Source organism: Solanum dulcamara, chromosome 9, assembly GCF_947179165.1.
Source record: "Solanum dulcamara chromosome 9, daSolDulc1.2, whole genome shotgun sequence".
Lineage (NCBI taxonomy): Eukaryota > Viridiplantae > Streptophyta > Magnoliopsida > Solanales > Solanaceae > Solanum > Solanum dulcamara.
In genome coordinates, this window is record NC_077245.1 from 4,480,293 (window position 1) to 4,532,963 (window position 52,671).

General features: G+C 33.0%; 7 protein-coding genes and 2 pseudogenes across 7 annotated transcripts; 5 read left to right on the forward strand and 4 right to left on the reverse strand.

The window, feature by feature from the left end:
* Positions 1-4,686: 4,686 nt before the first annotated feature.
* Positions 4,687-5,235, forward strand: LOC129902443 (secreted RxLR effector protein 161-like). Its single transcript, XM_055977681.1, has one exon. It carries the CDS (start codon positions 4,687-4,689, stop codon positions 5,233-5,235), a length of 549 nt encoding a protein of 182 aa, XP_055833656.1.
* Positions 5,236-11,167: 5,932 nt separating this feature from the next.
* On the forward strand, positions 11,168-15,928 carry LOC129903853 (low-temperature-induced cysteine proteinase-like). Its single transcript, XM_055979369.1, has 5 exons — positions 11,168-11,718; positions 14,260-14,495; positions 14,598-14,738; positions 14,895-15,344; positions 15,457-15,928. The coding sequence occupies exons 1-5, from the start codon at positions 11,211-11,213 to the stop codon at positions 15,556-15,558; spliced, it is 1,437 nt and encodes a 478-aa protein (XP_055835344.1). The 5' UTR covers positions 11,168-11,210; the 3' UTR covers positions 15,559-15,928.
* A 275-nt stretch (positions 15,929-16,203) lies between these two features.
* LOC129902444 (probable carbohydrate esterase At4g34215) lies at positions 16,204-17,834 on the forward strand (annotated as a pseudogene).
* Positions 17,835-19,165: 1,331 nt separating this feature from the next.
* On the forward strand, positions 19,166-20,875 carry LOC129902446 (probable carbohydrate esterase At4g34215). The gene is made up of 2 exons (XM_055977684.1): positions 19,166-19,852; positions 20,621-20,875. The coding sequence occupies exons 1-2, from the start codon at positions 19,166-19,168 to the stop codon at positions 20,873-20,875; spliced, it is 942 nt and encodes a 313-aa protein (XP_055833659.1).
* Positions 20,876-23,446: 2,571 nt separating this feature from the next.
* Positions 23,447-25,977, reverse strand: LOC129902344 (protein RICE SALT SENSITIVE 3-like). The gene is made up of 7 exons (XM_055977563.1): positions 25,272-25,977; positions 25,129-25,182; positions 24,842-24,973; positions 24,647-24,755; positions 24,385-24,426; positions 24,239-24,295; positions 23,447-24,129 (listed from the first exon to the last, which is right to left on the reverse strand). The coding sequence occupies exons 1-7, from the start codon at positions 25,415-25,417 to the stop codon at positions 23,590-23,592; spliced, it is 1,080 nt and encodes a 359-aa protein (XP_055833538.1). The 5' UTR covers positions 25,418-25,977; the 3' UTR covers positions 23,447-23,589.
* A 1,779-nt stretch (positions 25,978-27,756) lies between these two features.
* LOC129902345 (protein RER1A-like) lies at positions 27,757-31,204 on the reverse strand. The gene is made up of 3 exons (XM_055977564.1): positions 30,722-31,204; positions 28,211-28,391; positions 27,757-28,096 (listed from the first exon to the last, which is right to left on the reverse strand). The coding sequence occupies exons 1-3, from the start codon at positions 31,075-31,077 to the stop codon at positions 28,043-28,045; spliced, it is 591 nt and encodes a 196-aa protein (XP_055833539.1). The 5' UTR covers positions 31,078-31,204; the 3' UTR covers positions 27,757-28,042.
* A 1,814-nt stretch (positions 31,205-33,018) lies between these two features.
* LOC129902447 (mannose-P-dolichol utilization defect 1 protein homolog 2-like) lies at positions 33,019-36,894 on the forward strand (annotated as a pseudogene).
* Positions 36,895-38,155, reverse strand: LOC129904714 (cyclin-J18). The gene has a single exon (XM_055980293.1). The coding sequence runs from the start codon at positions 37,607-37,609 to the stop codon at positions 36,896-36,898; it is 714 nt and encodes a 237-aa protein (XP_055836268.1). The 5' UTR covers positions 37,610-38,155; the 3' UTR covers position 36,895.
* Positions 38,156-41,192: 3,037 nt separating this feature from the next.
* On the reverse strand, positions 41,193-43,105 carry LOC129903302 (F-box protein At1g47056-like). The gene has a single exon (XM_055978823.1). The coding sequence runs from the start codon at positions 42,908-42,910 to the stop codon at positions 41,318-41,320; it is 1,593 nt and encodes a 530-aa protein (XP_055834798.1). The 5' UTR covers positions 42,911-43,105; the 3' UTR covers positions 41,193-41,317.
* Positions 43,106-52,671: the final 9,566 nt, after the last annotated feature.

Sequence of the window (52,671 nt, forward strand, 5' to 3'; positions counted from 1 at the left end):
ATACAAATTTAAGTGTCTACTTGTGCAAATCACAAGTTAAGAGGGCATAAATATGAGACGAGGCCAAGTTAAAAGGTATATTTATGTATTATTATTTAAAGTTTTACCGACATTAGTTAATTAATTGTTATTGGATCCAATGTCGCTATAGGCTTTAAGGATATTTACAAAAAGTGTTAATTGTCTCTAAAAAAAACATAAAAAAGGGTAGTCCGATGCACTAAAGCTCCCGCTATGCAGGGTCCGGGGAAGGGCCCGACCACAAGGGTCTATTGTACGCAACCTTACCTTGCATTTTTGCCAGAGGCTGTTTTCAAGGCTTGAACCCATGACCTCTTGGTCACATGACAACAACTTTACCAGTTACTCCAAGGCTCTTATTCTCTAAAAAAGAAGAACATCTTTAGCGATAATTAAATTATCATTAATTAATTGATCATTTTTGAGTTGGGCTGTTGTGAGAAGTTAACTAGAAAAAGGGTAGATTAGTTAATTTACCAAAATCAATTTAAGACCTCTAACTAACTAGTTGCTAAAGTAGTTAGAGTAATTGGTTTTAGTTAACTAGCCTAACAAAGTGTATATATATATACACTAAGTGTAATTAGTTGAAGTTGAGCTGAAAATAAAAAATATCTACTTTACTCTTTCCTTCTTCTCTCTTCTCTGCTTCTCTCTGCATCTACTCTTCCTTTTTCTTGTTCTTCTTTCTTTGTTTTTGCAGCTCACATTTATTTTCATGGTATCAGAGCGGATTGTCACAGTTATCACTGTGATAAGATGATCCTCATTTTTGAGTCAAAGAATCAAAATGAGATTCATAAATTCATCTAGGTTTTAAGACGGATCTATAGATCGAGCCTCGTCAGAGTTAAAATTCTGCGATTTTGTTGTTGTTTGAAGAAATGGCAAGTGACACAGCTGTAGTAGAAAGTTCACCTCAAAATCTCAACCAAAACCATCAACAAACCGGTGTGCCCCTCTCCTCAAGTAGCAGTCTCACTCAATGACAAGATATTGACTATAAACATCCCTTATTCCTTAGTCCTACAGATGTAAGTAGAGTTAGCATCATCTCGTTTCTGCTGACTGGTGTTGAGAACTACACCTTGTGGAGTCTTTAGTCAAATTGGCTTTGTTAGGGAGGAATAAATTAGGGCTGGTTGATGGAACATGCAGAAAGGACATGTACAGTGAAGAACTGTGGTGTCAATGGGAAAGGGTGAATGCAATTGTCTTTTCGTGGTTAATGAACTTAGTCTCAAAGAGCTTACTTAGTGGAATTACATTTGCCTCAAGTGCGTTGCAGGTGTGGAATGATCTACAAGAGAGGTTTGATAGAGTAGATGGATCAAAGACTTATAATTTACACAAAAAGATTGTCACTCTACAACAGGTTACTACCTTTGTCTTAGTATACTATACGAAGCTGAAAGCATTGTGGGATGAATTTAAGGTGTTAGTGCCCTCGCCCTGTTGCAACTGTGAAAAGTCCAGAGGATTTTTAGCTCACATGAATAGATAAAAATTATATCAATTTCTAATGGGATTAAATGACTCATATATTCAAGCTAGGAGTCAGATTCTCATGATAGATCCACTACCAACTATCAATCAAGCATATGTCATGATAGTAGGAGATGAAAGTCAAAAATCTGTTGTTATAAGCATAAATAATTTAGGACTACATTCATCCATCTTAGACTCAGCTGCTATGTACTCTAAAGGTGGCAGTAGTTTAGGTGTAAGTAACAAATTCAAGAAAAATACACTTTTATTCTGTGACTTTTTGTAAGTGCAGAGGTCATACCAAAGAGTTCTGCTACAAGGTTATTGGATATCCACCAGATTTCAAGTTCAAGAGGAAGGCACAAAGTGCAAACACTGCATATGCTGATACTTCTAGCCTCTCTAATCAACCTCAGAAATCAGGTCAAGCTAATTTTTTTGATGATTTGAATACAAATATAACTGATGAATTAGTGTGGGGTAGGAATATTCCAGGACAACACATTATAGATACAACATCAGCTGAAGCTTCCAATAAAACTCTGAGTCAAGCTGAGAAAGATGTCAAATAATTGCTTCAAGGTTGCACATTCACAAAAGAACAATAGGAACACATTCTTAAGATGATGAGCCAACAGTCAAACTTAAGAGCTGCTACATCTGATTGTAATAAGGCAAATACTGCAGGTAAAGCCTTATTTGTTACTGAAAATAGTACTGTATGGATTGTAGATACAGGTGCAATAAATCACATGGTGTCTAAGTTAGACATGTTACCGAAAGAATCTGTGCTAAAGCTTGACACTCCTAAGGATATATGCTTACCAAATGGTGGTACTACACAAGTAACTCATATTGGCTCTTGTAGCCTATCAGCTAGAAGTGTGATTACTAGTGTGTTTCATATATCAGAGTTCGAGTATAACTTAATGTCTGTCAGCAAAATAACAAAGGAATTAGGCTGCTCAGTCTCCTTTTTTTTTTCTGATTTTTGTGTTTTCCAAGAGCTTTACACTAGGAAGGTGAAGGAAGTTGGTAAAGAAGAAGGAGGACTATACTTTCTGTGGAGACATCTAACTCAAGATAGTGCTAATAATACCAAGGAATCTACTCATGCTGTTGATACAGTTCATTCAAATGGCAAGGAGTCAGACATGGAGTTATGGCATTAAAGAGTTGGACATCCCTCTTCAACAGTACTTACAAAGATATTTACAAACAATAAAGCCACTATGTGTAAGATGTCTAAGTGTTTAGTTTACCCATTTGCAAAACAAACTAGACCTGTATTTCTTTCTAGCAGCATTAAAAGTAGTAGATGCTTTGACTTGATACATGTTGACCTTTGGGGACCCTATAATACAACTATTTTTGATAGGAATAAATACTTTCTTACAATTGTGGATGACTTTTTAAGGATGACCTGATTATTTTTACTTAAATATAAGTCAGATGTTTGTGTATCTCTTCAAATGTTTTTACAATATGCAAGAACTCAGTTTAACAAAGTTGTGAAGATTATCAGATCTGATAATGGTACAGAATTTGTTAATTCTGTATGTTGCAATATGTTCAAAGAATGGGGCATCATTCATCAAAGGTCCTGTACTTATACTCCTCAACAAAATGGTGTTACTGAGAAGAAGCATAGACACTTGCTGAAAGTAACAAGAGCTTTGAGGCTTTAAGCTAAAATACCTATCAGGTTTTGGGGTCACTGTGTTCTAGCTGCAGCCTATCTCATTAACAGACTTTCTAGTGGTATAATTGGTTTTCAAACTCCCTATGAAACACTATATGGCATCAAACCATGGCTATCTCATTTGAAGATTCTTGGATCTCTTTCATTTGCTAAGAACCTCACTGAACATGACAAACTCATGCCCAGGTCAAGGTTAACAGTTCACATGGGCTATTCTGAGGTGCATAAGGGCTATATCTTTTTGACTTACTTAACAAATCCTTCTTTACCAGTAGAGATGTTATTTTCAGAGAGAATATCTTTTCATTTGCCAATAATGCTGGTGCTGATTCACAATAGCTATTTGTAGACAGTTTATAAAAGGCAAATATGGCTATTCTAGATTTATCTCCTATGGCTCCCATATTTTTTAACAATACTGATCAAGCTGTCATACCAGAGCAGAATCCAAGTCTTGATGTAGGGTGTGATTATACTATTGTGAAGCAGCTTGAGGACCAGATACCTGATGATGGTACTGGCTCTGAGGCAACAACTATTGCAGAAACAACTCTTCTTGAGGGTCCAAGTATTCTTAGAAGATCTTCAAGATTTAAACAGCCTCCAACATGGCTAAGGAATTTTGTTTCTTTAAATATAACCAGTGATGTTCAATATCCTCTGTCTAACTATGTGAGCTATTCTCATCTTTATCCCACTTATCAGTGCTACATTGCTGCTACTTCTAGTATAACAGAACCTACCAGCTATGCATATGTCATCAAAGATCCAAGATGGGTTGAGGCTATGGAAGCAGAGATCCAAGCATTAGAGAGCAACCATACCTAGGAGATCACTATCTTACCTGTAGGTAAAGACCTATTGGTTGTAGGTGGGTTTATAAAATTAAATACAAGTCCACAAGTGAAGTAGAAAGGTTTAAGTCCAGATTAGTTGCCAAAGGCTACAGTCAACAAGAAGGTATTGACTACAAAGAAACATTCTCTCCATTTATGAAGATGGTTACAGTGAGGTTTATCCCAGCTCTTGCTGCCTCCAAACAGTGGCACATTCATCAAATGGATGTGTTTAATGCTTTTCTCCATGGGGATCTTGATGATAAAATTTATATACACCTTTCTTAGGAGTTTATCAGTCAAGGGGAGAAGGTGTGTAGATTGATAAAATCCCTATATGGACTGAAGCAAGCCCTAAGACAGTGGAATCATAAACTCACTGAGGCACTTGTCTCTCTTAAATTTAAACAGAGCCAGTATGATCACTCACTATTTCTTAGCAAATCAGAAGAAACAATTATAATTATACTTGTGTATGTGGATGACATGCTGATTATTGAAAGCTCTTGAAGTTGATAAAAGATATAAATGAGGCTCTACAAAAGGCCTTCAAGATGAAAGACCTAGAGGAGCTCAAATACTTTCTGGGAATTGAATATACAAGGTCCACAGAAGGGATACTAATGCATCAAAGAAAATATGCCCTTGAGCGCAGAAATTGGAATGAGAGCAGCTAAACCAACAGGAACACCTATAGATGTTAATGTCAAATTAACATCAAGAGAGTATGATCAATATGTGAAGAAAATGCAAGAAGCTGCTGATGATCCCTTGATAGATCAGGTCAGCTATCAAAAACTTGTAGGAAAACTCTTATATCTCAATATGACAAGACCAGATATTTCTTTTAGCACTCAGATATTAAGTCAGTTCCTGAGCCAACCAAAAAAATCCCACATGGAAGCTGCACTAAGAGTGGTGAGATACTTAAAGAAGCAATCTGGACAAGGAATACTACTGTCCAACAACTTAGGTCACAAAATTACTGCATTTTGTGATGCTGATTGGGCTTTTTGTCCACTTACCAGAAAATCTGTAACAAGGTACATGATTATGATTGGAAAGTCCTTAGTTTTGTGGAAAGCCAAGAAGAAAACCACAGTATCAAAGAGTTCAACTGAGGCTGAGTATAAGAGCATGGCCTCCATTGTGTCAGAGTTGGTGTGGCTGCTTGGAATGCTGAATTAAGTAGGAACTGCAGTTGAGCTGTCAGTACAAGTATACGGTGACATCAAGTCTATAATTCAAATTGCAGCAAACCCAGTCTATCACAAAAGAACAAAACACATAGAAATAGATTGTCACTTCATTAGAGAGAGGTTACAACAAGGTTTGATCAAGGTGGACTATCTACCGACTCAAGAACAACCTGCAGATATATTAACTAAAGGGTTGTCCAGAATGCAGCATGAACACCTTCTGTCTAAGCTAGGAGTTTTGAACATATTTGCGCCTCCTAGCTTGAAGGGGAGTGTTGTGAGAAGTTAACTAGAAAGAGGGTAGATTAGTCAATTTACCAAAATCAGTTTAAGACCTCTAACTAACTAGTTGTTAAAGTTGTTAGAGTAACTTATTTTAGTTAACTAGCCTAACAAAGTGTATATATATACACTAAGTGTAATTAGTTGAAGTTGAGCTGAAAATAAAAAATATCTACTTTACTCTTTCTCTTCTTCTTCTCTCTTCTGTTAGCTCCTCTCTTCTCTGCTTCTCTCTGCATCTGCTCTCCCTCTTCCTTGTTTTCTTTCTTTGTTTTTGCAGCTCATATTTATCTTCATGAGCATATTTTGGGTTGAAATTCAAATCAAAATTTTAGTTTATTTCAGAATATTTGGATTTCGAATCGAAAACGAAGATGCATTCAGCGTGACTGTATTTATCCTTGTTATTTGAGGAGTTGTGGCACTGACCGGTCCTTAAAGAAGCATTTTACTTGATGTTTGAATCACATAGAAATTACAAGGATTGATTTGGAAATGAACAATTAGTAGTATGATCTATATATCTACACATGATTTTACTTTGATTAGATTAGAAATTTCCTTTATAATGGTTTCGTTGTTTGAATGAATATTGATAACGATAAATTCGCTCTTATAAAAGATGAGAGATAGTACATGATAGTATGCAATATAATTTACCCAACTATAAGATATGGTCGAATCCCATAAAAAACAATATATATGCGACCAAATAAATTAAGAATTATCACTTTCTATGCTAGGCAAAACACTTGATAATACTTTAATTTTTTATTTAAAAGCTAACAAAGATAAAACTAACTAGAAAGATGGTAAAGTGATCAATGACCTCACAAGCAAAGGAAAACAAGAAATGGGGAAAATAGGGAAATTAAATATATCAAGAAACAATCCATCGCAAATAATTATCCACCACCAGTTAATCATGAGTCAAGTACTTAATCTCGAATAATAATTTTATATTAGTTCCTCTCGGAAACTAATTTGAAATCAAACTTAAGAAATTTGATCCAAGCCAAATTTACTTGATTTGAATTTTAATTTTAATTTATTAAATTCCAAAATAAAATATATAAATAAAAGTACCAATAATTCAATATTGAGCTCACTTTGAGTAATGCAATTTATTTGTGCAAGAAGAAGTAGGATGTATGAAGTATTAATCACAATCACATGTAGATAACTATTCTAAGTACATAAATTGCTGTCACTATTTCATATTACACTGTATCATCCAATAAAATCTTTAAGCTTTACTTGAAAGATCCCATTTAGTCGGGTTAATGATATGGGACAAATTGCTTGACTTTAACATATTCCATAAATTAGTTTGGAAGAAGATTAAAGAAAAACTATTTCTTCAGATAACGTGGCCACGTAGGTATATTGTCTGATTTAATTAAAAAATAAAATAATACTACTATATATACTAACTAATCATGATTAAGGGGTCATTTGGTAGGTAGAGTATATTACTAATACCTTATTTGGTATTCTTTTTCAACTTTTGGGGTTGTTTGGCAGAGTGGTTAGAAGAAAAAATGCATGCATTAATTGTGTATTACTAACTAGTATATTTTATTTGGTACACCTTTTCAATCTATGTATAACTAATGCTTGCATTAATTATACACTCTATTATGATATTAAAGAGTGTATTACTAATACATGGAAATCCATTACATATATATATATATATATATATATAATCAATGCGTATATGTTTTTAATAATTGCTTCCTATCGAGTTGCACCCATATTCTATCTAGGATCTAATCTTAAATAATCACCCATAAAATTCAATGATGTACCTGCTTTATTAATTTATAAGTTATGGTCCTACCGACTTCTATATCACAACTTGATATTTTTGTTTAATTAAAAGTACTAATATATTTTAAATAGTTGATTTGTTAATGTAATAAGCGTATGAAGACATATTCAAAAGTTTTTTCAAAATTTTGAGTTAAAATTATTTAGTAAAAATATTTTATTATATGTTTAAATGCTCAATTAAAATATAACATAGTTCGAATATGTAAGATGAAATTTATGGGTGGGCAAATGGACATTGTCAATAGCTGTAAACGGATTGAACGGAGATAATGTTAATTAAAATATTAATGCATACTCTATCATTGTCATCAATTAGAGATATTAACAAGTTCTAAACCTAACAAAACAAAAAAGAAATCATTCTGTTTTTATTCAATTATTATAATCGTGGTAGTTTCTTTATCTTTTTGTTTCGTTCACATGGTGTCTGAATATAACCTATTTTATAAAATGTAATTAAGAGGCTTGCTTTAGTAGGTGACATTATTAAAAGGCAAAAACGTAAAATGATTGTTGGTCAATTATGTACTAAATAAGTGATGGAAAGAATCAAACGTGATAACTAATCCCTCTTCACATGATATTGATCATTCTTTTGCTGGTACATTGTGTATTGTGTAAAAATAGCTAGAGCATTAATATCACAATACTCAACTTCTAATAATTGAATCTAATGAATTAAGCTAAAATGTATGTCCTGAACCTAGTACAAATTCAACTATATCATTTTTTTTGATAAACACTATGTACAAAGTTTCTTTTTCTTGGATTGGGGGTGGGGTTGAGGGGATCAATAGACACGAAAGTTGTTTGGTAGGATCTATACCAAAAACTAATATATATATATATATATATATATATATATATATATATATATATATATATATATATATATATATTTATTTATTTATTTATTTTATTTTAATTTGTTTGTCATATTTTCTTTTTTAGTTCATTTCTAAAGAGTGTCATATTCTTTTTTTACAATTCTTTAATTTTAATTTTCTTTTGACATGTGTAAGACCACAAGATCAACATTTTGGAACATTTGACATATATATCTTCAATTTAAGATTACAAAATTTAAAAATCTTCTTTATTTTCTTAAATTTCACATCAAGTTAACAAGACAAATAAATTAAAACGGGGAGAGTACATATTAGTCAAGGTATTATTTAATTTTTGTTTGATAGAATTTTCAGCCTATGTATGTATTCGTTATACACCTTGTTCATTATTATAAGGTGTATAATTAATACATAGCAAACCATGATATTAACAATATGATGATTATTAATACACAAATAAATATGGTTAAGGACAAAACTATCCTTAATACATTAACCCAAACAACAAACAATGGATAAAAAGTAATTCAACATAACTAATCACTACAATACTAATACACCATATTCAGTATTATTATATACTCCACCAAACAACCACCTTAAAGGCACTTTCAAATTTTTTTTCCATTTTTAAAAGTTTGAATTAAGAATGTGAGAATTCCAATCATCCTATCACGATGTGTATTAATAAAGTATCTTGAATAATACAAGTTAATTTAAAATATAGTAATCTATATACCTTTGTTCTACAATCGCCGCAAAAACAAGATAAAACATACTTTTTTTTCATACGATGGATCTAACTGAAATACCACAAACTAAGGTAAGTTTTTTTTCCTTTTTAGTGTTACACAATCGATCTATTTAACCTGTTATTATAAATTAACTACCATTTTACTAAGTTTTCAATTACAAATATAATTTATGAATATTTACCCTATTATTATTATCTTATTTGTGCTGTGAATGAATGGAACTTAAAAGCTCAAAGAGAAAGAAGAAAACGCAATTTCCTTCTCATGCATAGGCATAATTATAATTTAAATTTTGTGAGTTTGAAATTTTAATTTTTGAAATTATTGAGTTCTAAATTAAATAATTTATGCATATTCAATAAAAAATTTAAATAAATTAAAAATTTCACTTAAAGTTACTGAGTTCGATCAAATTTTTTAGATCTACATTAACACGCCCCTGCTTCTCACCAACCAAAAAACTCCACTTGTCACATTTTTTTTTCTTCCTTTTGCTTCTTCTTTCATTGCCATTCTCATCTTTTATTGGATCTAACTTTTGTACAACTTATTATATAGAGCTAGCCCATGTATTCCACATGATAGTTGCGTCTTTCTTTTATCTTTTTCACCATGGTAGGTTTGCCTCTCCCAAGAGTTTTGTGTTTAACCAATTTCTCACTCATTTCCAAGTTGCTTCCTATTTCTAATTTCATTATATTTAATTGCACTTTCAATCCTTCCAATTAGGGTTGTACAGGGCAAATCGATAAATCGTACCAAATCAACAAATCGAACCAAATCGGAAAAAAACTCGACTAGTGGTTTGGTTTGACTTGATTTGATGTTTGAAAAAAAAAACCCGACCATTATAGGGTTAGTTTGGTTTTAACTAAAAAAAGTCAAACCAAACCCAAACCGACCCGATATTAGATATACTACTTTTAAATTATGTTATACATAAAAATATTTATTAAAATGTAATTTATAAATATTTTTAAATTTTTTTTCATAATTTTTATTTCTTTCTTACATTTAGATTTGAACTTGAGAAGCTCATCTAAATAATATACAAAAAAAACCCATCTTATAAAGTTATATTATAAAGTTAAAACTTCAAACAGTTTTCTGTCTCCATCTTATATGTTGATATTTTGTACTAGAACTCTTTTTAAGAAGCACTGCTCTGTGCTTTTTATTAGATACTATGAAAGACCCGAGAAATCCGAAAAAACCCGAAAAACCCGATTTTTATTGGTTTGGTTTGGTTTATAGATTTAATAACTTGATACAAATGGTTTGTAAAAAATTCGAACCAACCCGGTCCATGTACCCCTACTTCCAATTATTAATAAATTTCGAACTTTCATCCTTGTAATATTTGATAGTTATCCATCAGATTTTATATCTAGTTGGTCGAATAAATTTCATGGAATATCACTCAAGTATATTTTTATATCACAAAATTATTTATAAAAATCGTTTAATTATATTCATATCAAAGCAAAAGTCAATTTTTCTTTTTCATTGTATGAAAATCACTTAACTATATTCTTATTTACTTAAAATGCACTTCGGCTTAAAAAATACACAAATCCAATGGAAACTCATCAGAATTATTAGCTTGCATGCCACATCATCTTTAGTAGATCCACTTATTTTGCATTAAAAATATTTAAATCCATTTATAATGTCTAACGTAAACATTAACCCTAATACCAAAGTTAAAAGTATCTAATTTTTTAACTTATTATTAAATTTAACCAATAACTCTTTATGCCATATGAAAGCAATGATTTAGTCAGTGAGTTAAGTAAATTATTTCTCATTCAAAATAAAACCCATCCTATCAATGAATTATAAATTTGATCAAGTGCATATAAATATGTGAAATTTCACTATAGGTTTGAAACATTATTACCCTTATATTTGTGAACTTTTACCATTAAAAGAAAGTAAAAGTGTACATAGCAATTACTTGAAGATTAAATGTGTTTTAAGTAAAATTTATAGCTATCAAAATCGTAATTTATCGATATTTGAAGGACTATAAATACTACTAGTATAATTACCTTTCCTACTTAATCTTCTCCTCCAAGAAATCTGTACATATTCAAATGCCTTATCTTTTCTTTATTAAAAAAGTAATTAAATATTCCACCTTTACCAATTGTCGAAATTACCCTTTCTTTTGCCTTTATAGAACAGTTCTTTCTCCAATACTTCCCATCTCCTTTTCCATACCTCAACTAAACAAATCAAACATGGCGATTCATCTCTCCACTCTCACCATCTCGATCCTCGTAATGCTCGTGTCCTCCGCCGCCGTAACATCGGCGGCAGAGGACATGTCCATTATAACCTACAACGAAAAACATCACACGATCGGCGGCGGCGAGTCAACGGTCGGACAGCGGACCGATGACGAGGTCATGTCCTTGTACGAATCGTGGCTAGTTGAACAAAAAAAAGTGTACAACGTTTTGGGAGAAAAAGACAAGAGGTTCCAGATCTTCAAAGACAACCTTAAATACATCGATGAGCAGAACGCTATGCCGGAGAAGAGTTATAAGCTCGGTTTGACTAAGTTTTCTGATCTGACTAACGAGGAGTACAGGTCTATGTATTTGGGTACTAAGCCTGATGCTAATCTCAGGTTGTCGAATAGACAAAGTGATCGGTATGCTCCTAAGGTCGGAGATAGGTTGCCGGAATCAGTTGACTGGGTGAAGAAAGGTGTACTTGTTGGTGTTAAGGATCAAGGACAATGTGGTATGTGCACCTCTTACCTATTTTTGTTTCACGTTTTATTACTTTACTTATTTTCTGAGAAGTACTGAATATGACTTTGTTGATGACAGTTGAAAGTGTTTTCTTATTTATTTATTGAAATCCGACATACTTGATGTGCTACTACATAAATTTCAAACAGAAGTAAAGTAAGGGATAATAAAATTAGCCCATGATCATTTTGATTTATCCAATTTTTAGATGGGTTGATTTATGGTATAAAATATAACCTAAAGTCCCGAATAAACTCATAAAAGTTTTAGTCAAAATATTTTTTAGTTTGATGTGATGTATATATATAACTCATAACAAAAAAAATTATTTAAATAATGAAATAAATTATAAATAATAAACAAAAAGTTACTGTTCTAACTAACACATCTTGAGTTAGACCATTTCAATTCAAATTTTTGGATGGATCCTTTACTAATTTAATCTATTAAGTCAACCCATCCCTTTTGACACCTTAGCTGATAAACTCTGAACCTCAATGGGCCATTTCAGATGGTCCTTTTTTTAATTATTTTTTTTAATTTGGGGTTTAGTATTCGTTTTGACCGACTAATTCAAATTAATAATAAAAAGTTCCAAATGTGTAAAGAGTTCTGTATAAAAAAAACGACTTCATATCGAGGAATCCAAAATCTAATCTTTCATAATTAGATACATACATATTAATAGACATGATTTAATTTTAGTAAAGGTTGAGTGATACTAGGATGGAATGGTTCAACCTAAATATTTTACCATTTTAATAGAAAAAAATAAAATTCTCATAAAAAATTATACTTTATTTTTAGATCTTTTGAATGTAAACATAAATTTTCTCAAGAAATTTAATGAATTACAAAATTAATTGACAAAAAAGATTGTTTGGTAGCTGATATAGAGATAAGTTATGCAGGTATTAAATCCTGCATAAGTAATATCAAGTTTGATAGTTGGTTAGAAGATAAATTATTCATGTATAAAATTAATATGATATTTAATTTATTATTTAGAAATCTGCATAATTAATACATATATAAATTATGAAGGAATTATGTATAATTTTATACATGACAAAATATGAATTAACTAATAGATGAATAACTATTTTTTATATAACTAATATCTATATAAATTATATATAAATTTTCTCTTAGTACGTTATTTATATCCAGCTCCTGAAGAAAGCACTTATCCGCCGTCTTCATTAGTTTGTACCGTGGTCCAAAATACTCTTGTTTTAATTTCTTCTTGTCTTTTGTCTTTTCCTTTTCACCGTTATTGTTCATGCACACCAACTGGTCAAAGCGTGAAAACTATGAACATGAATCATACTGTAGAAAAGGCCTATGTTAATTACATCAGTGACAAAGTTTGCAGTTTAAAAATATATATCGAATGTGCAAATTATCAAGGGATATTTATACAAAAAATCAGTCGAATTTGCTATTTGATTTTACAGAATATATAATATATTTGCCAAATATTTTAAAAGTTTAAACTATTAAATAACTATTTAGATTAATTCTTCGATTATATTCAAAAGGACGAAGACCAATGTGTCATTTTCCTATAGGAGTTAATATTACTAAGGTATCATGAAGTTCCTTTTTTTTGAAAAATAAATAAATTACATCCATACTACTTTTGAAACTCGTAAAAGGACTATTACCAAAATTGAGATATATTCAGTTCAATTTGAAAAGTTAAATTAAGAAATTTAAACATACATTTAAAAACTCACGGGTGTATTTGTTAGTGGTTTGAACTGCAATTCTAAGTTCTGGATAGCCATTTTGTCACTTTTCTCAACAATTGCTTTTCTTTTAATTACCTTATTGGTCGATAATTAATACTAACTGTACATACCTAATATTCGATTGTTATTTTTAATTAGATTATAGATTTGGTAGCATTCCCAAATTACACTTTTGGTGGGGGAGGGGACAAGGACATTTGTGGAGTTTTATTTTTAGTTTTTATGATATTCTAATCGAGTGGGCACATGTGTTTTCCTTCCAACTGGAGATGCAATCTGTTTGACCCAGTGGCAAATATTATAAGCAAAAATAATTACTCAGTCCATAATAATTGTTACGTTTTATTTTTTGAGAGCCAAACTATTTAAATTTTGACTTAATAAAAACTATACTTTTTAAATCATATTGAAATAGGAAGAATTGCAACTCAAAATATTTTTCATGTCGCTTTTAAAAATCTAAATTTTAATTTTAAATTAATATAATACAATTTAGTTTTGAAGATTGATTAAAATTGACTCTCAAAAAGCAAAACGTTACCATTATTATAGAACGGAGGGAATTGGTGATTTTTCCCATTCGTTCGAGCCTCCTGTGTTCAAGGGTGGAGCTAGAAGCCAATAAACTCACTAAATATTCTAAAAATTACTGTCCTAGAATTTAGACAAATAAAATTCAAATTCTATCTCTGGTTGGTGGGAAGTTGCACCACAGTAAAAAAAAAAAATATACTTATAATTTACACTATAGTTGTAACTTTTGGAAAATGAAACAGGGAGTTGCTGGGCTTTCTCAGCAGTTGCTACCATTGAAGCAGTAAACAAGTTGGTGACCGGAGATTCGATCTCATTATCCGAGCAAGAGCTGGTAGATTGTGATACTAATATTAACTCAGGTTGCAATGGGGGTCTCATGGACTATGCTTTTAAATTCGTCATCAGAAATGGAGGACTAGATACTGAGGAAGATTACCCGTATACTGGCAAGGATGGAAGATGTGACCAAACAAGGGTCAGTATCATTTTAAGTCTTAAGGGATTCTTGGAAGTGAAACTAAAATACTTAACAAGTTATGACGATTAAAGTTTTTATTTTTCTTTGTAATAATTGCAGCAAAATGCCAAGGTTGTCACCATCGACGGGTATGAAGATGTTCCTGCTAATGATGAAAAGGCAATGAAAAAGGCTGTTGCAAGTCAACCTGTCAGTGTTGCTATTGAAGCTGGTGGCAAAGATTTCCAGCACTATAAATCGGTAATAATCCTTACTCAGATTGGCCTGTTGTTAATAAAGTTGTCTTTTGATCGAATTAGGTAGTTCTTGTTTCAACCAACATAATATGTTCCTTGCTAAGTCCTAAGAATATTGTATCCATGTTGAGTTTTAATCTTGGATCCGTCTATGCTCCAGGGAATCTTTACTGGAAAATGTGGTGCAGCAGTGGACCATGGTGTGGTTGCAGTAGGATATGGTAGCGAAAATGGCATGGATTATTGGATCGTGAGGAACTCGTGGGGTGCTTCTTGGGGAGAACATGGCTACCTCAGGATGCAGCGAAACATTGCAAACCCAAAGGGTTTGTGTGGTATTGCTACAGTTGTTTCTTACCCTGTCAAGACAGGCCAAAATCCCCCGAAACCAGCTCCATCTCCTCCATCGCCAGTCAAGCCACCTACTGCCTGTGATGATATGTACAGTTGCCCATCAGGAACGACGTGCTGTTGTGTCTACGAGTACCATAGATACTGCTTTGCTTGGGGTTGCTGCCCTATGGAAGGAGCTACTTGCTGTAAAGACCATAACAGTTGCTGCCCACATGATTATCCTGTCTGCAATGTTAGAGCCGGCACATGCTCAATTGTAAGTGATCCCTACTTTGTATTGTATGACGTACACTTTTATTTTCTTAATTATATCTACAACAATATGATTATTTTCCTTTATTAACACGATTGTGTTTTTGTTGGTACAGAGCAAAAACAACCCCCTTGCAGTCAAAGCAATGGCACACATTCTTGCCAAACCTATTGGAGCCTTCAGCAATCATGGAATGATGAAAAGCACTACTTCTTGAAATGTCTCGAGCTAGAATGTTGTGTGATGAGAACGTGAATTCGCCCATGATGTCCTCATTTTGGTACATTGAATTTGCAACGCCTCATTTCCAGCTGAAAGCTTATAGACATAGGTTATTCCAAAAGCAGAGGATTTTACAGAGTTGCTGCTGCTGCTGACTTCTGTATAGTACTTCTTCATTGCTTGCACAATGCACTAGAACAAGATTGAAAGAATAGTTCATTATTCTGCTGTTTCTGATTTATGTAAATAGTTCCTTATTCCTTCATCGAAATGACTAATCTGTTACTTTCACCATGCAGTTTATTATTCCATGTGGTGCTTGTACTTTCATTTCACTAATAATGTCAAAGACAATACTTCTCACACCTTTCATTTAGTCTCTTTTTGTTTATTTTCAACGAAGCTAAACCTTCCGTAGATAAATAATCTTTTGCTATTTTAGTAGTTAATAACGTTTAATGGCTCACCAAAGAAAGATATTTAAGATTCATTTCATTCGTCCATTACTAATCAAAGTGTCAAATTGATATAGATGCATACACACAACATGAACAAATACAAGAAGATTCAAAAGTAAAGCTGAATCTGCATTCAGCAGGTGCTGTTTTTTCCCCCTTTGCATAAAGTAAGTCATTACAACATGTTGCCTGGTAAGAGCGATGAAATCATATTGATCGTGACAGTAGTTGTGTTTTTGTGTCACTTAAATTGGATGATGAGTCCTCAGAAAGTCGCATAAATGGCAAGAGGAATTTACGGGTGTTCCTATTAGTAGGGGAAAGCAATATGGCAGGTAGTGGAGGAGTAAATAGGCAAATCGAAAAGGAATTGTGAAAAATGCAAGTTGGGATGGTTTTGTGCCTAAAGAATGTAAACCGAATCCAAAGATTTTACGATTCAACGCAGCTCAAAAATGGGAAAAAGCAAACGAGCCACTAAATTATGGTATTCATTGTATACTCTATTGTAGACTTGGTCCTGGAATGACCTTTGCTAATGAGATTCTTAAAAAAGACCCTGAATTTGGTATCATTGGTTTAGTACCTTGTTCTAGAGGAGGTTACATAGATGGATTCGCGGGTCTAGGCCTTATGATGCTTTGATTAGAAGAGCAAAATTTGCTGTAAAAAATGGAGGAACAATTAGGGGATTATTGTGGTATCATGGAGAGAGTGATGTAAAAGCAAAAAATGTATCAAGTTTGTATAAGAGTAACTTGGAGAAATTCTTTAATGATTTACGTAGTGACTTACAGGCTCCTACTCTCCCAATTTTTGAAGAAATGAGAGAAATTAAACAAACACCATTGGAAATTTTCTCTTGTATATTTCTCTGATCTATTGTATACACTGTTGTATCTATTTATACTACTAAACTAGGGACTGAAAATGTAAATTCTATATTGTACAAAGAATGTAAATAAATAAAATAAATCTGCAAATTATCCTAACTAACTTTGTCTCATTCAAGTGCCATTTTATATTGTATGTAGAGTGTATCCTAATTATACTATGTGTCACATTGTTGGGCTGAAGAGAAAGTAATTCAGTTTGTATGTACCGGGGGCCCTAGACAGGACCAAATTTAATATGAGTCCAATAATGTGTAAAGTTCAGAAGACCCAAGTGTGTTTTGTCCAAAAGATGTTGAACTTGTATCAAATTCTTGAACTCGTGTGAATATGTTTTGTCCGTCTTTTTCAAACTACTTAGAAGCTTCTTGAACAAAGATGGAAGATATTTCATCAATTTTCCAGTAACCATTTAGTGATCTTTGTCACTTTCCATCGGAGACAACCTCTCTACCTCGTAAAGATAGAGATAAAACCGTGTATATCTTAAAAAGATTTTCTATTTGTTATTTAAAGCTCTCTCCCTTTGAGAAGAAATGACGCTATTACTATTTGGACTGTCAAACAATTTCAACTTTGATTTTTAACTTCTCACACAAAATTTGTGTACTTTCTAACATAAAAATAAATAAATTATGATTTATAGTACTTAATCTATGCAGTGTCTCTTTTAAGTCAACTAATTGTTACATTTATATACAGGTTATCATACCATACCCCAAAAAACTATTTGTAGGTCTATATATACAAGAAGTGAGAGCAGCTGAGTTGGAAATCAACATCTCAAATGTAATAAAAAGTGATGCTAAGGGACTTGAAATAGGTCCAGATGGCATTCATCTCACTACATCAGCTTAAGTTCAACTTGGTCATATTTTGCTCATGCTTTTCTTGGACTAAACAATTTTACAACCTTTTGAGACCTACTATTTGTTGCCATTTTAATAGATTTCTAGATAAATTTATGTTGTGCGTCGAAATACTGAATGCTTCATATACCTTCAGACACCACTTAGTGAAATTTCACTGAATATGTTGTTGTTGATGCTTCATCCGCAGGAAGAAAAATTGTCAAATTAAACATAGACATAATCAACACACCAATGATGATATCTACAGTCGATCAACTATATAACTAAACAATATTGTCTTCCAACTGAATGATTAAACTTTGTAGATATAACATAAAGATGCTCTCTCCATTTCAATTTATCTGTCTTGATTTCTAAAAATAGTTATCTCAAATTATTTGTCATTTTAGAAGTTAAAGATAAAATTATTTTTAATTTTTTTTTACCCTTGTTACGTAGCAATTCTTTTGGAAGACCACAAATACTTCAATTATGGGGTGATAACACATAAATAGAATAAATATTGAATAAAAAAAGATTATATCATCTTACGACACAAATAAAGGTAAGATATATCAAAACTCTTCCTAACACATAATATTTTTTAAAAGAAGATAAATATATTTAATTAAGACGGAGAGAGTAACAAACTTCTATTGGTGCACAAACATATTGAATAAGATTATTTCAATAATTCAATGTGCACATTAATTTAGCTTAGATTAATGCACCCATAGTCAAGACATATTACTCAACATGGGAATTTTTCCAAAGACATTCAATCTATAGTATAGACGAATCTAGGATTTAAGCTATATGGATTCACTCTTTAAGATTTTTAGAATGAATCCATTGTATTTTCAACATAGTAGGTCTACAATTTTAGTAAATTTTTACGTATAAAATTATGTTTCATGTCAAAAGTATTAGATTTCAGATGAACTAAATACGGTAATGCTGCATCCGATCCGCCTCTGCCTCACTTGGTCCTATAATAAAAGAAGCAAGTATCTTCTTAATTTGGAAAATTTATCGTTCATGCACTAATTCCACTAAAGATGTACCTGTTTGAAGCTGCCAAATTAGGACTAAAATAAGAACACAAATTGTGGAACCAAAAAAAGAGGGCCAGATAAATATCCTCTTCTTAAATGTCATTTATATTAATTCTTACTTAGCATGAAGCCTATATATGTTAATGCATATTGATCAAGGTTAATCCACTCTAGACAAACAGGTTCATTATAACCAAATCACATATAGTCATTTCTACTTAGCATTTTGCTACTACTTTTTTTCTTTAATTATGAATTTTCTAATTAATGTCTGGTGATTATTCTTGCTTTTTCCACCACAAGAATAAGTGAACAAGTAAAACTAACTCTGGGACAATATTGAAAATGAAGGTGAAGATGAAGATGATGCTGTTCAAATTCAACAAGAAGTTACAATATGCAACAGAAGAAATATTGTTAATCTTGATGTTTGTTTTTGTTCTGTTTTACTTAAGGTGGATTACGAGTCATAACGATCAACATCATCTACTAATTACAAATCGTAGCACAGACAAATTGAACAAACAAATATTCATATTAGCAGGACAAAGCAACATGGCAGGCCAAGGAGGTGTACACAACTTTACTTGGGATGGTATTATACCTGACGAATGTCAACCTAATCCAGATAAAATTCTTCGATTAAGTGTAGCTATTAAGTGGGAAATTGCACATGAACCCCTTAATTACGCGGTTGATTGTCTTCATAATTGTGGAGTTGGTCCTGGAATGGCATTTGCTAATGCAATTCTTAAACAAGATCCAAATTTTGGGGTTATTGGTTTAGTGCCATGTTCTAAGTCAGGTACTGGAATTCATGCGTGGATTCGTGGGAATTTGCCTTATGATCAATTGATAAGTAGAGCTAAGTTTTCTCTTAGACATGGAGGAACAATTAGAGGATTATTGTGGTACCATGGTGAAAGTGATACAAAGGACAAGTATACTGCAAGATATTATAAATCCAAATTCATAAAGTTCATTCAAGATCTACGCGCTGACTTGAATTCTCCTCTGCTTCCTGTTATTGTGGTAAACAATATATACATCCTTTAATTTTTTTCACTATTTTGCTTCATGTACATATATAGTGACAATTTCTGTCGCTAAATAACAAAAAACCTCCACTAATCATATTTAGTGACAAATTTGTGAAGGGTAATCAAAAAATCATGGTAGCTACTGGCTATTAGTGACAAATTAACAAAGATTTCTTTTAGCTAATTCTTGTTTTTGTGTAGTATATCTAGGTTTCATTCTGTTATTGTGCTTGCAAGTTGCAACATTTATTGAAGAATTGAACCTTTACATGCTTTTGAACAAATTCTTAGCTTTAGTGAAGGTATAAGTACTAATTTGAAAACATTATCGTACTGGTGTTCTCTTTCAAGTGATTTTTGTGTAAGATGATAATCCTAGTTAATACGGATTTAAGTTATATATATATTGACTGTGTAATGATTATTATATTATCGATGCAATTTACCTCACTCGATTTTTGTAGTTCTCATTTGAAGAGTAGCCTATTTTTCTAGTTATCACATGAAAAGTCTTTGATATGAAGAGTTACTTATTGTTGTAGGTCAATTTCACCCGATGATGTAAAAAACATATATACAGTTAACATACATAGCATAAACTCAATCGAAACAACTAGAATTTCCTTTCAATTTACTTAAACCTATATGCAATAGCATGGTGAATAATTTTAACACTATCATTGTATTTCAATTGGTTATAATAGGCTGTTTACTGCATTTTTTTTTGTAGAGAAGTAAACTAAACTCTTCTATTTTGCAGGTTGTTCTACGTTATCCAAAAAAACCATTTGCAAGAAAATTTAAATTTGTAAATGTAGTGAGACAAGCACAGATGGATATTGATCTTCTAAATGTAATAAAAGTGGATGCTAATGGTCTACCAGTGGGTTCAGATGGGCTTCATCTCACAACTCAAGGCCAAGTCCAACTTGGTAATATGATGGCTCAGACTTTTCTTAACACCAAATTTCAATCTGTTAAATTTAATTCAAACAAGATTTATCATATGATGTAGCTAGTAGTCTCAATCTGTATCGCTCGAACTCTCCAAAAAAGTCGTGAGGTGTGTGTCGGATTTTCTAAAAGCAGAGCATTTTTGAAAAGATACGACACAGTAAAACAACTGACAATAATTTTTAGAGAATCCGCACAATATAGGTCTCAATTCATTTTTTATTTGTTAAGTTTGTTTCTAAATTACTGTCTCGCTTTTTGGTCTGCTTGTTTGTATTCGTAGTGGTACAAGTTTCATAATGTACTGATATTTTGAACCCGAATTACGAAATTGGAGTCGATAGCGGAGTCAGAATTTGAAATTTATTTTTCGAGATTCTAGTTCTTTTAAATTACTGGATACTAAATTAATAATTTATACGTATTTAATAAATTTCTTAAGCCAAATATAGATTTAGACCAAAGCTACCACTACTTTAAAAAATCACTATTTTCCCATTGAAATTTTTCTCTGAAAAATGTTCAGTGGCTATTCCCAAGATATTTTGATTGATTGGTTTAAAAAAAATAGTAGCGGTTTTACACCAAAAAATTAGGAAGCTTTCCAGTATTGCAGTGAGAATCTGTTTCCCACTATGTGCTTTCTTAGTTAGCTGGTTCGAAAAAAAATAAGTGGAAAAATCATATTTTATAATACAAATTTTCCATTAATTTGTACTTGATTGATCGTAAACTGTACTCTAATTCTGCACTCTCTAAGGGAGTAACGTTTTCATAACACAACACATATTATTAAGTCAATAACTCACATTTTCATGGAATTTAATTAGCATCTTGTCCCCAAAATAGTGAAAAGGAAAAATATAAGGCTAGTGTGATAACCCGCCACATCATCACGTCATATAAGCGCCACGTAAGTGCCACATGTCACAAAGTTGGCCATGTGGAAGCCTTATATAGGAAAAATGCTAGTCCATAGTGGAAGATTCTAGAGACATGTGGAGAATTTCCTTGGAAGATTTTAGAATTTCATAGATTTGCATGGAAAGTCCTTAGAATCTTCTAGTTGAGTAGAGAAATCTAGAAGAGAGATTAATTTGTAAATATGGAAGGGCTTGTGTAGTAATTTGTATTTACACTTAAGCCCCTAAAGAGTGGTATAAATAGAGGAGGACATTCATTTGTAGCAAATGATCAAGAAATCAAGCATTCTTCCAAGTAATATAAAACCTTCATCATAAAAACTCTCTTGTCTTTCTTACAATCTAGCGTTCCCTTAGCGATCTAGTCTAAAAGGCTTACTTGAGCTTGCAAGATCGTGAAAGATTCGTAAGTAAGTTGTCAAGTGTCGTACGGAGGTCTTAGTTGAAGTTTAAGTCGGTGACAGCTAGGGACCATCCATACTGTCTTTGTGCTACAACTTTCTTTGCTTTGTCTGTCTATTTTTGATTGTTTTAACGCCTATCCAAGATTTAGCACTCATATTTCATAATTACTTTCTAAATATAGAATCTAATCTTGAACATTGCTTCCCTAATAAAATATTAATTGTCCTTCTAGCCTTTTCAATTAGTAAAACTGTCATTATTAATGATTTCATAAGAGGCGTGTGAAAAGAAAAGTGGACAATTTATACGAGACAAAGGAAGTACTAACATATTTATGAATGCATTGGTCCAGAGCTGGTCCTTTTAATAATTTGGTGCAACTGTTTTGTTTTTTTTTTAATTAGAAAAGTGGGAAACAACTAACAAGTAGGGCAAAAATCAATATGGAGCTGATCTAACCAGTGATGTGATATGTAGTAATTGAATTCTTGAATGGGAGGACACTAGGTGACAATTCATTTAGGGGAACTCTTTCAAAGGACAATAATTTTCTCCCCTTACAGCTTACTTTAGAACCTTAGAAACAACGGTGGAGCTAATACAAATTATTAATTTAATATTCATTATTTAGAAGTTAAAAGGACTAAAATTCCAAACTAATAAAGGCATAAATTTCAAATCCTGGCTCTATCTGTGCAGTTAGAAAGTGGTCCACAATGGCAAATTATAACATACTCAAGGTGATTTCATAAGTGAGGTCCAAGAAGGGTGGGTGCACGCAGACCTTATCCATATCTTGTGAGAGGTAGAGAGACTGTTTTCGATGATGGACTTGTGTAAAAAGACAATAACATAAGCCTACCACAACCTCAAGTTAATATATAATAATAATTGGGTTCACAATTAAATATATATAGATATTCAGTGAATCTCTTAATACATATACATAATTTACACTACAACAAAAATAACTTTTAGCGGCAATAAATATGCATATTAATAAAGAGTCCTAAAACCTTTACCGGCATTAATTAATTGTCATTAGATCCAATATCGCTATAGGCTTTAGCGACATTTACAAAGAGTGTTAATTGCATCTAAAAAGACATTTTTAGTGGCAATTAAGCTATTGCTGTTAATTAATTGCCGCTAAAGATCATTTTGGGTGTAGTGTTGGTAAAAAGTTATTGAATTCAAGTGAATCCATAAATTACACTGTAGATCCGCCTCCGCATACAAGTCAATCCGAACAATATGTTCACATTGCGTAGAAAGTGTATATCCAATAAATAACATGAACAAGATAAATTGCTAAAGATTACTATATCATTACCATATAAACAAATTACTCAGTACTTTATCAACAAGTAAAAAGCTAATTAACAACCAGCCAAAGGTCCCTATGTAGTTAGACCCTTTGCAGTTTGTTACTTACACTAAGCTACAATTAACTTGGATTTGGAGCAGCCCCTCCTTTTCCTAGTTGTCTAAAACCAACCTCAACTACCTTATTTTCCAGTCCTAAGTTATGGTTTAAGGAAAATTGGTCATATTCCTCAGCTGTCTCAAACTTAAAATGGCCTAGCTCATCAACCTTGACATCCTTGCTTGTAGTGTTCCTCATAACTCTGTCGTGTAAAGTACTCATCTCATGTACTGCATTAGCATAACAAGACGGTGCTGCTATAGGCATCGAGCACAAAGGTAGAGTAGCCATGGTTTGTGGACTAATGTAGCCAAAGTTGATGGACTTGAACGGGAACTCATGAATTAATCGTTCACCATTAACTCTTTTCGATCCATTTAGCAGGTGTTTATCATCTATTCCATAATCCGTCTCATTAACTAGAGTGACATTGTTTGGCTTGTAAGTGTGTGGATGTTGGATTGGCAAAAAAGGTCTCTGAATTGCATAGAAGCCCGGTATGCTCTGGAGGTAACTGAATTTCCTCTGAATGCTTACTACTAGACTATGATCTTCAAATACCTACAGGTAGTGAACCGGTTATCAGTGAAAACACATGAATAGCATAGGATTAAGTAGCGTTAAGAAGGAAAATAGCGTTAAGTAGCATTAAGTACGAGACGAGAAACACCTTATTAAGTGAGCCAAGCTGAATTATGCCTTCCCTAACAGATATAATAGAAATAGTCTGCCAAAATAACAGAAACTTCCTAAATTAAAATCTTTGAAATGACATAAAGAGTGATAATACGTTTTCATTAGCTGAACTTTCACTACCTGAATTCCTGAGTTAAACTGAACTCCCCAGGCTCTTGGTTGCTGGCAAAAAAAAAAGAAGGAAAATACCGAACTTAGAAAGATTGAAAAAGGAGGGGAGAGGATGTTGAGGTGGTTCATCTGAACTCAATATTTTTGATAGTGACGTAGATATATATATGAAAAATCAGTAAACATGAAATAAATACTAAACTTTGAGCCCAAAATTTCAAATCTTGAATTTGCCATTGGTGAGGAGGAAATGAGGATTAGTGGTGCTTACAGGTTCAATAGACATATTCCATGAGCAAATAAAGTTTGAATCTTTTTCATTTGGGGCATCTTTAAACACCCATCTGTGACTATTATCTGCTGCAACTTTGCCCACCAATCTGAAAATTTATTACTACAAGGTTAAATACTTTGCTTAGGGAATTGCAGCTCATTCTATTTATTAAACAAGAAAATGAAATCTCACCCTTCACCAAAAGAATAAACCTCATGAGACATTTTGAAGAAGATTTCAGGACCAAAATTTATCTTTACATATTCCCTTGTGGCTCTTTCACATTCATAAAAGTCACAAAAACCATCTTCCCAAACAAGTATCCTGAAATAAAATCAACTCAAATAATTAGTCCACAAATTAAAAAACACAAATAATCCTAGTACATGGAATCTTAGTAGCTTAGTTGGTTGACTATCAGAACATTCACTTGGTTGGTAACAGAAGTCAAAAATTGCTCCTAGTACTAATAACATTACCAGTTTCTCTTGTTTCCTTTAGCTCGATCGAGCAAACCTCCTCCATGATCCCATCTGCAACAAAAGTCAAGAACAATATACTAACACTATTCTTCTTCTAGTGTAATTAGCAATGTACAAATTTTGATTATTAATGTGCTTACTTAGGTGGAGGATAATTTCTGGGGACAATTCTCCAGAAAACAGCATAGACCCACTCAGAAGCATTAGAAGAAGAGTCAGAGCAAGTACAGAGACTTCTAAGTGTGTGCTGTAACAGACAATTTAGCATGGGGAGTCCACCTTCCATTTTTTTCCCCTTCTAGAGAAACAAAAAGAACATAAAGCTGCACAGTGTTTTACTTCAAATCACAAAAGTTGTTGAGAGAAAAAAGATGAATTTTATTGCCTTTAATATGAGTGTGTGAAGGAAACTCATGAATTTAAGTGAAACATATTTCTTACAACTGTTTTTTTGTGTACTCAATATTTATTTGGTTTGGTTGAGGAAATTTCGGGGTAACAGTAAAGTTGTCTTCATATGGTCACGAGTTTGAGGTGTGACATCAACCACTGATGCTTTAAGTCAGAGTAGACTGCTTACATTATAGCCAGTGGGGGGCCACCCTTTCGCTGATAAATAGAACTGTTTAGATAAGTATTTTGTTATATGCGTAGTATATGTTGAATCCCCTTTACTTCTTCGTGCATTTTGGCTGTTGATTACAACCCTGGTGCGGTCCTTCACCGCATCTTGCATGAACACAGAATACTTTAGGCATCGGACTGTCTTTCTAACAGAGGATATGATAGGCTCACACTGTTAGTGATGGATGCAAGGACTGTTATTCTGTTATTTTTGTGACAGAGCTGACAGCTGAAAATGGGGTCCATTTTGAAGAAAGATTAAATATAACAGCCTGTTGTATCATTCAAATAAGCTTTATATTGCTGTATTTTTTATGTTATAGTAGTTAGATTTTTAGGTTATGAAGTAAACTGTTATGTACTGCAATGAATCCTTAACCAACTGTTATGTACTGCAATGAATCCTTAACCAATTTTTTGTTCCTATAAATACCACAAAACTACACTCTCCTACCTTTTTTTTTTTTTGAAATACCAATAGAGCATTTTATTCATCTCCAAAGTTGAGGGAGCCCTCCCTGCAATCCCCTTGTTCACTTCATTCCACATCTTTTATAGTGGTGTCTAGCTGATCGGATCAATTTGCGCGCACCTCAATTATTATATTGTATGTCTATTACCTCCCACTAGCACAGGTAGCCGATATAGCCTTGTCCAATAATGCTAAACATATGGGGGGAAATCACTCAGAGTTTTCTAAAATCTAAACATTGGTCTACACTGATTTTTACTCTCTGGCAACCAGGCCGCGCCTTGGCCCTTGAGATGTTTAATCTACATTTTCTAATATAGCACAGTTGAAACCCTTCTCTCTACTGTTCTGCCCTTATATTTCCAACTCAAGCCCTACATATTGAACTCTGTTGACACAAATAAGCAAGTATATGAGCACAAAACAAAACCTCCTTTCTGATTAATAATATCAGCAAGACAAATTGGCATCCCCCAAAAGGAGAACCAAAAGATTCCCAAGATTTGTACTTGGATAGAGTCTGGCACAATAAATGGTGGTCCTCCACCAATCTTCTAAAGTAAGTGGCACTACATTCATAATGAACTTGGTTGAAAGTGACCCCTTTCCCCTTTTAAATGCAACCACTCATTGTATACATTGCATCACTGTACAGACTAGGCATCCCTTCTACAATAATGTTATGTACTGTCTGAGTAAGTACCAAATGTAGAGTTAATTTTACACTCATTATCATACTGGGTTGGATGAATGCATATCAAGATCAAATATTATCCAGTCTGCTCAAGTTTAGAATCATTTATTTGACTTATCTTGAAACCATTCTACTAGTATATTTATCTGTAATTAATTTGCTCGATTTGGTCAGACGGAGTTGATGCCCTCCTAAAAAATGAAGACCTAAGTATATTATAAATGGGGGGAAATTCACAAGCAGCTACTTTTCGAGAAAAATAACCATTGTCTTGAGAACAGCGCGTCTCTATGCCCCAAAGGTGAGAACAGTGAATTACATGGAACTGGGAAGGCAGGTCTGAAGACTTGAAAACTACAAATTGCTTTGTAAAAGAGGCTATTCAACTTCCTATAAGGGCATGAATTTGTGACTCTCCAAGCCCCTCCCACAATAATTGTCCTTCCTTTCCTTTATCATTCAGGATAGAAGATTCCAATGACAACCTCTATTCATGCCTTTAAGATTAATTCTAATCTCCAACAGTAAAACTCAAACAATTACGCTTAGACAATCCCTTTCCATTGTATAAAAGTGCTGCATCCTAATGATAGATTTCACTTTCGTTACACTAACACACAGATTTCGGCCAGCTGAAATCCTACGGTTACCAGCAGTTCAATAGTTATCAAGAAATATCTCTACTAACGGTGAATCAAAATGAGAAATGGGATATAGGGCCTTCCACCCTTCGAAAGATCAGTTTTCACTGCCCAATGGTGCATGACAATTGGCAAATATTAATATGCAGCAGTACTCCACAATTGTCACAAGAACTACAAAGGGATATGCAACCTGTAAGAATCTAATAAGCTTGAATTGAATAAGAGCATTTCAAGAATGAGCTCAGAAAATGAATATTGACATCCAGAGGCTAGCATACAGATAAACGAAAGAATCAAGATGCGTGGCAGCTTCTTGGAGAACTAAGTTTTATAATCTAAGAATTCATTGATAATCATATATTCAATGACATAACCCAAGCTCAGAAACCTATCCGGTGAAAAATACAGCCATCTAGGCGAATTTGTATCTAAAACAAATTCATTCCCCACCATAAATCGCTCAATCTGCTTTGAACCTCAAGGTTTGGAAACACTTCTCTCATCAGTCGATGGCACTTTCTTCCCATAACGCTGTAGAAAAGAAGCATTTCCAATCATTTTCAAAATATTATGGGTAAAGTACAGAGATAATGCAGGCTGGATGATGTGAAAAGACACCAACGTAATTGGAGCTAAATTTTATACCTGCTTGCCAAATGTGAAGGGAACATATTTATATTTGACCATGTGCATTATTTGCCTCTTCATTGTTGAAACGAACAGTACCAGCCAATAGAATAACAAAATTGGCCAAAATACAGGCACATCAAAGGCACTGAAGAATGTCAACACAAAAGCAATGCAGACTGCTTTTGATAGGGAGTACCTGTCAAGGAAAAGTAAATTATGCAAACTACTAATTCAAGAAGCTGATATTGAAACAAAATTTGGATGATGACTACGACTACATAAGCATAGGCACATATATGAAGTGCACAATGAAGAAGTTCTGCTATATGATTAAGTGATCCACTTCAATGGGAATCCCATTGGGATGCAACACACCCAAGGGTAAGGGTGTGGGCTAGTGGTCAATGAAGTAGGTGCAAACCTTGGAGATTAGGGTTCAAATACCATCCGCCTTAGCCGTGGTGGGCAAGGTAACCTAGTACATGTGCAAGTGGAAAATAACACTGCAGCAGGTACATAGTAGAATAATCGAGGTACGCTCAAGCTAGCCTGGACACCACCATCATTTTTTAAAAAATAAAGCACCTAAAAATATTTAGAAATAACGAAATTCAGATATGACTAAGAGTGTGTAAAGTTGTAAGGGTAGAAGGAGTCTGCTTTCCCCTTACACTGGCTAAAGCATATCGCTAGTCTTGGTCAACCAATTAATATGACCAGTGAGGTACATCAATTATTAGGAAATAACCGAGTTAGGGATGTAGATATGAGTGCTACAGACGGCCTAACGAGAGGAATGAAAGTGATTGACTCAGGAGCTACTATAAGTGTTCCACTTGGGGATGGCCACAAATCATAAAACAAAAGCCAAGGACTACGGTACTGCCTCACTGAGAAACGTCGCCAAAATTGTACCATAAACACCTAGAAAACCTAATAGCAGTAATGGACCAGCATAATCCCATGATCAGGACAACACTTCTTTAATACTATCTATAATTATTAACTGATTAAGATAAGTTGTCCCATATAACCAGGGAGCTTCCAAATAAAATCACCTAAGTTACTCCATATACTCACAAAACTTCCCCATTAAATCACCTGATGCTAATAAGCATTTATCCCAGTGACATGAGTTAAATTCAAGTCCAGTAAAAGACATATTGCAAGAAAAGAAAGCTCATTCCGTCGTTAAATTTAAAAATAACATCTTGATGATAAAGATATGGTGGGCAAACAAGTACAGTTGATGAATAAAACAAATGACATTATTTATACAGCCAATTCAGTAAACAGAACTAACCAAGCCCTATGTAATTGCTTAAGGCCTTAAGCTTCATGCTCAGTGCAATCGACACATGAATTTTTTTATCAGTAATAATACATGAGTTTTCTATCTTTTTCATTTTTTTTTGTAAGTAGAATCTTTTTATCTATCAAAGTTATTTAGGCAGTACAAAACAGAAAATTGTGATACTATTATCATGTCATGACATGAATATTATATCCATAATTGGGGCTAAGCAAAGAGTTCTAAGGCAGAATAAGGATGCATCAAATTTTCAGACTTGTATTTTATAAGGGATGCAACACATTTTCATGCTTTTGAGATGTGAGACTCTTCCGATAACTTGTACCGACTACAAATTTAAGAAATCAGACATCCCAGGCTATCTATCTCTATCTCACACATAACATGCTGCATGGTGGAGAAACCCTGTTACAGCGTCCCCTTTAGTTATGAGACACGGATCTAGATTGATGGAGTTAGTAGGTTCAAATGCTGAATGGTTCAACCAATGTTGCATATTAATAGAGTGGAAGTTCAAAGGCACCACTCAAAAAAAATATGCAGAAATACCAGGTCAAAACAAAAGAAAATTAAAAAATTAACTTGATGCCCCATTTAGCGATGTTTGGTCTAAAGCTAATTCCTCCAAGCACTGTGTCTTACGCTTGGCTAAGGTCAAACTACAAAATAGCTTAAGAAAAGTAGTTTTCCTTCTTTCCACTCCTAATCTTCTATTCTTTATCAGATCCTAGATCATCATGTAAAGGCAGGAACAGGTAGCAACTCGCAAACAGATCAATTTTTTTTTCCGTGGAGCATCAACTTCCATAATCATGAATATACAACATGACTAAACTGACCAAACTAACACCACTTCTCAGCAGATTCCCAAAACAACTATGCAGTGAAATGTACGAATTCTTATTTGAGAATGCAAAATCTTCCTTTACAACATAATATACAGAATCCCAAAAATATAAATCTGACTTTTTAAGGCAATCCACATCTTGACTACAACAAATCTTAGCCGATGATAATAAGAGCCATCAGATTCAATTTCCTACCAAAAAGTACCATCAGATTTGATATCTATTCACATCAAATTCATAAATCATAAACTAGATGAAAATCACACTACAGAATGAGATCGCAAAGCGGATGCATATCAAACAAATCTGAGAATTCATAATAAGCAAAAGAAGATATATAAATTGGCATATAAACGAGTTAAGCACCAGAATTTAAATTCAGGAAGGCGACGAACGAAAGGGCGAAACTCATCGGATCCGCGAGTGGGAAGGGTAGGACCGTCAACTTCCGGATCGACTTGAGGTGAAAGGAAAGCAATAAGGAGCTGGATTATGTAGATTCCTAGGGCATATGTGATGATGTAGAAACCTTGAACCATGAACACGCGTACAACAAAGATGAAAGCGATCGCAGCGAAGAAGATCCACCGATAAAGGACTTGAGGTGTCGATTTATCCAGAAGGTGTTGATATCGCTGTGATAAGGTGAAGGTCCACTGAGACAAGGCGGAGGAAGTGGAAGAAACACCGTCGCCGGCGACTGTTCCGCCACCAACGTCCATTTTTATTTTATTTTTTAAACTTTTTAACTCTTTTTTGAAAGGAATTAGGAATTTATGGTATGGAAAAGACTGCGAGACCAATGATGGGAAGTTAAATAAGTCCGGATTGGATTTAAACAGGTCATTTGTTTTTGAAAAAATTAGAGAACACTTTTTAATAAATAATTACTGATTTTAGCGATATTTTTTATTTATTATCATCTATAGCAACACATAGCAATATTATGATATATATTTTATGTATTAAAAGTGAATTATGTATGCAATATAAATATATTATAAGTGTTTTAAAATATATTATATTTGTTTGGTAAGAAATTGACACAATATATTATAAATGTATTAAAGTGTGTGATAAATATATTATTCACGAATAAAATTTATATTATATGAGTTTTATAAATTATTCTTCCTAATATGTATTAAAGTTGTATCATAAATATATTATAAGTGTCCAGTAAAAAAAATAATTATCTCTCCATATAAATAAAAAAAATAATTCAAAGTATAAATTTATATTTTAATATTATAATACTCCGCAAGATTTCATGCCTTTAAAAGTTTATACTCCGCTAGATATTTAAGAATAAAAATTAAGATCAATTTATTTAAAGAACAAAATTAGGCAATTAAATAGCTTTTCAGATAGTGAAATGCTTTATTGGGCTTAACCTGGACTTAAAATAGAGACCCGTGTTTCTTAGATGCTCTAAGGCCCATAATTTTAAGGACTGACATTTTAACTTTTGTTTCTACTCCATATATTTAGGGGTGGACATTAGGGGTGTACATGGACCGGATTGGTTCGGATTTTTTATAAATCAAATCAAATTATTTGTGTTGGGTTATTAAATCTATAAACCAAATCAAACCAATAAAGTCGGGTTTTTCGATATTAATTTTTCTCGAATTTTTTTGGGTTATTCGGGTTTTTTCGGGTTTCTCGGATTTTCATAGTATCTAATAAAAAACAAAGAGCGGTGCTTCTTAAAAAGAATTCTAGTACAAAATATCAACATATAAGATGGAGGCAGAACACTGTTTGAAGTTTTAACTTTATAATATAACTTTATAAGATGGGTTTTTTTTATATATTATTTAGATGGGTTTCTCAAGTCCAAAACTAAATGTAAGAAAGAAAAAATAATTATGAAAAATTTTAAAAAAATATTTATAAATCACATTTTAATAAATATTTTTATGTATAACATAATTTAAGAGTAGTATATCTATAATCGGGTCGGTTTGGGTTCGGTTTGACTTTTTTTAGTTAAAACCAAACCAACTCTATAATGGTCGGGTTTTTTTCCAAACACCAAACCAAGTCAAACCAAACCACTAGTCGGGTTTTTTTTCCGGTTTGGTTTGGTTTGTCGATTTGGTGCGTTTTATCGATTTGTCCTGTACAGCCCTAGTGGACATGATATAGTATTAATTTTGATTTATGATTTTTTAAAAATATTATATTATTATCATATCAAATTAAGTTAGTATGTTTTGGCATTTTAAAGTTTGATTTTGATAATTTATCGTATGGTAAATCAGTGATCATAACTTGATTAACTTTAACTTAGAAACATTCGAATAATAAAGAATTGTGACTTTGGCTTCTTAAGATATGTCTCAATTATATCGTACTAATATCTTACACATGTAAAAATATTCAAAAATAAAGTATAAACAATTCTCTTTATTAAAGAGAACATTTAAATCAAGATAAAGTATTCAAAATTTCATCATCTAAATAATTAATTAGTATTTTATATATTTGCTACTATGAAATATATATATATATATATATATATATATATATATATGAATTTTATATGTTACTATATATTTCGATATTGGTATTCTGTAATTCGATATTTTTTTATACCAAATGTGCCCCCTCAAAGCGCTCCCAATTCCTCAGTTCCACTTTAAAACCTTATACAAACCAAAAGAATTGTTTCTGCCTCCACCACTGTTAAACTTCCTCAGGTATTTTCCTTTAAAATCTAGCCTTTTTAGTTTTTCCGTTTTCTACTCTATAGACTACAATTTTATGATCTCTAATTTCCGTCCCCCTTTAAGTTGTCTATATGTTGAATCTATTCTGGCTTAACAGCTGATAACATTGTATTCAGTGGCCCATTTTTATTCAATGTATTCATGTGGCGGCTGGGCGCGGAGTTTATGATGTAAATTTTGACTTATATACAGTGAAAGAACATATTAAAATGATGATTGAAAAGTAATCAGATGAACAAAACATCAAGAATCAATTAATTTGAATTATTTAATGGTTTGAATGTTGTATAGAAATGGAATGATGCAAAACACTTGAAAAGTCCAAAAATGGAGTGTCATGTAAATGAGGATAGTAGAAGTAATATTTGTATATACTTAGGTCAAAGACTCTGTATGTGAGTTGTTATCTTTAGTATTTTGTTGTGGCTTCTTCACTTTTGTATTTCTTTTCCTACATTGTTTTTCTATGCTTTTCTCTATCTTCCAAGTTAAGGGTAAGCTCTGCGAACACAAATACTCTCCACAAACTCCACTTGTGGAATTACACCGAGTATGTTGTTGTTGTTACTCTTTATGTGGGTCGTCCAAATACTCTCCTCATTCATTTTCGGTAAAAGACAGAAATTTTTTGGATCCCCATTTTAGTTCAGTATTAGGAAATATTATAAAGTTTCATTTTTCATGATATCTTTTTAAACCTTGTTTGGATGGTTATTACGTATTGTTTCATAATGTATCGTATTGTATTGTATTGTATCGTACTGTATTGTTTTAATGAATATAGTATTTTGATAGATTGTATCATTTCCGTCGTTACATAATATGACACACATTCATGATTCGAATGATAAAACTTACAAGAAAAGTAAGATATGGGATAGAGTTACTATGAAAAGGTAGGGTAACAGATAAAATATAATTATTAAATAATAAATAAAGACAAAATGAGAAGAAAATATTAAGGTAACGACACGAACACACCAAATCGGTCGTTTCATAAAATGGATCTTTTCGTCGCTACCTGACGATGAATTTAAACGATACGATACAATAGAATTTAAGTAACAATCAAAACAAACATTGTATTTAAATTAACAATACAATACAATACAACGGGTAACAATCATCCAAACAAGGTGTTAGGGTTATGGGTAGGTAAGCTAAGTTGTTTAGGTTGTCACTACTGTCTTAATTTGCATGTTTACTGGCTATAGCGATTCACAGATTGAATTAAATGTATCACATATCCCTTCTCTTCCTCTTGCAGATATTAAAGATTTTGCAACACAAAAGTGTTAAGAGGGCATAGTGTTGTGAGCTTTGAGCTTGAAGTAATTGGTTATACCATTGCTTTAGCATATTGTCTTCACAAAGGACTTCCGTTTTCAGCTTTTGGAGAGTATGCTTTTCTTTTGATTCAAGGTATGTACATTCAACTTGTGCATCTTGCATTCGCAATTCATTAATAATTTATTCTTATATGTTGAGACGAGAAGGCGTGGAGAGATGTAACTTCTCAAATTTGCATTGAAGTTCTACTGGTTTGAGTGCAGAATTGGTGTTGTTTTTTAGGCTAGCTAACCATGCATCTCTTTTCTGTGGTTCTTATTCTTCTAGCAGCCAATTCAGTTCCTTTAAGCAGTTCTGCACAAGCCAAAGACTGATGCCCCTTAACATCATTATGTTGGACTTCTGTTTTCCGAGTTTGGGGTTAAAAGATGCTCATAGTAGCATGGTTTTCTTAAGCCACTGAACAGATATCTAGATTGTACCTTACTGATAAAAAAATAAATCTAGATTCTACCTATTCATCCAATTTAGCTTTTTTTGAGTTCATGGAAAATGCTATGATAAGGTATTTTGATTATTTACTCTGTGGATAGAGTAAATCACCTTCAGTCCGTTGCACTTCAATATCTCAATTTCTTAGTTTCATATCTCTTCTTGAATTTTATAACGTGATTCATCTAAAAGTTCAAACTGTTAGTGAAATATACTTTAATTTTGCAACACACCCTTCATGTGCAGGTTTGACTCTATTTCTTGAGTCAAGAATGTGGAAATATTCTGTTGATGGATAGTAGACTAAAACCATGTTGAATTTTGTGATCCACCTCATCTAAAAGCTCATGGTGTTGAGAGGAGACACTTTTCGTTTATTTGTTTTACGTTTGCAAGACTGCAGCATTTCTAATATCCTGTGCCTTTTTACTACTTGCAGCTATCATTTTGGTTGCGATCATCTATTATTTTTCGCAGCCTTTGGAAACAAAGACATAGATTAGAGGATTATTGTATCCGACCTCCTCCACCTTTGTATTCGAAAAAGGCGGTCTAGCATATGCATGTAAACGTTGAAATTAGCCATGTAAAGTACTCTTTTTTGTTAATTTTAAGTGCTCCTCCCTTTGAAACTAGAATATGTTGTTGTTACTCCTATTAAATCAACAGATATTGTGCCATAGCCCCAACTGTTTTGGCAGGTCAAATTGATCCCATCCTTTTTGAGGCCCTATATGTAAGTGGCGGCTTATAATTCATTCATCTGTAAAATATGTTTGCTTTCCTTCCCTCAAAAGATATACATTCTTCGCTGATGAATGGATTCCACTGAAACAGTATACCACGGTTCATGTTTGACGTGGTCACGTGGAATAAAACTTTTCAGGCCTCTCAGCATGCGATTTTTCTTTTTGAAAGGATTCCACAGATCTTGAAGAATTTTAAGGTACTCATTCATGTCATGATGATTCTCATTTTAGTACTTCTATGACTTTGAGAGCTGAGAAACCAGATGGTACGTTTACAGACTTGACATATGGAGCATGTCTGGGTTCTAAAATTGTGAAGCCTTTTTACCTATAAACTGTTCGCTTCTGGTAGTGTTTGATGACTCTTCATTATGTATTTCTGGTAGTGTTTGATGACTCTTCAATCTTCATTATGTATATGATGTGTCAACTTTGTTGGGATGTTAATTAATTTGAAACTTGATCCATACTGGTATAAGCTGTGTTTAATGTGTATATACTGTAACGTGCAGTTGCCTTGCTATGCGGTATATTGGTTGAAAGTTACTATTCTTGGCAATGTAAATCATGCCAAATTGTAATGGAATTCAAATGAGAGGAAAGGAGCTCTTATGTTAATACTTGTAAAGCAGACCATGGTTAAGTGATATTGTCTATGGTAAAATCAGAGACCATGCACGCAAGTATATGGATGTGATCACGTCAAGTTCCATACGTGATTAATTCGTTCATTCATTCATCAAATGATGTGCAACCAGTAATCACTGTAGATGCAGTTACCTTGTTTTTATTCAGAAATCTCTTCATGGATTTATTTATTAATACAACATTCTTGCTATGTTCATTCTTTCAATTTAATAATTCTTCAATGTTGTTGTTTGAGCAGAACAGAAGTACTGGGGAGCTAAGATTTTTGGCCTTTTTAATGAACTTTGGTGGTTCCATGGGTTAGTTGACCGTCGAACTTCTAATTGCAATTTCCAAAATGAAGTTCTCACCAGCTTTTCCTTTTTATGTTGCAGTTAAGAGTTTTTACCAGCCCCCAAGAAAAAGCTCCAATAGTGATATGCTCTGGCTGTCTTTGATCTAAAACTTCGTAGAAGTTTGCAATGTGCTTTCTAGACACGGAAGCATTGTGCCTTAATTTATTTCCAAACTATAAGCTGATACATTCTCATTTTCCACTATGATCTAAATTTGGATTTATCAATTCGTTATAGGTTCACAAATCTATCAATTTGTTACATGAAATACAATAACAGTTAGAGTGAAATTCAAGCTTCAAACACATGTATTAGAATATTTTTGACAGTGTCTACAATATCCTCCTCTTTGCACGAAGTGACAAACTTAACCCATAGAAGAAAGGGGAATTCACTCTTTTGCAATGGAACTGTGATTGTATATGCAGCAACAACTATCGAAGCGGCTAGATGATGGGAAGAACAATTAAAAGATGAAATCTCTCCCTTTTCATATATCAGGTCCATAATATCCATGCAAGCTTCAAAGCTTAATTGCTTTCCAACTCTGGCAACTTCACTGAACTTCGTAAGCAGATCTTCAAAGAATCTGAAGGCAATGCTTAACGTGCCGATCTCAAATTTCAGTACCTGCATTAACACTAGCTCAGCTTCCAGAAAATCCTTTGTTGTAAAATGCTGCTCTTTAATGGTGTTGTCAGCCAGAGACTTGAAGGATTTGACACTAAAAGAAGGAGAATCATGTATTTTGCTTGAGATCCATATTGCAACAAGCGCAAATAGCTGCAAATTGCTTTCTCTTAGAGGCTGTAAGAGCCAGCTCTTAGCATCCTTAATTTCTTCTCCGGTAAGAGATGGGTAGAATCGATCTGCGAAAAGTGATAGCGCTGAGTATTTGACGATCGGAGAAACTTGAAGGTCCTGAGCTGATTGAATGAGGAATTCTACAATTCGAGCTCGCAAACAAGAGCAAGCCTCCTTCATTCTCGATCCCTCTCTGTGCATAAAACCTGTTGTCCGAAATGCCTAAAAGAACCAAATGCTGAAGAAAATAGCAGACGAACAGTCGATCGGTTTGAAATCACAAGGGAAGTGCTAAACTAATCATTGGATGTATTTAAGGGTAATGAGGTCGCAAAACGTTATTAGTTTAGGGAGAAGTTTCTGTATTAACCTTTTTTTAAAATATAGCAATGGTATTTATGTCATGCCAACTTGTGTGCCTCTCAACTATTTCATTGAATACCTGCTCTTACTTTCAATCAAAACCATTTCACCAAGTATATGCTCTTGCTTTCAATCAACACGGGTACTTTCAATCAGTATACGTATCAAAACGACTCTATCCTCTAAAGCTTAGACAAAATGTAAAGAAATTATCTAGTATTTTTTATCTCTGTCAAGATGTGAAGCTTTGTTTCCCGTGATTTTCACCATTTTAGCGACCACTATGTCATATGGGCTAGCCTTTCAAGGCTAGAACATTCTTAAAAATCAGCAGAACAAGTTCAGCCTCGATGGATGCAGTTCAAGGCAAAAATATTGTCGACATATTCAATACTACTTGAAGATAATTAATTTGACAATATTCAATGGTGAAGGAAGAGTTTGACGAACAAAGTAAACATATGAAACTGAAACATCCAACTGACCAGTTACTATCATATGAAGCCAAAAACAACCTGAAGGCCTTGCTTTTGAACATCTTTGAACATAAATAAAATCTGAATTAAGCAAGTGAAAGCTTACAAACCAATCACCATACCACCATTTACCAGATGGAGATATGCTGTAGCAAAATATTCTTAAAGCACAACTATCGATTCGAGTTTGAAATCTATAAAAACACACTTTTCATATCACAATCATCTAGATTTCAGATATTGATTGGCATCGAGATGCATAGCTGAAAAACAAGAATTACCAATACAAAACTGAAGTTATTTGACCAGAGGCACTAGACAGGAAAATTCTCAAAACAACAATATTATTTTGACATCAAGCAAGATAGAAAGAAAGCAAAAGAATCCTTCCAAAAGACATAACAATATAAGCAAAGTCAGTGTTTTAACTGCCAAATCAATAAATTAAACCCAGTGTCTGATAAGAGTGAGTTCTACAAGTCAAAAAATATCAAGCATGGCAACTCACAGGTACAACCAGTTCCCCTTTATTTGTGTTTAGTGGTGAACAAAATCTACACAACCTCATCATTCAGAAAAGAGAAACATATATTTGTTATCTTTCAATAACTGAAAGGATAATTCTACAGTAGTTGCCACAACCCTGACTGTATGCAATAACCAGTTCATGCAGTTAGTCATAAATCAACTTAAGGACATGGCTGTTCAGTCAACTGGATTCGGTATTGAATGATGAACTAGAATATGCTCACTAGACCAACAAAAGATGATAATAGACTCTAATGATTCATTCTCATAGAAGTAGAATATTACTGCTATCTATGGTAAAGAACCAAAAAAAACACCGCACTAGTGAAAGACGACAATTAAATACCTGCTATCAACCAAAGCATGAAGAAAACAACAAGATACAGTCACAAGTAACAATAGCAGATATACTTATCAGGCGTCACTTAATTAAATCAGCAACTTTGAATTGATAGTTATACCTACTGTCTAACAACGACATTCTCCAACACAATATGAACTCATCTTAATTCCTCTGGGAACAACTAAACTATTAGCCAAAGGTCTGTCCTTTAGTTGGTTTTCCAGAGGGTTTTCACTTGCCTTCATATGATTTTCAAAGAAAACATTCAGTAGAAGTGACACAAAAGGTTAACTGAAGGGCTTACCACAAAATCAACTAAAAGGACAAGAGCTGGTCATGAAGCCAATAAATCAGGGATGCAGTTCAGAGTCATGCAGAAGAACAAAAATGAAGTTGTTTACCATTTAAAAAATTAGCTTCAATCATCTTTTTCTGATAAAGTTAGCTGATGTGTTCATTTGATTTAGATAAATGATTGCAGGCAATAGACCCCAAGGAGAGTGTGACTGAATTTTGGCCTTCAAGGACAACACAAGTGGAACTTGAATGAAAAATAACTACAATCACCATCCTTGATCTCCATTCTTATTCAAGACTCCACCCTAGAAAGACAAAGCTATGCCCGCACATGACATAACTATCTGATTACAAGAAGTCACCAAAAGTTTCTTAATTAGAACAGAAACAATGAGTCAACATGGTATCACGCAAACACTAATTCGTGGCCCCAAACCCAGAGTTTTAACTTACAACTCTGTAGTTGTGTCCTATGAGAAGTACAGAGCTTCTAGGAGCAAACATCTGCATCTCAACACCCAAAATGAACCAGAAAGCCTGATGTAACTATTTATTTACCCAACATCTAGAGGTTGATACATTGACTTAAAACAATATCTTTGATCTAATAGAGAGTCAATATATACTCTAGATCTCAGCATAAACAAACCCATGCTCTAGTTCTCAATATGTTTCCGAAATGTCATCACAAGTCACATAAGCACTTTTTTTTTTATAACCAAGTTACGTAAGCACATTGAGAGAATGATATAGAAAGATTCAGACAATCAGGCTTATATGGAATTTAAAAATTTATTGTAGCATATCAAGGCCTTAAAACACTTTCTATTTCGGTTACGAGTGCAGCTTTGATTATTCAAGCCCAACTTTTTACCAATGTCCTTCATTTACCAGGTGACTCACACTATTGCTAACTTCCCCTCATTCACCACAAATACAAGAATGATTCCTGACAAGGGCACGTCCCAAACACACCTGATATGATTCGTGAATAAATGAAGCACAATATAATATAAAAATGTACAAAGTATAATAGGTAAATGTCGTGGAACAAACAAGTTGTAAGACTAATGAACTTTTATATGAGATGTTTTTTTATTTTGAGAAAAGTAACATAAATTTACATAAGAGGAGTTTAGTGAAGTTGATCCGAAAGCAAGCAGAGAAAGCAGAGAGGTAGTACTTGAGAGAATGGAGGGCATGAGCCCCTAATCGATCTCAAGGAAGAAAAGTGGAGTAGTCGGAAACGACTTCTTTGAACTCGAAAACAATTTCACTTTCCATGATGTTATCCCGTAATTAATAACATGGGAGTGAATCAAAATCTAGACTTTTTTCTGTTTGAGAAAAGTAACAGTATGAATCAAAATCTTGACTTTCTGTTAGCTTAATGTGTATATCGTAGTGTATAAGAGAGCAATAGTATGGTTTATGCACTTCTAGTTTCTCTGTTCTTTTCAGCTCTCCATTCAAATGCCTTTAATGAGCCAAGGAGAATGTGTTCATGATATCGAATCTTTTGTACGGAGTAAATATATACTGAAGAACTTAGCAAAACATAAACCGGTAAAAAAATATTCCAAAATAACCAACTTCGTGGATTATAACGCTTTCCTTCCTTTCTTTTTCAGAAGATAGCATTTTGAGTCCTCTCCCAGGAGAAGCGATAAGAACTCCACGTTGAAGGAGCATAACAGCCCAAAAATAGCATCACTGAGAATTGTACATAAGCAAAAAAAAAAAAGGGGGGGGAACTCACAAACAAGGTCCAACCATGAAGGCTGAATCTGTTGTTGCATTAACCAGCATGCAAACTCAAGAATATATAAATGTAATAAAAGTCGAATAACTTCAACAACATAACATTTGAGCATAAGATTGATCTCAGTCAGCTCTTTTTTCCTAATTATTTCTGGAATTCCCACCAAAGCTCGCCCACCTTCTGAATGTGCAAGCCACCAGATTCCTTCCTGTTGTAAGTCCTAGCCTGGCCTTAAAGGAATTTGACCTCCCAGTAGTGTTTGATGCAATACTTACACCTCTTACTTGGCCAGCCAACTGCCTATTTTCATTCCCAACTTCAGGCACACCACCATCACTTGCACTTGCATCTGGATTTTCAGGTTCAGGTGTATCCAAGTTCACAGCAACAGAACCCCTAGTTGTCCGCAACCAATCTGCACTTTCAGAAGTCACCAATCTACATTTCTTAACCTTTACTTTTACCAAATTTGGACATCCACCAGCAAGCGCTTCCATACCCTGATCGGATACTGGGCAACTCTTTATACAGAGTTTTCTTAATGCAATACATTTCGCAGCTATGCACGACAGTTCTGGATCCCCAACAGTTTCACTTCCACACAGAGCTAATCTCTCTAAATTCAAGCAATTCGTAGCCAACTTCTCCAAACTGGCACATGTTGGATTCACACCTATTAAAACCAATTCTTGTAAATTTGGGCAATGTTTTGCCACAGCAATTAACCCCTCATCACTTATCCTGTTAGTCTTCCACCCATCAATGTGAAGCTTCCTTAGAAGCTTACAGTTTTCAGCAACAGTCTTTAGACCATTATTAGTGCATTCAGGCGTTTTCACAAGGTGCAGAATTTCAAGAATGGAACATTTAGAAATAGCAGCAAGACCAGTGTCACTGACCTGAAGCCTCTCCAGATGAATTTCAAAAAGTTCACTGACTTGTTCAGCAATCACTTCCAGAATCTTATCCCAATCTCCAGAACAGCGAAAAAGCTTCAGAGTCCGCAAATACTTCGATCCAATAATCAAAGGTCCAAAACACTGCCCATTGTAGAGTTCCTTAAGGCAAATAACTCTCAGAGAACCCCCTGCAACACCAGGACCAATTGGCTCAGCTGCAGCACCATCTGTAATACCACGCAGCCTTTTCACGGACAACTCTTCCAGAGACGAGCAGTTATCCAACACGGCGTTCATCCCCTTAGCTCCAAAAGCACAGGATCCACAAGATAGCTTCTTCAAACCCCTGCAGTTCTTCGCAAAAGCTTCCATTCCAGCATCAGTAAGCTCCCGGCATGACCGGAGCTTCAAACGAGTTAGGTTCCGGCACCTTAAAGAGATAAGCACCAACGCCTCATCCCCAATACTCGCAGATCTACGGTCACATTTCAAAGCGAGTTTCGTTACCGAATCAAACCTAGAAAAAATCAAAGGAACTACAGCCACAAGGTCCGATTGTGCATTGAGCGAGAGACGATGACGGCTCTGCCCTTCGACACGGAGCCAACGGCGGCAGACGAGAGAAGAGCTTTTCCTGTCACCTGAGCTAAGAAAATGGAAAATGCAAGCTAAACACTCATCAGGAATATTAGAAGAATAATCAAACTCTCCGACATCGAATACATCGACAATATCGTCGGAATCATCAGTTTCCTTCATAGATAAAATCACCGGAGAAGATCTGAATTTAATACGGTTTTGAGCTCCGGCGACGGTGGAAGCTGATTGACCCATCCACCACTGGAAAAATAAAGATAGGTCAGGTCACACAGTATCCAATTACTATTTCACCGCCTTTTTGTGTTCGTCTTTTTTGGATGAAGTCGCAATTTACAGGTGAATGAGATAGCGGACCTGAAATTAAAATTAGTTCAGATTTAATTCTAATTTACTGGAAGTTTGTTTGGGGGGTAACAAATGTTAATGTAAAATTACTTTCCATCTCAAAATACTTACCAAAAATATACTCTCAATTTATTTTATTTATTTATTAAATTATATCAAAAATATATTTTTGCTTTTACTCGCTACTTTAGCATATATGGAGAAAATATTTTTTTTTCATGTTTTATTCTCACTAATAATTATTTTTTTCAAATTATTTTGCAAAATATAAGACTACAAATATCTTTATCATGACACATAAATAAAATAAATATCTGATAAAAAAAATAATTAATATCTTAAAAATACTTTATACAAAAAATAACTGTCTCTTTAGCAAAATAATTAAACATTGATTTAAAAATTCAGATTAAAAATAAATTGTCAATTATACCCTTATATTAAAAAATTATTTCTTTAATAGTATTTTGAATTTATTATTTTTTTAATGAGCATGAAGAACTAAAGCTATATGTACTTTGGGACGAAAGGAATAAATAAAAGTAAAATACTTACATTTTTTAGAAAAAATTGAGAATAAAAAAAGAGATTGTAAAATAGAAAATCGAACCTAAATGATAAATAAAAATTAGACCACAAATCAACTAAATTACTTAGAAATTTCAGAAAGAGAATGTTCCTCCTAACGGCGAGTATTTGCATGAGAGATGAAAAAGTGCGTGCCTTGTGGACTACCTTCAAGTAGGCGTGCCTGTTGGGGTATTTGAGAATAGTGGGAAATGCAGAAGGAACACATCAAGAAAAGTGGTTAAATAGAACACAATAAACATGAGTTACGGTGTAATAGTGAATTTTTTTTTTATTTTTTATCAAAAATTTTAAATTTAAATTTTGAATATGAATAAAAATTTTATTAGAAGCATTATCTCAAATAGATTTTATAATAAATAATTTAAATTTAATAAAAGCTCTAATGTGCATTTCGAATAGCCAAAGAGAAAACAAAATTTTAAAAAAAAGGTAGATAGAACACATGAAAGTATTCCTCTCCCCTTTCTTCCCCCCACCAGTGCAGTAAAGGAGGTCACATGTGTATCGTGTGTCTATGCAATTGGATGCAGCTGTATCTTGAGACTATTTCTTTTATTACGCCTTGAGCATTCAGATTTCAAAATCACCTTTTTCTTACCCTCTTTTATTTTTTATTTTTTTAAGATTTAATACACAGTCAGTGTCTTAAATATATTTAAAATAATTATTTAGACATTTAAATTAAATCGTATTTTAATTTCTAACAAAGTATTTCAATTAAATACTTTTGATTTAGATTTAGATTTTGAAAATCTTTTGTTTGTGTTTTCATTTGATTATTAGATATTTAAGTTAATTACATAATATATGCTATCTCTTTTAATTATACGTATCACTCTTAAGTAAAATAAATGTTTGGGGTTTTACAACCTATTAAAGTGAATGCATATAAATTTTTTTAAATAACATATTTTATGTGATTAATTTAACTATCTAATAGATGAATGAAAATGCATGCAAAAAAATTATATTTTGTACTAAAAGTATCTAATGAAATATTTTATTAAGAATTGAGGTATTCAACTAATATTTAGCTAAGTTTGAGTGGCTAAATGAAATATTATAGTAAGTTTAAAGGGCTAGTATTAAAGATTTATTATTATTATTATTTGAATTAACTTGTGAGCATCTCCATTGATTATATGAAATGCGTGTTACTTCTTGCAAATATATGTACACACAATTTTATCTACCAAAACATTAAAAAAGATGTGCAAAATATCACCTAATAGCTAGATTAGTTGTTCTATTTCGAATAATTTAACGGTGAATTGGCCCAATTTTCATGGTTTTGAAATGATTATTGACAGTGAGATAACTTTGAGCTATTTAGCTAACCGTAGAATAATTTTGAACCAAAAATATAATAATAGAGATATATTTATAATTTCATTATGCAAAAAATCAAAATCTAGCCAAATTTTATTTTTTACTAAATTTCCTTTTTTCCTCCAAGAAAATGGGTTTGACCCTTCCCCACTTGTCTTCCTCTTGTCAATTATTGAACAATCCAATCATTCCTAGTGTACAACTATTCATGGAAATTAAACAGACGTATCGATCTGTTCCTTTTATGTGTGGCAGGAAAAATTAAGAACCAATTAATCCTTGCGTAAATGGAAAGGAAGAAGAAGACTATTAACTCCTAAAGTATAACAATAATGTTCCAATGGCGTGCGATGATAAATAATACCGTATAATTGGCAATCCTGTCTGTTGGTGTGATATAACCAGATGCATAAATAATGCTTCCTCCGTTTTATATTAATCGGATTTCTAAGATAACACGCATAAATTAAGAAAAATATTCAAGGATAAAATTTGAATCATATTTTTCTCTATTATCATTTTGTTTAATCAATCCCATAAAGAAGATTAAATATGAAATAATAAATACAAGGAGTCCTTTATTGAAGCATAACTGTGTAAGTAGTGTAGTTTAACTCCTAAAAATTTACAGAACTTCATTAATGGAAAGGGTATAAACATGAAAAAAGTTTCAAACGTTTCTCTAAAACTTTGAATAATTCAACTATTTTGAACAATGAAAAAAGTCCTAGAAATTCAGTTAATATGAAATAGAAAAGGTATCGAAACTAGTCGTATTATATACCCCATTGTCTCATTTTAAGTGATGTTTTAGCTAAAAATATTAATTAGTTTAGAAATATACTAATAATTTTCTATTCCATATTAATTAATTCTCAAAAAATATTTAATAAATATGAATAGCTTATTAAAATTTTCTAATTATATTTTATATTTTTTTTAGTGGAGCGGAAAAATTAAAGCAACAAGTAAAATGAAACCAAGAAAACTAAGGGCTATCAATTTTTTAATGGGGGGCGGGTGGTCCCTTTTAAAGACCTTCTTTGACTAAATGTGCTGATAAGATAAACAATATTAATTGTGGATGCTTTGAATGCGTATGATAGCAAAGTTCTGGCAAATACTTTGAATGCATGGCATGGAAAAGTAAAACAAAAGCACCCGCATGATGCATTTTTTATAAGAAAAGTTATCACTTAATTATCTGAACTTAAATGACTGACAATTTCATTTTAACTGCTAAATTTAAATTGTTTGATTTGAAATAAATACGTATTCCATTGGAGGTTGGGGCAAGTGCAAAAACAATCGATTATGAGGCTACCATTAGTCTAGTAAAATTTACAAGTTAGCTACTATAGAACGAACCAACTTCAAGCAAATGTTATTGAAGATGAAAAAATTCTCATAGCAATTCAAATTCTGACAATTTTTATTTTTATACAAAGTTTGGCTTGCTAAAGCCAGACATCTAATATTTTATTTGAAGTTTGGATTGCCGGATCAAACCACAAAGGACACTCAACCCATTGACCGAGGGGATACCCACAACAAATATCTCATGTTAATCAGTTGTACTAGTTTGGAGGAAGACCAAAGTAATGGAAATAGATACACGGAAGCCCCTGAGCATATGGTTGATTCATCATCCCAAGACGATGGGGATGTTGAATCCTCTAAGGATGATGACTATGAGGATGAGATGAGTTTTGAAAGATCAGAGGAATTTGAGAGCCTAGACGCCTGAGAGTCCTCATGAGGATGATGTTCAAAACATCCGATAAACTGATATGGCTCATTCTACTGATGAACATGCTGCTCAACTTATTGAAACTTTTAGTCCTCAAGATCTGGTAGACATCAATGTATACTCTGATTTTGAAAATATGATTGATAATACATATCTATCTCCAAGAGGAAGAGGAAGAGGAAGAGGTAGAAATCGCACAAGAAGTAGATACAACACAAAAGGAAGAGGTGGAAAATCCACAAACCAACTAGCTGTGGGTACACCACAGGATCAAATTAACTCCAATTGACTTATGGTGTTTAAGTCCTTATATTGGAATATTAGAAGCATCATATCTAGTGGTGCTTTTGATAGACTCAATCAGATTATCAACCCACAAAAACTTCCTTTCATAGCCATCAGTGAACTATTTCACAGCTCGGATCACTTGGATAACTTCAAAAGTATGTTAGGCTATACTAATGCTTATGCAAATTGTAATAGCCAAATCTAGATATTTTGGGATGACACCATAACTTGCAGTGTTGTTAAGGAATCTGATCAACATATTACCTGTATGGTAGATTGGATGGGTACTAACATTCTAATTACTCCTGTCTATGCTAAATGTGATGCTACCTTGAGGGAAGATCTATGGGAAACCTTGAGAGATATTTCCCAGAATTACAACATGTTGTGGTTTAAAGTTGGCGATTGTAACGGTATTATTGATCCATGTGAGAAGCAGGGAGGTAATCCTCATAAAATGTCTAAGAGTATGCCTTTCATTCATTGTATTATGGATTATATCCTTCTTGATCCAGGCTATTCAGGATCAAATTTCACCTGGTGCAATGGTTGGGCTCCTGATAAAAGAGTTTGGAAAAGATTAGACAGGGTTCTAGTCAATCATGAATGGATGAATGCTTTTGCTTCTACTAGTGTGGATCATCTTATCAGTACCGGTTCTGACCACTCCCCTTTACTCTCTGTTGCTACTTTCACATATCACCCCAATATCAAATACTTTAGGTTTTTGGACTTTTGGGCTGATGAGGAAAATTTTTAAGGGCCCATACATAGTATATATACAACTGCAATATACAATGAAATTGTGCTTAAAGCCCAAAACGCAGATGGTCCAACAGCTTAGTCCAAACGTACAGAAACTAAGTGTCGAGCCATATTTTCATGTGTTATTTATTGTTTATTTATATTGATTCGGGTTGTAATAATTTATTTACTTATGTTATTTACGCTTGCTTAGATATTAATTTTAATTTGTTTTAACTTAATTAGATTTTCCTAAAGATAAACCAATTCATGTTAATTTACTCTTTAAATAATTTTTCTACCTTTACTTAGTCATTTGATAAACTTTTACTTTTTTTTATATACATGTATATTATTTTCAATATTTAAGTTTGATCATTTTTAAAAAAAATTAATTTAAAGTTTTCGTTTCCTTTTAAATTAATATTTTCAAAACTTAGTCAAATAATTTTTCAAATCGTTGGATAATCGTGCATAAGCGGCTACTTTGAATGCTTAACACCTTCTCAAAGTGGAAATAAGAAACTCGTACCTTTTTTTCTAAACTTTTAAGACTTAAATCTGTTAGGGTCTTTTAAGAAACATTGGATTACATGGAAACACCTATGTTATCCAACTGAGGAAGGTGGTGCTGGATTTAGATCCTTATCTGATATTTGTGATGTTTTTTCAGCTAAGATGTGGTGAAAATTCAGGTCTCAAAATTCTCTTCTTAAAGACTTTCTGGTAGCAAAGAAGAAAGGCCCGGGTCAATCTCATATTTGGAGGAGAATGATGGACATCAAAGACCGAGTGGAATCTTCTATCACGTGGAAATTGGGAAAGGGTGAAATTTCATTTTGGTGGGATTCATGGACTGAATTTGGACCATTAGCCTATATAGCTCAGAACAGGAGGACCCCCAAAAGCACTCTCGTTAAGGAATTTTACTTGAATGGAGCTTGGAAGAGAAACAAATTGCTGAGAATACATCCTCACTTTGCGGTCAACACTATCATGACCACATCATATAATGATACAAAAGAAGACTGTTCAATATGGAAACCTGATCAATCAGGAGAATTCAGTTGCAAAACAACTTGGCAATTATTAAGACAGAAAAAGGGTATGACTCTTACTGGAAGATGTATTTGGCACAAAAAAATCCTCTTCAAAGTTTGTTTCTTCATGATGAGAGTATTATCAGATAATGTTGCCATTGATGTTGCTGTGAAAAGATTTGGGGTGAATATTTCATCTATTTGCAATTGTTGCAGGGTCAATCACTATGAGAAAAACAGTGAACACCTTTTTAGTGGAGGTTACATTGGTAGTAAAGTTTAGTCCTTGTTCAATAAATCGTGTGGCATTAATATGGATCAGGGTCAAGTTAAGCAAAAAGTCATGAAATGGTGGCTTACAAAAGCCAAAAATGAAGTTCATAAGATGATCTTGCTATGTCTCCCTAACATTATCCGTTGGCATATATGGAAGAGCAGATGTACAGCAAGGTTTGATGATAAGAAAATGTCCCATTGGATAATCAACCAACAAGTCATCAAGATGATACACATGATCATCCATAACCGATTTCCAGGGCTTCAATTATCGAATCATTGGCATGACTTCATTAGAGGAGCGGAAAATTTGCAACCTATTATCCAGTCCCAACCAGTTTTGTGGGCGAAACCTTGTGTGGGATGGACTAAACTTAATGTTGATGGATGTAGCAAAGACGATTCAGGTAGTGCCGGTGATGGTGGCATAATTAGAGACCATAATGGAGCTTTTTTGTGTGCTTTTGCAGATTACTATGGCAACTGTAGTAATAATCTTGCTGAAGCCAAGGCCATGCATAAAGGTATCCTGTTTTGTATTATTAAAGGTCTTGTTAATGTAATTGTGGAATCCGGCTCCATTTTCGTGCTTAACTTGGTTAAGAAAACTAAGAAACCTCCTTGGCAACTTGAGCATACTATTGAGGAGATATGGAAGTTGGTACATGATGGAAACTTCACCTTCCATCACACGCTAAGAGAAGGTAATAGTATAGTCGATATCCTTGCCAAGCTAGGTGAAAAATCCAAAACTACGACTACCTTCACTGAGGCTGTCTCATTACCTCGATATGTCAGAGCCTCAATGAAGTTGGAATCAAAAGGAATACCAAACTTTAGATTCAAGCAAAAAAGAAACAGCTATTATGATCAATGATGGCTATGATCTGGTATAAGACCTTCAAATGGGGGGCTCCAAACTAATATTTTTGTACATTTTTTGTATCAAAAGATGACTACCTCATCTACCCACAAGGCTCTGGAGGCTAAGGTAATTATAATTTTTTGAAAATATACAGGTTCCAGTCATGCCTAAACTCCTCCACCATATGGTGGATTATAATTTTTTTTAAAAATGTCTAAAGTTTCAACATATATATTTGAAGTTGAAAATCATTTTCTAAAGTTTGAATTATCAATCTTCATTTATTCAATAATTTTATATATTTTTAATAATACCCACTTAATTTAAATCCAAGTTTCATATTCGAAATCACATCTACTTTCATTTTTCAATAATAGTAATTTTAATGCTAAAAATCCTTAACCGACTATAAGTACAAAATTTTAAAAAGTGGCTACGCCTTAAATTGAATCGTACATTATTCAAATAGCTTATAGGGTGGAATTGCTTTCTGGAGGCTGGTATTGCGTTTTTTCAAAATTCAAACGTTCTAATTGCTTGAAAAAAGAGACAGCTAATAATCTTTTGAACTTAAGTAATTTGGTATACTTTTTGTCATCATTATAAGCAATACTCCCTCCGTTTATATTTGTCTGATCTATTTTTTTTTTAATTCGTCAAAAAAATAATGATTTTTTTTAATAATTTTTTAATTTTAACTTTTCTCGTGACATATTTAAGATCACAAAACTAAAAAATATTTAATATATTTGATATATTTTAATTTAAAATTAAAAAATTTATTTATTTTTTAAAATTTTTGTATAAAATCAAAATATATCAAACAAACTAAAACGTGGGAGTAGAGCTAGAACTCTAATCAAAATTAGGCCAACTTCGTTGTCTGTGGGGACCAGAAACAATAATGACGATCAGAGCCAATTTTCATTAGTTGAATAAATGGAAAAGACTAACACAATAATCAACATTTAACGTATCTGACCACTAGAACAAAATGAATAATAAGCTATAATTAATTCACAATAATTAATTAGGTTGCAGGTCCATTTATAAACCTTCAAGCAGCCATACAAATTGTGTTTCGTGCCTCACAAACATGAGTTGTATCCAATAATTGAGGAAACGTTCAGGATAAGGTAACATAACTTAAAAGTATCTCTAATGTTTGGTTTAGGTTCAAAATAATTTTAAAATGGAAAATCATTTTAGATGAGGACTTGACTTAAATTAAATACAAGGATACGGAGGCTGAAAATTAAGATAAAAGATTAGTATATAGCTGAATGTCATAGTATTTTCTGTGGAAAAGGCAGGACGTTAGCCTCTTTCTCTCCTTTTCTCCTTTTTAGTGGTATTATTTAATTATTACATAGTTTTTTTTTCTTAAATGAAGTATTATTATTTGTTGTTGCATTTATTTTATAATTTACTATTTTATTGTCTTATTTTTCTTAAAATTTTGCATAAGATACTTTTTTTTGAGTCGAGGATCTATCATAAATAATTTCTCTACTTCACAAAAATAGCTAGAAATAACATTTGTGTAAATTTCGCAACTAGACTCTTTTCTGACTAGAAAAGTTGTGCCCTAAGACTCTAAAGCTGTAACGACCCATTATGTCGTTTTGAGAAATAAAGCTTTTTATTTCATAAAAGACGCATTCCGTATATTTTTATGAGTACTTTAGACTATTCGATAACTATATTTATTTAGTTGAGGGATAAATTTAAATAACTAATTTAATTAGTGGGTTAAAGTGTTAATTTAATTAATACTCTATACCAATTATTAAAGGAAAAGGATAGGGTTTATAAATTTTTTTATACCTAATTAGTTGGAGCAAAAAGAAAGAAAGAAAAAAGAAGAAGAGAGCAGCGACGACGAACAGGACCAGAAGTTGGGGAAAAAAATACGGAGAAAGAAAAAAAAGAAAGGGGAAAAGAAAAATAAAGGAGAAGAGAAAAATAGGAATTTTCATTCCAAAGCGTCAAGGTAATTATTTTCATCCTTTTCATTAAATTTTTATGTGATTATGAACATATTTTTAGGGTATATTGGTGAAGAAATAATGTTGAAATAAGAAAATATGACCCTAGGGTTCTTCACATAAAATCTTGATTTGGGGGTCGAATAACGATCCGTTTAAGCTAAAATTTGACAGGTGAGTTTATTTTATCATGAGTGAACATAATCGTAAAGAAAATTTCAGATTTGACTTCAATGACTCAGGATGACTTTTTGACCCAATTTTTAATCCGAAAATAAATATAGCTATATGGGTGTCATTGGATTCGTATTTTTATGAAGATTATGTATTTGAACAGATTTTGATCGTTCAGAAGAATTATGAAAAACTCAAGTTTTAAAGTGATTATTTAATTTAATTGAGATTTAACCCTAATTTTGAAATTCAGAAAATATGGGAGTTGACATGTTAAGTGGCATCAAGATTAGGAACGTATTTATAGAATTAGGTGAGTTATTGAGTCTAGGTTAAACATATATATAATATTGGTATTTACAGATTAATTTACTTATAAATATTATATATTGATAGATTGAAATTGGTCTGAGGCATTGAAGAAAGGAAAGACATTGGTGGATTAGCTTGCTTTACTTTGGTTCTTCAGTTGAGGTAGGTTATGGTTTTTATTCTATATCATAGATATACTCTTAATAGTGATTGATATTCATTGAGTAATGTGTGAAGTTTACTACGCATTTAATTGTTGTGGTTTGAATGGTTGATATGTTGTTGTGATTGGT

Coding starts and splice junctions, on each gene's coding strand:
- LOC129902344 (XM_055977563.1), bottom strand. CDS start 25,417: ATGGAAGGTGGACTCCCCATGCTAAATTGTCTGTTACAGCACACACTT. Junction 24,427..24,646: donor GGAATATGTCTATTGAACCT/GTAAGCACCACT, acceptor TTTTTTTGCCAG/CAACCAAGAGCCTGGGGAGT. Junction 24,130..24,238: donor AGCTTGGCTCACTTAATAAG/GTGTTTCTCGTC, acceptor CACTACCTGTAG/GTATTTGAAGATCATAGTCT.
- LOC129904714 (XM_055980293.1), bottom strand. CDS start 37,609: ATGCACAGAGAGGGATCGAGAATGAAGGAGGCTTGCTCTTGTTTGCGA.
- LOC129902446 (XM_055977684.1), top strand. CDS start 19,166: ATGAAGGTGAAGATGAAGATGATGCTGTTCAAATTCAACAAGAAGTTA. Junction 19,853..20,620: donor CTCTGCTTCCTGTTATTGTG/GTAAACAATATA, acceptor TCTATTTTGCAG/GTTGTTCTACGTTATCCAAA.
- LOC129903853 (XM_055979369.1), top strand. CDS start 11,211: ATGGCGATTCATCTCTCCACTCTCACCATCTCGATCCTCGTAATGCTC. Junction 14,496..14,597: donor GAAGATGTGACCAAACAAGG/GTCAGTATCATT, acceptor TAATAATTGCAG/CAAAATGCCAAGGTTGTCAC. Junction 15,345..15,456: donor GAGCCGGCACATGCTCAATT/GTAAGTGATCCC, acceptor TTGTTGGTACAG/AGCAAAAACAACCCCCTTGC.
- LOC129902345 (XM_055977564.1), bottom strand. CDS start 31,077: ATGGACGTTGGTGGCGGAACAGTCGCCGGCGACGGTGTTTCTTCCACT. Junction 28,392..30,721: donor CTTCCTGAATTTAAATTCTG/GTGCTTAACTCG, acceptor TTTCCTTGACAG/GTACTCCCTATCAAAAGCAG. Junction 28,097..28,210: donor CCTTCACATTTGGCAAGCAG/GTATAAAATTTA, acceptor TCTTTTCTACAG/CGTTATGGGAAGAAAGTGCC.
- LOC129903302 (XM_055978823.1), bottom strand. CDS start 42,910: ATGGGTCAATCAGCTTCCACCGTCGCCGGAGCTCAAAACCGTATTAAA.
- LOC129902443 (XM_055977681.1), top strand. CDS start 4,687: ATGCCCTTGAGCGCAGAAATTGGAATGAGAGCAGCTAAACCAACAGGA.